Genomic DNA, 72089 nt, shown 5'->3' on the forward strand with positions numbered 1-72089 from the left:
ATAGTGAGAAGAGATTCATTTTTGTAGTCATAAAGGTATAAGTAAGAACACTCATCTACTCACTGATAAAGCCTCATGGCCTTCATATGAAATACAAGTACAAGAGACCACAATCAAATCAACCTAAGGATGGCATAACCTCTAAGGAGCTGGTAATATCAATGAGAAATATGAAAAGTACAACCATAGGAGCCACAAGAAAGAAGTAAAACTGAATATACAGTATAAAGGTGAGTTTATCATCATAAAAAGTAATCACAATGATATAACAATTTAAGGCCTCACTGTCATACGAGAAAGGTAGAGATGTCAAAGACAATATACAGTGACACACAATATATAGATTTATGACAGTCATTATGAAGAGTGAACATCATTTTAGCAACATATAGGGCGGAATACAAAGAGTGCATCATATATCTCCAACACTTAAGGATAATCACCACACTCATGAATAGACCTCTCAAATCTTAGTAGAGCAACCATTACAACGGTGAATAAAAGACATTGAAGGAAAGACTGTTGACAGGAAACACAAAGGTCATAAGAATATCAAGTTAGAGCAACAACATGGAGTCAAAAGGAAAGAAAAGGGAAGGATTCTTGTAAGATAGCATGGATTTGAAGAATTCATAGATACAAACCTCAGTATCCACAAAGCTCAATATCTACATGAAGGCACAATGAACAGTCCTAAGGCACTAACAATGAATGAAGAATAAAAGATAGGCAAATAAGTGTCTTAGACCAACTTAGGATAGCCAACCAAAGCATGTGGTCTTGTAAAGAAATAAAAGGTTATCTACAAGACTATGATGCTACACCATAATAGAAAGTCTGGAGAGTAGATTGTCATAACGAAGTGACTGTTCTAATGGTAGCCATGCAACCCTAATGAGATCACTGAGCAAATAAATTGTTCGAGAATAGAGGCCACTGGTTTCAAACAGTCTAAAACACCTGTTGTTGAGAGAAGAGATCACAAATTTACCTTACAGTTAATGAGCATTCAGAAAGAAATATTCTCAATCTAAGAGTCTTAGAGTAGTGATAGAAGATCCAAAGAAAACAAAAGACTTGATTGCAACATTTTTAAATACCTTGCACAAATATAGCCTCATGAGCATTCATACAAGGACAGAGTACAAAGATACAACCCTGGAGGAAGTATTGCAACATTTCAAATATTGAACCCTCAAGAGAATGCAAGCTGCTGTTACTTTTTTGCTAAAATTCATATTCAGAATCAGTAAATGAGAGTAAATACTCATACTCAGAGCAAATACATAGATAGATCGGAGACAAAAGCACACATATATTTAAGCTTTTTTATTTCTATCTTCATGCACAAAAAATAGTAAAAGGAGAAATAGCACATTCAAGGGTTTTTGAAAGCATGAACGAAAGATTTCTTTTGAGTTAAAACCCTAAATAATACAAATCAAAGTGGTAAAGCCTCTGTTCATTTTCAGAAAAAGCGAGGAAAATATAACACATATCGTTATAAAGAGCATGCACAAAAGAGTTATAGTTGAGGCCTGAGTTCAAACCCTTACTTCGGGCTTTGGTTCATCAACCCAAACCCTACCACACCAGTGACCAGAGAAAGTGTCTTCTCCAAAAAGACTCGAGTGCAAAATGAAAAAATGAATGCAAAGTTAGGGTTCGAAAGGTTTTGAACTCGATGCCCTAATCTCTCTTGAGATTTTAATGGGCTTGTTTTATTTTTATTTTTAAACTACTTTTAATTGTAAATAGTGGTCGAGTTTTTTGACTCCCACTAGGACTTCATGTCCTAAGTGCATGCAGTCGTAGGGGGCTTAAAACCCTTTGTATTTATATTAAGTGCATGTTTTTCCTTTGTATTATTATTACTATATTTAATTTATTAATAATGGAAAAATAATAAAAAAGAAATATTTACACATGCCATTATTAATACAATAAATATAATAATAAATAATAAATTGTTTTATAAATAGAAGTGAAATAAAATAAAGATTTTTTTTATCTTTATTTAGAAGGTTCTATTTATTATAAATATCATAATTAATATTGGCACTTAAGTTCTTTCTGATGCATGCATGCACAATTGAAAAATAAAACAAATATTAAAGTGATTGTATAATGAAAACAGTTATAATATTTATCATAAGGGATGACTTACATATATGTATTAAATATTAAAAGCTAAGTCATTATTAACTAACTTTAATATTTAATCTATTTTCCTCTTATACACACATGCATCAGACAGTGGGTCAGTTCAACAATAAATCAAAGGTGGCTTGAGGCAGTTATCAATAGTTAGAGTCTATTTTCAAAGTCTTTTTGTGGTACACATTGACTTCAAGGTTATTTGGGAACATTGTTGCAGCTTCTCATGCAAATCTCACACCCATTTTCTAGGATTTTTCCTTGTGCTCGGATTTCACACTGGAGTTCATTTTTTTTAGGAGTGCAGTTCATTTTTCAGGGTTTGCATGCCTTATTATTGTATATAGAGGAAATCTTATTAGCTTTTACCTCAGTTCTTGCCTTTGTTTTTCTCTTGTCTTAAGAGAATTTCAGAGATTTGTGGCTCATACTTTGATATATAGATATTTGCATCAGTTTTTCAAACATATATTTTTAGCAAGACTCCTTTATTTGCAGAATTTCATAAGCTTGTCTTGATAATTGTGTTTGTTCATGACGGATTTGATAGGAGTATTTTTTGTGTTTCATTTGAAACCGTGACTATCCTATTTTTTTTGGTGTGCATGCATTATTACTTCTTTCAGAATCACAGGTCTTAGTTTGTGTTGAAGGTTTTTCAGTAAATTTGTGTTGAGAAGTTAACCTTTTTAACAAATTTATTAATTACTTAACCATTCTGAGAAATGCTCATGTGAGGGGGAAGTTATTTATTTTGTGTAAGTAGAATTTTTGATAGATTTTTGTGAGTCATAACAATTTTATCATCACAGTTTTGGTGCATCACATATTAGAATAGTTTCAGTTTTAAGCCAATCCAATCACTCTTTACTCTTTTCCATACACATCATTAGTTTTAGGAGGTATTCTAAAGGGAGTTGGCCCATAACTCAGAGATTCGTTTCTCTTTCTGAGTTTACCCACAACTTGAGTTTTGTTTCCATGTTGCACAAGATTGCATAAGCATTGGTACTGATTTACTTTGTAGAAGCGGGTGCATCCTCCATGACAACAGTTTTTGGCATGCCCGATGGGATAGGTTGAGCTGTTTCAACTCATACGAATACCATCTTTTCTATTGTTTTGGTACTTACAACAATTTTTATAGCCTTTTGAGATAAATTTTCAAGTACCTGGCGACTCTGAAGATCTGGGAAATCATATTAGTATTATAGTCTATGAGATAGACAAGAACAAAATCTGATCCTTCAAAACACGTACGATTGCCAATTATCAAAAAGAGGGTTAAAGCATTGCAAACTGCTTATAGTTCTACCAGCTAGGTGAATTCTAAAAATTTCATAAGTACAGAAGAAGTTGCAGCTTTTTCAAACCCCCTTTTTGTAGATCAATCTGAAGGATCAGATTCCTCGAGTGATCAATCACTAGTTCGAGTAGTGCAACCAATACCAACAGTTCAACCAATTCAACCAGTTCAAATGGTTCACAATCCACCAAGGAACTAGCCCTTTGTGGCATTTAATCAAGGTAATCCTCTAGTTCTGAATAATTACCATGATATTCCAGTTGCTGCTATGAAAAAATTGCCAAATTATATTGGAGAAAATCAGGTAACAACAGTTGAGCATATAAGGGATATAGCTACTTTATATGGGTTTCATCAAATCATACATGAGGATGTAGCAATTAGGCTATTGGCAGTAAATTTCAAAGGGAAAGCGCTAGAATTGTTCAGATCATTGCCAGTTGCATCAATCAATTCATGGGATCAATTGGGAGCTGCTTTAAATCAACACTTTGAAGAAAAATCAGATAATTTCTCATTGATTGAGCAACTTACTACTATTAAAAGAGCACCATATGAACATATGACTGACTTCAACAGCCACTTCCAGAAGACATTGAATCACATTCTTCAAGCGGTGAGGTCTACAAAGGATCATGCTTTCATCTATTATTTAAAGGCCTTAAATAGAGATATATCTGTAATGATCCAATCAATGAGAGGGTTTTCTTTGCATAATGCCTATGATATAGTTGTGACGGCTGAGAATAGTTTGATTCAAGCCAGGAAAATAGCCCCAAGGCCCTTGATGCCCTTTTTTTTTCCAAAGATACAGTCTTATGTTTCGGTTGTACCCCCTACCATAGTTGTTGTCTCGTACTTCATGAACCAGTAAAATCAACAAAACTATCAAATTCCATCTTTTATGCCTACCTACCCAAGTCCTAAATAGTGATCTTCAAGAGTTAAAAGGGATGCTGAATAATTTCAATGAGAATAATTAGCAGATGCAAAAAACTTTGTAGGGTTTTGGTAATAAATTAGTCAATATTGAAAATAAAGTAGGGCAAAATTCTAAACCTTATCAGCCTCCTTACTAGCAAAATCAATAGAACATGCAACCTTATTAGAATAGGAATTATAATAATTGGACTAATCAGCTCTATAATCCAAATACTGCCTCAAATTTTAGGGAGATTGTTCTGGTTCAAAACAATATGGTCTCAGATGCTGATTGGTGTTTTTCATGTCATCAACCACATAATCAGCTGACATGCCCTCAGGAAGCTCAATGTAAGGCTTGAATGCTACATAACACATATGGGAATTGACCTCAGCCTCAAGATGAAATTAGTTAAGAAAATCAACAAGGTGAGCCTGATATTGCATTAGTTAATTGGAAAACTAATGAATTTGGTGGCATAAATGGCACTCAAGGACAAAATCAGTCATCTACAACAATAGCAATGAATACTAGATAAAAAAAAAATAGCACTAGATGTCGGACATCAAGATGGTACAGTAGGACAACAAGCTAGCCCTTCCAAATAGCTTGCTGATAAAGGAATACAATGTGTTGCTATAGGACAACAAGCTAATACAACAACTCTAGTGACCCCTAATGTTCAAATGTTGCCTAGAGGACATAACCAAAAAATTCAGGCACAAATTTCTAAGGCTCATAATATCCCAAGAGTACAACAAAAGGTTAGTACAACTGTATTTAATATAGTTGATCAGATGAAGAAAGCACCTGTCAATATTACTATGTTTGATGCATTAAAAATTTCTAGGCAAATTGATTTATCGCAAGAGGCTATAGCTAGGATTACAATATCTAATAATGATTTAGATCAACCTAGTGTAGCCCTTGCTGATGATGATCAAAAAGTTCAAGTAGCCAAAGAAATTAAGCCACCACCTTTCTATGTTACCCTAGTGATTGGAGATCATTTATTGCATAACTGCATGATAGATTCAGGAGCTAGTAGCTCAATTATGCCTAAGCAATTAGCTGATCAACTAGGTCTAACAATTGAACCTTTGTCAAAAGGTGTTGTTCAGTTAGATGGGTCATCAATTAAGTAAAGTGGTGCGATTAAAGATCTGCCACTCACATTGCATGCTTGTCCTAATTTCTCAGTTCTTCAAGATATCTATGTGATAGACTTACCAACTTATTTTGGAATATGCTTATCTAGAGACTTTACAACCAAATTAGGTGGTTATCTATCATCAGACTGGTCTCATATGTTTTTCAAAATCAGATATGGTACCAAGGTAACCATTAAATCCAAACCATTAGCTAAGGATCATTTAGAACCATATGTGCCAAGTCCCATTAATACAAATATAGTTATCCAAGAAGAAGAAGAGCCAATTCTGATTAAAGAGCCTAATACACCCATTGATGATATATCATATATGAATTTAGACAACTGGGCAATTGAAATGAAATTGATCCTCTCCTTCACATAGAACAAGATGAGCTAGGAGTCTATATGATTCATGAACATGATGAAATTATACCAAATCTGATTAAGAATGAAAAAGAACTAGAACAACAAGTTAGTCAGCTTTGGAAATTATATTTTAATGGCTCAAAGAGTAAAACCGATGCAGGTGGAGGGGCTATGTTGATATCACCAGAGAAAGAAAGGTATTATTCAACTTTCAGATTTATTTCAATCTAACAAATAATGCTGCAGAATATGAAGCTCTAATTCATGGCTTGGAATGGGCCAGAAAGAAAGGTATTAAATGCTTGTAAGTATATGGGGATTCTGAATTAGTAACGAATCATATTAGAAATCTGAATGTGATAAAAAATGATCTGTTAAAAATGTACAAGCATACAACATGGGATTTAATAGAGGATTTTGATGCTTTTAATTTGCTGTCAATTCCAAGGAGCCAAAATAAACATGTTGATATGCGAGCCTCTTTAGGGGCTCAATGTTATGTTCCTGCTGATTTAGAAATTGTACATGTACAATAGTATGTCAAAGTGGTAGTTAGACCATCTGTACCAGACAATATAAAAAATTGGCAAGTGTTTGACATCGATGAACATATTATGAAATACAGTTGTGTTGATTTCTATGATCTGAACATTGCTTCAGTTAAGGACTATTACCCACTGCCCTCCATGGAGCAAATTTTGCAAGTGGTTTATGATTTTGAGAGATTTTCCTTACTAGATGGATATTCAGGTTATAATCAAATTCTAGTAAAGGAAGATGATCAACATAAAACTTCATTTACAACTAAGTGGGGTACAATGGCGTACATAAAAATGCCATTTGGACTGTCTAATGCAGGAGCCACTTTTCAAAGAGCAATGGATATGGCTCTCAAAGGGCTTATTAATAAATTTGTGCTTGTATATCTAGATGACATTTCTGTTTTTTCAAGGAGTGTAAATCAACATTTTGATCATTTAAGATAGATTTTTGAAAGATGCAGAGGGTTTGAAGTTTCACTAAATCCAAAAAAGAGCATATTTTCTATTCATGAAGGTAAGCTTCTCGGGTACATTGTGTCAAAGGAAGGTATTTCAATAGACCAAGAAAGAATCATAGTTATTATAGCATTGCCACTCAAGGACAAAATTAGTCATCTACAACAATAGCAGTGAATACTAGATTAAAAAAAAGAGCACTAGATGCCGGACAACAAGCTGGTATAGTAGGACAACAAACTAGCCTTTCCAAACAACCTGTTGATAAAGGAAAATAACCTGCTGCTATAGGATAGCAAGCTGATACAACAGCTTCAGTGATTCCTAATGTTCATTTTTTTCCTAGAGGATAGAACCAAAAAATTCAAGCACAAATTAGACAACTGGGCAATTGAAAATCATGAAATTGATCCTCTTGTTCACATAAAACAAGATGAGCTAGGAGTCTATATGATTCATGAACATGATGCAATTATACCAAATTTGATTAAGAATGAAAAAGAACCAGAACAACAAGGTAATCATCTTTGGAAATTATATTTTGATGGCTCATAGTAAAACTGGTGTAGGTGGAGGGGCTATGCTGATATCACCACAGAAAGAAAGGTATTATTCAACTTTCAGATTCACTTTCAATCTAACAAATAATGTTGCAGAATATGAAGCTCTAATTCATGGCCTAGAATGGGCCAGAAAGAAAGGTATTAAATACTTGCAAGTATATGGTGATTTTGAATTAGTAACAAATCATATTAGAAATATGAATGTGACAAAAAATGATTTGTTAAAAATGTACAAGCATACAACATGGGATTTAATAGAGGATTTTGATGCTTTTAATTTGCTGTCAATTCCAAGGAGCCAAAATAAACATGTTGATATGTCAGCCTCTTTAGGGGCTCAATGTTATGTTCCCGTTGATTTAGAAAATGTACATGTACAACAGTATGTCAAAGTGGTAGTCAGACCATCTGTACTAGACAATATAACAAATTGGCAAGTGTTTGACAATGATAAACATATTATGAAATAAGCTTATGTGTTGATTTTCGTGTTCTAAACATTGCTTCACTTAAGGACCATTACCCACTGCCCTCCATGGAGCGGATTTTGCAAGTGGTTTCTGGTTCTGAGAGATTTTCCTTACTAGATGGATATTCAAGTTATCAGATTCACTTTCAGTCTAACAAATAATGCTGCAGAATATGAAGCTCTAATTCATGGCCTAGAATGGGCCATAAAGAAAGGTATTAAATGCTTGCAAGTATATGGTGATTTTGAATTAGTAACAAATCATATTAGAAATCTGCATGTGACAAAAAATGATTTGTTAAAAATGCACAAGCATAGACCATAGGATTTAATAGAGGATTTTGATGCTTTTAATTTGCTATCAATTCCAAGGAGCCAAAATAAACATGTTGATATGTTAGCCTCTTTAGGGGCTCAATATGATGTTCCTAGTGATTTAGAAAATGTACATGTACAACAGTATGTCAAAGTGGTATTCAGACCATCTGTACCAGACAATATAACAATTGACAAGTGTTTGACAACGATGAACATATCAACTTCTTAATGCAGGAAGCAAAATTTGCTGCTAGTAATCAGAAAAAATAGCAGTAACAGTATGATGATTAGATAGTGCAGCTCAAAACAAATAAAGTACCGAAGGGTCTAGTTACCCTAGAATCAATTTTCAGTTCTAATGATCATGCTAGAAGAGATAAAAACAACATGATAATCAAGCAAGATCATTTTGAGCAAATTCAGATCTATGATAACAAGCTGCTCAAGCTTGGGAAGGTATGTAATAGTTCTAAACAACAAGCTTTTATTTCACTCTGTAAAAAATTTAATGACATTTTTGCTTGGGAGTATGGAGACTTGAAGGGTTTTAACCCTACACTAGCTTAGCATACCATTGAGTTACAACCAAATGCAAAGCCAATCAGGCAGAAACAAAGACCCCTGAATCCCAAGCTTGAACATTTAATGAAGGCTGAATTGAACAAACTCATTGAAGGTAATATCATTTATCCTATTAAGCACACTTCATGGAATTCCAATTTAGTACCAGTTAGAAAGAAAAATGGTGAAATAAGGTTATGTGTTGATTTCCATGATCTGAACATTGCATCACTTAAGGACCATTACCCACTGCCCTCCATGGAGCATATTTTGCAAGTGGTTTCTGGTTCTGAGAGATTTTCCTTTACTAGATGGATATTCGGGTTATAATCAAATTCTAGTAAAGGAAGATGATCAGCATAAAACTACAGAAAAATGTCATCTAGACTGTCTAATGTAGGAGCCACTTTTCAGAGAGCAATGGATATGGCTCTCAAAGGGCTTATTAATAAATGTGTGCTTGTATATCTAGATGACATTACTATTTTTTCAAGGAGTGTTGATCAACATTTTGATCATTTGAGATAGATTTTTGAAAGATGCAGAGAGTTTGGAGTTTCACTAAATCCAAACAAGAGCATTTTTTCTGTTCATGAAGGTAATCTTCTTGGGTACATTATGTCAAAGGAAGGTATTTCAATAGACCCAGAAAGAATCACAACTATTCTAGCATTGCCACTTCCAACACATAAAAAAGGCTTGCAAAGCTTTATAGGGGGAATTAACTTTGTTAGGAGATTTATACCCAACATTGCAGCATTATTGCAACCGCTAACAACAATGCTTAAAAAAAATGTTGTTTTCAAATGGACCAAGGAAGGTACCAAAAGTTTTGCAGATATCAAAGAGGCACTTGCATCAGCCCCAACACTAATTAATCCAAATTATGAGAAGGATTTCATACTATATGCATTTGGAGGTGTTGATACTATCTCAGCCATGCTTTGTCAGCAAAACGAAGGACAAGAGAAACCAATTGCATTTTTCAGCCATATACTACAGGACTATGAGGTAAGATATTCTTTTGTAAGATATTCTTTTGTAGAAAAACTAGTTAAAAGCAAAGGTCTATGTGAACAGATGGCAGAAGATACAACAAACAACCATCAAACAGAAGAACAAGTTGCCCTTATACTCACAAATGAAGAAGAGGATGTTGCCTCAAATGAAGAAACAGATGCAACAACTGATAACACAGTTTCTGAACTTGATTGGATCCAAAAATGATCCATTATTTATTTACAGGTGACTGCCCTGAAGGATTTGGCAAGTCTAAAAGAAGGTATTATAGATTACAAGTAATTTTAAATGTTGCTATAGATAATGTGCTTTATAAAAGAGATTTTCATGGAGTTCTGCTTAGATGCATACAGCCAAATCAAATTGATAGAATTTTAGAAGAATTCCATAATGGACCTGCAGGAGGTCATTTAGCAGCAAGAGCAACAACCTTGAAAATCATGAGAGTCAGTTACTACTGGCCGGATTTATTTAAGGATACCCAAAGGTGGGTAAGAAAATATGAAAAATGCTCACTTTTTGCAGGAAAGTAAAGACTTGCAGCTTTGCCACTTCAGCCAATACAAATAGAAAAACCATTTTCTAAATGGGGATTAGATTTTATTGGGCCTATTAATCCACTTTCAGGTGCAGGACATAAATGGATCCTAACAACAACAGATTACTTTACCAAATGGACTGAAGCAGTCACACTTAAGGAGGCAAATGAAAATTTAGTTATGAATTTTTACCAAGATCTAGTATCCAGGTTTGGTACCCCTGATGCAATTATATCAGATAATGCCTTAGCTTTTATTGGTTTAAAAGTATCAGATTGGTCTGTTAAGAACAATGTTTTTCTAAGTGCTTCATCAAATTATTACCCCCAGGGTAATGGACGGGTTGAATTAACCAATAAAAATCTGATTAAGATCATTAAAAAGTATATTCAGCATAATCAAAGAACATGGCATGAAGAGATGAAGTTAGCCCTATGGCCTGATAGGATGACACCAAAAAGAGCTACAGGTTTTTTACCTTATGTTCTAGTTTATGGCAAAGAGGCCAAATTGCCAATATCAATAGAGTTTCCAACTCATAGTTATATAAAAGAACTTGAAATGCTAGAGGAGCAACCAATGGAAATCAGGCTTGCTCAATTGATGGAGTTGGAAGAAACCAGAAAGGAAGCTTTCAGAAAGCTTGAAATTCACCATTCTCAGATGAAGAAGACATTTGATAAAAAGGCAGTAGCAAGGACCTTCAATGAAGGTAATTTAGTTTTCAAATGGGATGAACTTAAAAGTTGACCTGGTAGGCATACCAAATTTGATGCCATGTGGGATGGCCCATATATAATCATTAAGAAGAAACAACATAATGCATTTCAGCTTTCAAAACTAGATGGAGAAGTCATACCGATCCCAGTTAACGGGATCCACCTCAAACCTTGTTTTTGAGGATTTATTTTTCAGCTAATAAGTGCTTTTGCACATTTCCTGTTTTCAATAAGTGCATTTGTTGCACATCTTTCAGTTCTTTTTTAGATAGTTTTCTTTCAATAATAAGTTGTTTGCACAACTCGTGGGATTTTTCATAGAGTTTTTGTTTTGTTTCAATTTTGTTTCTGCTATTGTTTTCTATTTTCAGTTCGAGTTTCAAAGAGCTAAATTTCAGAAAGAGGGCAAGACTTTGCGCCCAATGGATACACTAAAGGCAACTGGTCTGAGTTGATATGTTTAGCAGGCAAACACCCTTGAGAGGTTGCCAAAATGTTATCTAAATTTTGAACCATCAAAATTTGATAGGCGTATGATCGGCCTTACACATCAAATGAAAGAGAGGTACACAATTTTTTTTCTTGTATTTCATCATTTTTTCAGATTTGAATATACAAATGAAGAATCCTTTTCAGAATGCAATGTATTTCAATAATCTACATTTAAAACTACATATGAAAGAAACTTTTCATTTACATAAATGTGTAAGCACCCACACAAGTTGTGGGTATGACTGAAAATGTACAATAAGTAGAATGATACACAAATGGATAAATAGAAAAGAGAGAAAAGGGGATCCATCATTGCCTTTCAATGATGAACCATTGATGTGATCAAGATGCATCTTGTATCTTCATGATCCTAGCGCTCCTAGAGTGCCTGCAAGAGGTGAAGGACATGTGTGTTAGAGCTCAGGATCTCAATTTTTCTAACAAATCTGCTCATACACATGTATATCGGACTACAGATGGAAGGAATCAGAACAAAACAAGAAGAGAATCAGTGATCAGAATTTCCATTCATCAGAAGCTTCATGAGATTTTTTTTTTTCTAACTTACCATCTCATAAGTATCAAGTATGTGGGTTAAAATGGGCTCCCATGAGGGTTGAGCTCAGCATACTAGTCATCACTCATAGGGTGTCGTTAATTGGCTATCAAGCATGAGACACAATTTTATCCACAGTCCTATATATTGGCATTCAATGACAAGTAAAATCTGCCATCCAATGTCAATACATACAATAATGAATAAAATAGCACCCCACGACCGACAGGTGACCAAATCCATCATATGAGAAAAGGCAAGCATATAGTGCTCCGAGACATAATCATGAGAGACAAATTTAGAAAAACAAAATGGAAAAGGGTATCATGTCTTTAACCAAACCATCATCCAGGTCATTCAGATCAAGAAGAGCAGGGATAATGATAACAACCCTTGTGAAGGAGCCATAACATTGAAACATCAAGCACCTTGTCACTATCATGACACAAATAACAATAGCTGCAAATATGGAAGTGAAAAGTTAACAGTATATGTTTTAAAGTGCAGCCATAGTGGCAACCCATCAAGGACACATTCATCAATACACAAGCATATCAGTCTCAGGCTTTGAGAAGAAGAGACTATGATAAACTATAACAAAGGAAAATAAGAAGATAGACGCACAAAAATCAATAATAAATACTTGTTGATATGTCATTGACTTGACAGACAAATTAGACCTAAGCGTACGACCCAAGAGTCAAGATTATAGCAGTATCTTCTTATGTGTAGTCACATTAGAAATGTGATGAGAGATAATGAAATACAAAGATTAAATAAAGATTGATACAAAAAATAAAACATCGCATATATAGGCATGAACAGAGATAAGATTTCTCAGATTTCAAAAGAGAATGTAAAATCTATTATCACCTATAAATCATAGTCACATGGTACAAAAATGTGATATAGCATGTTGATCACCATAAAAGAACAACAATTATTCTTTAAGAATTGAGTACATAGTATTTCTACAACAATCAAAAGAAACAAGATCAAAGTCTACTATAGTCACAAAGTTGAAAGCATTTTCATAATCAAGGATTTCTATCTACTGTTAGCACAGTCAAAAATGGCATAAAATGCAACAATGAAGAATTTATAATAGTCCAATCCTAAACTTGAGTGAATAGTTTCTCTTCAAACTGCCGCTCCATATACAATGTTGCATTAAAAATAGCAGTAATACAAGAAGATAATGCTAATCTTGTACTCAAACTTCAACAACTCAGAAAATAAAGGATTTTGCACTCTCCAAATAGGTTTTGAATAGAGCAAAGATTTACAATATGCAATAGTGATGGAGATGGTCATTACTAAGACAAAGTCTGAGGACATAGATAGTCATTCATGGTCATTAAGAACTCTACAAGAACCATACCAAGGTTGCATAAAGGTTTGAATACCATAAAAGGGGTTTCAATCAAACAACAAATGGATATATTACATGCCTATTTACAGTCCACAAACATGCAACATAGTGAGAAGAGATTCATTTTTGTAGTCATAAAGGTATAAGTAAGAACACTCATCTACTCACTGATAAAGCCTCGTGGCCTTCATATGAAATACAAATACAAGAGACCACAATCAAATCAACCTAAGGATGACATAACTTGCAAGGAGCTGGTAATATCAATGAGAAATCTGAAAAGTACAACCATGGGAGCCACAAGAAAGAAGTAAAAGTGAATATACAGTATAAAGGTGAGTTTATTGTCATAAAAAGTAGTCACGGTGATATAACAATTCAAGGCCTCACTATCATACAAGAAAGATAGAGTTGTCAAAGACAATATACAGTGACACAAACTATATAGATTTATGACAATCATTATTAAGAGTGAACATCATTTTAGCAACATATAGGGCAGAATACAGACAATCCATCATATGTCTCCAACACTTAAGGATAGTCACCACACTCATGAATAGACCTCTCCGATCTTAGTAGAGCAACCACTACAACAGTGAATAAAAGACATTGAAGGAAAGACTGTTGACAAGAAACACAAAGGCCATAAGAATATCAGGTTAGAGCAACAACATGGAGTCAAAAGGAAAGAGTAGGGAAGGATTCTTGTAAGATATCATGGATTTGAAGATTTCACAGATACAAACCTCAGTATCCACAAAGCTCAATATCTACATGAAGGCACAATGAACAGTCCCAGGGCACTAACAATCAATGAAGAATAAAAGACAAGAAAATAAGTGTCTCAGACCATCTTAGGATAGCCAAGCAAAGCATGTGGTCTTGTAAAGAAATAAAAAGTTATCTAGAAGACTATGATGCTACACCATAGTAGAAAGTCCGAAGAGTAGATTGGTTCTAATGGTAGCCATGCAACCCTAATGAGATCACTGAGAAAATAAATTGTTCGAGAATAGAGGCCATTGGTTTCAAACATTCTAAAATACCCGTTGTTGAGAGAAGAGATCACAAATATACCTTACAGTTAATGAGCATTCAAAAAAAAATATTCTTAATCTTAGAGTCTCTTAGTAGTGATAGAAGATGCAAAGACAACAAAAGACTCCATTGCAGCATTTTTAAATACCTTGCACAAATATAGCCCAACGAGAAGTCATAGAAGGACAGAGTACAAAGATACAGCCCTGGAGGAAGTATTCCAACATTTCAAATATCGAACCCTCAAGAGAATGCAAGCCGTTTTTAGTTTTTTGCTAAAATTCATATTCAGAATCAATAAATGAGAGTAAATACTCATACTCGGAGCAAATACACAGATAGATTAGAGACAAAAAAAATGCATATATTTAAGGTTTTTTTATTTCTATCTTCATGCACAAAAAACAGTAAAAGGAGAAGTAGCACATTCAAGGGTTTTTGAAAGCATGAACGAAAGATTTCTTTTGAGTTAAAACCCTAAATAATACAAATCAAAGTGGTAAAGCCTTTGTTCATTTTTAGAAAAAGCAAGGAAAATATAACACATACCGTTATAAAGAGCATGCACATAAGAGTTATAGTTGAGGCCCGAGTTCAAACCCTTACTTCAGGCTTAGGTTCATCAGCACAAACCCTACCACACCAGCAACCAAAGAAAGTGTCTTCTCCAAGAAGACTCGAGTGCAAAATGAAAAAATGAATGCAAAGTTAGGGTTTAGAAGGTTTTGAACTCGATGCCCAAATCTCTCTTGAGAATTTGATGGGCTTGTTTTATTTTTTATTTTTTATTTTTTAAACTGTTTTTAATTGTAAATAGTGGCCGAGTTATTTGACTCCCACTAGGACTTCATGTCCTAAGTGCATATAGTCGTAGGGGCTTAAAACCCTTTGTATTTATATTAAGTGCATGTTTTTCCTTTGTATTATTATTACTATATTTAATTTATTAATAATGGAAAAATAATAAAAAAGAAATATTTACACATGCCATTATTAGTACAATAAATATAATAATAAATAATTAATTATTTTATTTATATAAATAGAAGTGAAAAAAAAGAAAGATTTTTTTTTATCTTTATTTAGAAGCTTCTATTTATTATAAATATCATAATTAATATTCGCACTTAAATTCTTTCTGATGCATGCATGCACAATTGAAAAATAAAATAAATATTAAAGTGATTGTATAATGAAATTACTTATAATATTTATCATAAGGGATGAGTTACATATATGTATTAAATATTAAAAGTTAAGTCATTATTGACTACCTTTAATATTTAATCTATTTTCCCCTTATACACACATGCATCAGACAATGGGTCAGTTCAACAACAGATCAGAGGTGGTTTGAGGCAGTTACCAATAGTTGGAGGATATTTTCAGAGTCTTTTTGGGGTACACATAGACTTGAGGGTTATTTGGCAGCATTATTGCATCTTCTCATGCAGATTTGGCACCTATTTTCTAGGATTTTTCCTTGTGCTCGGATTTCACACTAGAGTTCATTTTTTTTAGGAGTGTAGTTCATTTTTTAGGGTTTGCATGCCTTATTATTATATATAGAGGAAATATTATTAGCTTTTACCGCAGTTCTTGCCTTTGTTTTTCTCTTGCCCCAAGAGAATTTCAGAGATTTGTGGCTCATACTTTGATATATAGACATTTGCAACATTTTTTCAGACATATATTTTAGCAAGACTCCTTTATTTGCAGAATTTCATAAGCTTGCCTTGATAATTGTGTTTGTTCATGACGGATTTGATAGGAGTATTTTTTGTGTTTCATCTGAAACCTTGAGTATCCTATTTTTCTTGGTGTGCATGCATTATTACTTCTTTCAGAATCATGGGTCTTAGTTTGTGTTGTAGGTTTTTTAGTAAATTTGTGTTGAGAAGTTAACCTTTTTTATAAATTTATTAATTACTTAACCTTTCTGAGAAATGCTCATGTGAGGGAGAACTTATTTATTTTGTGTAAGTAGAATTTCTGATAGATTTTGGTGAGTTGTGATAGTTTTATCATCACAGTTTTGGTGCATCACATATTAGAATAGTTTCAGTTTTAAGCCAATCCAATCACTCTTTACTCTTTTCCATACACATCATTAGTTTTAGGAGGTATTTCAAAGGGAGCCGACTCATAACCCATAGATTCATCTCTCTTTTTGAGTTTACCCACAACTCGAGTTTTGTTTTCATATTGCACAGGATTGCATAAGCATTGGTACTGATTTGCTTTACAGAAGTGGGTGCATTCTCCATGACAACAGTTTGTTGGCATGCCTGGTGGGACACGTTGAGTTGTTTCAGCTCATACGAATACCATCTTTTCTGTTGTTTTGGTACTTACAACAGTTTTTATAGCCTTTTGAGATAAATTTTCAAGTACCTAGCGACTCTGAAGATCTGGGAAATCAAATCAATATTATAGCCTACGAGACAGACAAGATCAAAATCTGATCCTGCAAAACATGTACAATTGCCAATTGTCAAAAAGAAGGTTAAAGCATTGCAAACTGTTGATAGTTCTACCAACTAGGTGAATTCTAAAAATTTCACAAGTACAGAAGAAATTGTAGCTTTTTCAAACCCCCTTTTTGCAGATCAATTTGAAGGATCAAATTCCTCAAGTGATCAATCACTAGTTCCAGTAGAGCATCTAGTACCACCAGTTCAACCAATTCAACCAGTTCAAATGGCTCACAATCCACCAAGGAACTAGCCCTTTGTGGCATTTAATCAAGGTAATCCTCTAGTTCTGGCTAATTACCATGATATTCTAGCTGCTCCTATGAAAAATTGCCAAATTATACTGGAGAAAATCAGGTAACAACAGTTGAGCATATAAGGGATATAGGTACTTTATGTGGGTTTCATCACATCACACATGAGGATGTAGCAATTAGGCTATTAGCAGCAAGTTTCAGAGGGTAAAGCACTAGAATGGTTCAGATCATTGCCAGTTGCATCAATCAATTTATGGGATCAATTAGGAGATGCTCTAAATCAGCACTTTGAAGAGAAGTAAGATAATTTCTCTTTGATTGAGCAGCTTACCACTATTAAAAGAGAACCATATGAACATATGGCTGACTTCAACAACCGCTTCCAGAAGACATTGAATCGCATTCCACAAGCGGTAAGGCCTACAAATGATCATGCTTTCATCTATTATTTAAAGACCTTAAATAGTGATATATCTGTAATGATCCAATCAATGAGAGGGTTTTCTTTGCCTAATGCCTATGATATAGTTGTGAGGGCTGAGAATAGTTTGATTCAAGCCAGGAAAATAGCCCCAAGGCCCTTGATGCCCTTTTTCCAGAGATACAGCCTTATGTTTCGGTTGTACCCCCTACCATAGTTGTTGTCTTGTCCTTCATGAACTAGCAAAAACAACAAAACCAGGAAATTCCCTCTTTTATGCCTACCCAAGTCCTAAATAGTGATCTTCAGGAGTTAAAAGGGATATTGAATAATTTCAATGAGAATAATCAACAGATGCAAAAATTGGTCAATATTGAAAATAAGGTAGGGCAAAATTCTAAACCCTATCAGCCTCCTTACTAGCAAAATCAGCAGAACATGCAGCCTTATCAGAACAAGAATTATAATAATTTGACTAATCAGCCCTATAATCTAAATACTGCCTTAAATTCTAGGGAGATTGTTCCAGTTCAAAACAATATGGTTTCGGATGTTGATTGGTGTTTTCCATGTCATCAACCACATAATTAGTTGACATACCCTCAAGGAGCTCAATGCAAGGCTTTAATACTACAAAACACCTATGGGAATCAGCCTCATCCTCAAGATGAAATTAGTCAAGAAAATCAGCAAGGTGAGCCTGATATTGCATTAGTTAATTGGCAAACTAATGAATTTTATGGCATAAATGGTACTCAAGGACAAAATCAATCATCTACAACAATAGCAACGAATACTAGACCAAAAAAAGAGCACTAGATGTCAGACAACAAGCTAGTACAATAGGACAACAAGCTTGCCCTTCCAAATAGCTCGTTGATAAAGGAAAACAGCCTGCTGCTACAGGACAACAAGCTGATACAACAGCTCCGGTGACCCCTAATGTTTAAATTTTGCCTAGAGGACATAACCAATAAATTCAGGCACAAATTTCTAAGGCTCAGAATATCCCAAGAGTACAACAAAAGGTTAGTACAACCGTATTTAATATAGTTGATCAGATGAAGAAAACACCTGTCAATATTACTATGTTTGATGCATTAAAAATTCTTGGGCAGATTGATTTATTGCAAGAGGTTATAGCCAAGATTACAATATCTGATAATGATTTAGATCAGCCTAGTGTATCCCTTGTTGTTGATGATAAAAAAGTTCAAGTAGCCAAAGAAATTAAGCCACCACTTTTCTATGTTCTTTTTTTCCTTTGGCATTGGTTCCTCCATGTGAACACACCAACACTACTACAATAATATTCTTGTAGGTGTTGTGGAATTTGACATCATTATCTTCTTCCTCTTTATCATTTTTACTTTTATTTCATTTGATACATAGATTAGATTATTTTTCTTTATTTTCATATCATCCCCTAGTTTTTCTCTTTTATAATCTTTACGTTTCATTGTATAGGTGAGTAAAGAGGTTAATAAAAATGACCAATAAATTCTTTTAAGAAATGTATCCTATATTTTACATATTAGAGTTTGGCTTAAACAAAGAATTTCACTTAGACAATGATATAAATTTTCACAATCCATAGTGAGTTATTACAGAAGCATTTGAAATCATTTCTTTGCTCTTAAACAAAGCTTCCTAGGGTTTTTTTGTTGTAAATGTTTTAGGATGGTGCAACAACGAAGCCAGAGCCTTGAGGTTTTGTTACCCGCTTTTGAGTCTTAAGTTCAATGCATGTTTAAGTCAAGCTTTAACCCATTAACTTATCAGCTCTTAACTTATCAGCTCTTTCTACTGCTTTGGAACCAAGTTCATTGCCCCCTTAGTTCTCAAGACACCTGATTGACTAATTCCTTTGAAGTGCTTAGGTGTAGCGTTGTTCGTCCCTTTTCATTAAGGCTCTAGTCCCTTTATCGTTGGCATATCGCAACCTTTCAGAACGTCAACTCCCATAGTTTTCAATGGTTCTTAAGATCTATCTTTCCTCGATCACCCGATACATTGATACAGGCAAGTCATAGTAGTTAGTCAAGGTTCTTCACTTGTCTCTTGTCATCTATTGATCACACTTTTAAGAGACTCTTACAAACACTTTCGACAGTTCCATGGTTCATGTTTTTACCTTTAGTCCAATAGCTAGCAGTTATGAGCTTCCAAGACATTCTTTAGTTGTGACATCATCAGACATGATGCATTAACGAGCATTAAATAAAAAAATCAATAAAAATATGGGAAAGGTGTTGTCACTTTTCATAAAGAGAATGTCAGCTTATTTTTGTGAGCTGGAGAATACAATACGTTGCCCAAAGAAGACAAATTTAATGCTCCAGGGACATATAGAGCTACCACCCTTATTCAAAACATCATTCTACATTCTAGCTGATGAAGGAAAGACGGTCTGGAAAATTGGGTTGATGGTGAATCCGTGGGCATGCAAAAACCAGGTTTGAGTGAAATTCCTCCTTCCTCTCTACTACTTTGTTGGAAATTAGGGCTTTGTGAGTTGAATTAGAGAATAGTCTTTGTGACATGCTCATGAATTATTATCTTTGTCCTGTCTTGCATATCCCACCAACCTATTATATCCCCACTATAGCTACAAAAGCCCTAACCTATCTTCTGTTGTATAAGAAACCCAAAATGCCCCATACTATAGAAAGTGCCTTGGATGATGTGAGAGATGTTGATTTGGAGAATGTCAACATATGTGATGTCTTGAGAAGGCTACAACATCATGATGAGTCTCACATTGTGCAAAAAATATTAGATAGTGGACTCTTAAAAGTCGGAGGTTACCCGCTAGCCATTGATGTCCAGAGCTAGTTCTTGCATGTGTGCATAATTATCACCCAGACTCCAGGGAAATTAGGGCCTAAAATGAATCTATGATAGAAATAATTTATATCGAAACTATGGTCTCGATGTTATAAATACATGAAAAAGAATAATATGTAGACATATTTGTGCAATCTAGTTGGGAATTTTTGCAGAATTAGGTAGATAGATGTTTTACTTGCATTGGTCGAAGTTGGTTGAAAGTAGAAAGGAGAGGCAAGTCAAAAATTTCCATGCATATAAAAAGGGACTTGTTCCAAGAGGATATTGCAAACATGATAATACTATTGCACCGTGTAATTGGGAGACCTAATTCTGAGTATTTTGAGGAATGGATGTGTTAGTTTGTACTGACTATTTATGTCAATAACCAATATGTGGATTGAAAAAAAATAATGAGTGAACATTTGCATGAGCAACTGGTAGGTTATCAGAAGAAGCCACAATTCCATTTGTGCTCCCTATTGTTCTATATACTTGCGCATACCGAGTCGAATTGGTCAAGATTGAAAGTTGAAGGTTGTCTTGCGTCGAGCGTACTTGTGTATGATTGCTTCCCTCGGTTGCGAAGATATGTGGGTATGAGAAAGTTATCTTGTGTTCATGAAGCATTTTTCATGACCCTGATGAAAAGAATTGAAGGGTCGCTAGAGAAAAGAATTTCTATTGTCGCCCTGATAATGTTGTTTCGTAGCTATTACATCCAATTCCACACATCCTATTATTTGAGAATTGGGGGTTATAAAAAATCCCCATTGAAGATGCCAAGGCATGCGTTAGACTACCTTATTTTCTTAGAGCTTTGTCACCAAATGGCTTTTGTTAACATTAAATACACAAACATGAAAAATAAAGGGTATTCTTTTCCTTTAGCTTTATCACACAGTTTTTTGTGCAAGAGTAACAAATCATCTAGAAGTGCCAACAAACTATTGGTTGAGTTTGGCTTTTTCTCTTTGTCCCCGAGACCAACTTTGATAGTAAGGGATTCGTTAGCAATAATCTCTATGGGAAAAGTCAATATTTTCATGTCTCATGTCTAGAAGATTTTTGGGAGGATTGTCCAAATGAGAGAGAATTTCAAAAGAGAAATCTAATGAGGTTAACCCTAGACCAAGTTCTAGCCTTTGATCTACCTTTGCTAGTTCCTAACAACAAGATAAACGATGGTTTAGAGTTGTTGATGAGTCAAATCTAGATGTCGTTGCTTCTCCACTCCCTCAAATTCAATGGTTAGATGAAGAAGAAAATGCAAACATTAAAATTAGGTCCTCTGATGTCTTGAAAGAAAAAGGAAATGGTTGGAAAAGAAAATGATAGCACACGCTAGTTCTTCCTCATATAAAGGTACGCCAAATGCAGAGAAGAGCTCTTCTTAGAGTCCTCAAATAATAAAAGCTACAACTGATGTGGGTGCAACTATTCAAAGGGTTTTGTCACAACCCAAGGGTAATGAGGAACCGCCTAAGGAGAATAGGAAATTGAAGTTTGTCTGTGAAGGTTGTATGCCCAATTCATTGAAAATAAAAAGATATAAGAAGTTTGCAGTGCCTTTGTCACCACCTAACCAACAAGTGCCAACTTTTGTCATTATTGCTATTGATGATGAATCTCTCACATTTGACTAAATAGGTGGAGATAATATCCTAAATTCCCTCTTGAAAAATCCTAATCCTTGGACCCTAGGGGAACCTATGCCCTCAATTCTTCCTCTTGTAACCATGGATAATACTATTGTTCATGCTGCTAGTAGCTCTACCACTATATCTTCTCCTCCTTGGCTAAAGAAAGTTGTGGAAAAGAAGAAATTGTATGCCCATATGACTCAAATCCATGTAGATACGGTAGCCAAGCTACTAGGGGATACACCTAAACCAAAGAAAGCTAGGTGAATGTCCAAGATGACAAAAAAATCCTAATACTAGAAATCATATATTGGAGATTGTTGACCCCATGATAAAGAAGGATGAACATGAAGTCTCAGAGATAGGCTTCAAGCTAAGCAGAATTGATATGGGCCCTTCTACCACTGAAGGAGACATTTACCACACCAAATCCTCCATGAAGTAATTTATCCAAGATAATAAAGGTAGAAGAACAAAAGAATCGAGAGCTAACACAAAAATTGAATGTTTTAACTACCTTCATCTAATCTTCTCTGCAACTTGATGCACAACCCATAAAAAGTACTTCAAGTGTAGCAGCATTAGAAGACATTAGTTCTGATAAATTAGAACAAATTAGAAGATGTCGTGCTATTACATTAGTCGTTGACTCACAGGTGAGTAAAATTGTTCTAAATTGCATGGTGTTTATTGAAAATGGTTTGTGAGCCTATGCCCTACTCATAGAGAAAATGAGTGTTCTTCATGTTGATCTGAAGAATGTAAGAAGGGAAAAGGGGAGTCTAATAATAGTCTTCAAAGAATTCGAGGAGATTACAAAGATGCATCCAAGTCTCCTGTTAACCAAGTAAATTATTCGTGATCTTGCATAAATTAACTCCGCTCCATGGAAGGATATGTTGCATTGGAAATTGACTGTGCTCAGAGAATTAGAGTCGAAAATAACAATAGCTCTCTCTTGGCATTCCTTTGACTTGAAGACTTGAAAAATGATTTCTTTGCGTTGAGAATAAATATTTTCAAAGAAGGTGGAGAGGAGTTACTAGAATCTGGCACCATAAAGAGAAACTTTAGGAAAATGATTGATGGAGAATTTTTATTAGCAATTGTAGGAGTCTCAGATTTGGAAAAATTGAAGGATGTAATGATATTTCTCTCCTCCATCAAAGACAATGGCAACAATATACTAGGGAGGATAATAGAAGCAGATCAAGTGATCAATAAGTGGAGGATCAAAGTTAACATCACTAGGACTCCTAATGTAGACATGCTGTCTACGATCATTGTGAGGTTCAGAGCATACAAAAGGAAGGTGAAGGGATAAGCGACACATGCAAGCCAAGAGACAGAGGAAGCACAATAATCACCAATGAATGTAGTGGGAGAAGATGAACTGGCAATGGATGATGGGATTGAAGAAGAGGATGTGACCCTCTTCAATTGGCTTTCTTTGCACATGCTTTAATTTTCTTGTATCTCAAACTATTGGCTTTAGGGAGTCGTTTATCAATCTTTAATCTCGTTTTAAAGACTTAAGTTTAATCAACTATTTTCAAGAAGCCGTTATGGTTTTGAAATGGTTATGCTGAGTTTGGCTATAAATGTTAGAATCCAATCTGCATAAGGGATGTTTTGGCAAACTTTGTGTTGTTAGAAGTAGGTATATTGTTTTATGCTTCAATTACTTTATCTATTTTCAATGAAATTATTGGAATAGTATTCTAAAATCATGAACTTTGTGTTGTGATGAATGGATGCCCATGCTTCTTGTGTTGAATGTGCTACTATTTTAGTGATTCTTTATCATTGAGCATTAGAGTGATTGAAATTTGTTCTTTAGCCCATTGATGTGAAATATTTATCTTTGTATGAATGTTGAATGCAATGGTCAATTCAATTATAGATATGTTGTATTTTGTTCTTCTAATCCCCATCATACTTTGTGATGAGAGTGAGACTCAATTAGAAGATTTAGTTTTGTTTTATCATTATTTGAAAATTTACAGTAATTACAATCCTTTGAAACTTTCTAGTTAAAAGTTATACCTTTCAACTACTTTTTGGATAAAAGTACACTTGGAATTTATTCATTGTATATCTTCAAAAGCTAGTTGTGCCTTGTGAAAGAAGCAGAGACTATGTATAGAAGTTCTTCATACCTATCTCAACTGTTTGGTTAGATTGTTACCTGTTTAGGTGTTAGAATATAGAGTTAGGTAGCCTTGTCAACAAACAAATTTTAGCGACTCTGTTGGGGACCGATATGATATGAATAAGAAGAATAGTGTAGTTTTCTTCCCCATTCTAAGTAAAAGTGGTGTTGCCTCATGAAAACATATTCCTTGTTCAATAGCCAAACCTAGGTTGGTAAGATGACTAAGAGGATATTGTCTCTAGTTTGAACATAGTCACGTGGAGGTGTAAAAGAAATGCGTCTGAGTACATGCGTGCCCAATTTTTACTAGAAGAAGAAGAAGAATTGGCCCAAAACCCTGAGGTAGTGTTCAAAATAGTTATTAAACCTTTCCCTTGAGTGTATATACAAAGGAGACAACCTCAAAATCCTCCCCTAAATAGACCTCCAGTCCAAAGAAGAGAAAGACCTACTCGGCAAAGAAACCAACCAAATCACCCTCAAAATCCTCTTCAAGATAATAAATAAGAGGTTGGCGACTCTCAGTTACTCATCCTTCTTAGTTTGAAGTTGGCTTCTAAAAGCTATACTAGGAGTGACAGAGAGAAGGACGTTAATATGGACTTCCAGTTCCTACAAACTATTAACTTCTTTGTTTTTCCTTCTACCCAAAAGTCTAAATCTTTGAGTAGACCACTATCTCCTCCTCGCCAAAAGACTCCCTATAGTTCATTGTGTCAAGCTCTATTTTTGGTTGGTACTATCATACCCTCACAAGTCAATTTCCCTAGGTCATGCTTCATAGTTATGACTCAACCTATTCCATGGGGAGTATCAATTGGTCCACTCAATTTAACATGACCTCTACATGACTTGCCTAGGGGTTCTAATAGATATTTTCTATCCTCCTTCTTTGAGTGGATAGTTACATATTTATTAGAAGATTTTTCCATTTATTTGAAGCCTAAGAATCCTAATAGGATTCAACTATGCAAGATTCAAGAGTATAAGTGTAAAAATTTGAAAGCCTAAGATTATTTAAATAAGTAGCATCTAAGAATTGTACTTTACAATTTTGGATTAATTATGTCAATTTTGGATTGATATTTTAAATTTAAACAATAAATTATGAAAACCAATTAGGATCATAGGTGAAAACATAAGTATAAATGCCCATATACATATCTAACATATCACATATAAATTTCCACAATATACATATATTTATAAATTTCCATATTTATACTCAAATATAAATGTATATATAGATGTCCATAAACATAGATAAATGTCCATAATGCATACATAATATACAAATGTTCATAATCATATAAATATAAATGTCCATAAATTTTCAAAAAATAAATATCAATGTTCTTACACACATTTCAAATATAAAAGTCCATAAACATAAAACAAATATCCATACACATGTCATATATAAATGTCCACATACACATCTCTAGATAAATATCCATAAACATAAGTGTCCATACAAATTTCAACTCCTAGTCAAGTGACTCGTAGAGTGAGAATCTTGTTCTAATAGATGCATAAATCCTTTTAAAATTGTAGTATCGTAAATTGTCACTGGTCAAATTTACACCATGTTTGTGCCCCTACTTTAGTGTGTCCTCTCCTCATCTCCTATGTAGGTTCGTTATGTGCCTTATCTCCAGTTCAAATGCCATGTACACCCACTAATTGATTTCCCAGAGTCGTATCCTTCTCCCTGGGGCTAAATTAAGGTCCCTAACTAAGGACTAGGGTGCTAGTGCCCTGGTCCTAGGACTACAACGCCCAATGCCCTAGTCCCTCTTAGTTGGGCCCTGTTTTAAAATGGAGCAAGGGCCTCACTTCTTCAACAAGAAATCAATTTTGTGGCTCCATATGACCATAGGAGGTCGGCCTAATCGATAAATGATCTATATACACCTATATAAAGACAATAATCAATTCATTTCAATCCTAAGACTCCAAGCTATCAATCTCCAAGCATCCTTGCATCTGTGAAGCATTCATCATCAAACATTTTCAGAGATCTTCAAGGTTGCATATTCTTCATTCAACCATTGTGGAGCAAGATTACATCATTCATATGCAAGAATGTGTGTGAGATTAGGTTCTTTTCATGTTCATGCTATTTCATACAACATATGTGATTACATTCAAGAAGTAAAGCATCATCATCAACAATTGTAGATCTGAGGTATACCTTTCCATTATTTATTTCAATATTTGTAGTTATTCATTCAAGGTTAATTCCTAAACTGGGGTTTGACTTAGGTAAACCCCTATTCCCAACCATTTTCCCTTCTCTACTGTGTGCAGGAACAAGTGTGACGCTGTAACTTTCAAGATCGACATAATTCACAGAGGCGAACAAGTTCCCCTTTGGTCGACGAAAAGTGTGGAGGACCACAATGATGGGCATTCTGGTCCCAACAATTTAGGATGATCTTTAGGGAACAAATCCAAACACTCTCATATTGCTTAGATCTAGGTTTGTGGTTCTGTTTGATTATTGTAGCTCACCATTTATGCATAGTTACTTCAATTCCACCTCATTCACCCTAATTTCAACATTATGACAATTCAACTTAAAAAGAGGGAATCAAATTGTAACTAGTGAATCTAATTAGAATTCTCACCCCTACCTTTGATGGATTGAGGCTAGATCTATTGGATCAACTGCTCTTTAATGTAATTGGTCCCTAAGCAAAATTAGTAGTTTTACTACATCTAGTGGTGAAAACCCTAATTTTCACCCTTCACCAAAATATAATTATTTATTAGAATAGAAAAATGTATAAATTTGAATTTGAAAATAAACTCACTTGTCCACTATTGTCAAGTGAAGCATGTGTGCATATACGCTCTACCCTCAAAATAGAAGTATCACCTATTGGATCTAGCTACAAATTAATGTAAAAATAAAATATTAATTTCAAATATAAACTATTTGTGTAAGACTACAATCACATTGTTTAATTTTTTTATGAAAATTTGACTTAAAAAGTTAAAAATTGTATCCTTGTGTCAACATACCAAGACCTTAAGTATCACCTTCTCCAATTGCAATGATCCATTACCTATATTGAAGTTCTCTTGTCCTTGAGTAGCTCTAGCAATGATAAGTGCAATGAATTGTGAAGACAAGCATGATGAAATTGATCTTGAATAACGCATATGAGCTACAACATCTATACCCCTACAACCTACTAAAGTGAATTAGGCTCCTATGGAACAAAACATTTACTAGTAGATGCATATTATGCTACTCCAATAGGTGACTTATTTGGACCAAAAGAAGATCTAGCACTTGTGTGTACATCAAAATGCTATGGGCCACCTATTGGACTCTCTAAATTTGCAAGGGTGTGACCGACATAGGAATTAATATCTAACAAAGGGATCCACAACTATGAAATTATCACTTGATATACCCACATCAAGTCCTCAAGAAAAAAATGTTGCACATAAATATGACAAGGGAGATGACCATATACCTAATTAAGAGTGAACAATTATGTTGAAATTCTCAAGGAGAGTTTCTATAACTACAAGGTTGACAAATGTCAAATAAAAACTCCTTATGAACATAAAGACATGATTAAACAATTAAATCAAATGTATCTACAAAGAAAGACTTAAGAGAAATTAGAATACAAAGAACAAATGAAACCCTTTCCATTGTCTCCTAAGGTTCCTCAAGAATAAAAGAGAAAATTATAATGATTTTCCCCTTCTAGATGTAAAGCAAGAACAAGATAATTATATTCCTTCATATGTACCAAAGCAAGGAAGGTTCCATCCTTACCTTAAGAAACCAAACAAGGTCTAATTTGATAAGACTACTACATCTTCTAAAGGTACCACCTTCAAATGGGTTCTAGAAAAACCAAAAAATTCCAAAAGTCTAAGTGGAGCCCATCCCACAAGCACAACAAAAATGGATTACATGTGCTTTCACTAAGAGTGTCACATATATACCATGATGAGATACAACGGTTTGAAAGTGGTTTTAATTCCCTACTTGATGATAAAAATGTAGTTGGTATTTATCTCTATAAAATATGATTATAAATATTGTATTTGATGGTGTCTCCCATTTGAAGAGTAGTCACTATTCTATTGTACTGATAATAAACTTCCATACTTTTATATTAATTACAATGATGATTACATTTAGCAATTTTTTCACATTTTACCCACATGATTTTTCCTCATAATGATTATAGATTTTCCAAGACATTCCATATGATTCCAACGATTTCAATATCTTTAACTACTGTCTTCTTATTTGCATCCTTTGTAGCAACAAGTACCAAAGCATATTATTCATATACACTATTTTGTCTACGAGTGAGTGTTTACTTTCATTTTGAGCCCACTTCAATTAGACTAAACTTCGTGCAATAATAAGCATACGTGGGGCAAACTTTCAATTGAAAGTGGACCCACAACCCAAGTCTTCTCCATTCCTATCTTCACTCATTCCCAAGGACCAATTTACCCATTTCCTATTGTAGGGAGTTGAGCTGGTTGTTTTTCCCAAAAGGAGCCCCTGTTCAAGTAACCACTACCATCCCAATTAAGAATCTCACAAGAGGTTGTTAAAACATGTCACAAATTCAAAGGGGATAAGCTAGATACGTTCCAACAATCTCCCTCACAACATTACCCAAGGGGATTCAAACTTGTGACCCTACTCTAATACTATTTATAGGGAGTTGAGTTGGCCATTTTTCCCAAAAAGAGCACCTGTTGCTACCATCCAAATTAAGACATGAGGTTGTAAAATTGTATTTCAAACCGTGAGAGAATATGTTGGACAAATTCTAACACCTACCACCAACCACATATACAATCATAGAAGTTATCTCAAATCACTTAGCACTTTTAAAATGGCCCCTTCAAAAAATCAAATATTAATATGGAGTAAACTTTACCTTTCTTTGTAACTATTATGTGCTGATTTAACACAAAATGTTTTGCTTAGTATTTAAAGGAGTAGCTCTAGTTCATTGTAGAGTCTCAAACTACCAAGCTACCAAGCCATATCTAGATCTCATGCATCCCATAGATTCAATTAATATATAAGCACTATCAAAAGCATTTATCAAAGTAGTTGCATTTGCACCATCATCTAAGTCATCGTGCAAGTTTGAGAATCTTGACCTCAAATACTTCTACATGGTTGGCATGAGGAACTAATTAACCATGCCACATGCAAACCAAAAAGCACAAGAACCAATGTTTAGGTAGGAACAATCTAAGAACATCGAGGCAAGCTAAAAATGATAATCTAAAAAGAAACACGTAAACTAGTTTGTGTTACGAGATCACATCTGCCATCATAAAACTGATCCAGATCAACCGATAGAGCATTCATTAATTCCAAAGCTTTCCTCCAAACATCACTAATATTCTGCATTATTGAAAAATCTCATTCAACATTTATCACATTTTTTCAACTAAATACTTTCAGTGTTTTATTGAATTTCTAAGACATTCATTTATTTATCAATCTCAACTCTTAAATCTGAAACAGATTCCAAATGTGATACAATTTACCATAAAATATTTCATTCTCCCAGAAAGGATATTTATATATTCCTTTTCCACCCCCTCAACAACCTTAACAAATGAAGAAAAGAACATCTACAGGTGAATCAAAAATCAAGTTCAATTATAAAATTGGGCCATGCAGTAAATAAAAAAATTAATAGTGGTTCCAATTTCGTAACAATATTATATTAAATGAAAAATATTATCATATGCACTTTCTAGCTGCTTCAAAGAGAAAATATAATAAACACGAACAAAAAGTTGTAAATAGGACCAAAGAATCGTGTGCTGTCAAACATGATGCATTGGACAGAATTTCTTTTGTAATTGAACTAAAAACTGTTCACTAGATTTCCAAATATATACAAAGCCAATTAGGAAAAAGAAAATTGGAAGAACATAAAAATAAAGTTCGTTAGCAAATATTGCTAGCATAACTCCCGCCCTGAATTCTAATATATAGTATCATTTCATACTATGATATCCATCCAGGTGTGGAATAATTATGGAATATTGGAATATTAAGCATGTCACTGAATATAAGAATGTACCAAGAGAGAAAATGTCATGAGTTCCAACTTTCAACAATAAATTATTGCTAAAAATGTTGGTTTCTCCACAAAAGTGGTGACACCTTGGCCGGTTCTGCAATTACCTCATTTGCAGTGAATTTCAGCAATTAAATTATTGCTAAAAATGTTGGGTTTTCCACTAAAGTGGTGAAACCTTGGCCAATTCTGCCACTACTTCATTTGCAGTGTTCTCAACCTTCTTATACAGTGGGTGTTTGGGCCCACCACTAGCTTTTCTCCAATCATTGCACTGATTTATTATCTCATCTTTCTTGTGTAGAAAGTGCGTTATAATTACATCTTTAAAGCTAGGATCTGGCTCCTGAAGTGCACCAAGAATAGCGATTTTCAAAGTATTATATCTGTGGCTTCTATTTTCTTCTTCAGCAGCATCGCAAGCAGAATAATTACCATAATCATCTTTATCTTCTTCATCGTCATCTTCTGTCCACATCTCATTTCCTGGTTCGTTGTAGAATGGATCTGCTACAAATATCAAGCTCTGAATTGAAACAAGAACTTGCAAAATCGTGGACCTCCATGGTTGCCAGCCAGGACCATCCCATGTTCCAAGCAAACTTAAGCAGACCTTTCCACTATTATATAGATTCGGATTAAAACGCACCATTCCACATCCTGTTGTAAGAAAATGTACTTGAGGTGGCACTTGAGGATAGTCTGTCACCACCCAAAAACACAGTTGAGACATTTCTTCAAAAAATGTCATTACATTTGAGAGAAGACAAAATACATCAATCTTAACTCTTTCCATTGTAATTTTCTATCTTAGTGTTTCAGGAAGGTAGTTTAGGTTGCAACTTTATAAACATGTGGAGTAGTAATATTCATATTGAAGTTACATACAAATAGTGTTATACTTGATAATGTTAAAATTTGAAAAACAAAGGTGTATTTTTCTGAAAATGGTAGTTATTAAGAATTTCTTGTACAACCAGTTTCTAATATTGAGCAATTGGCATTCCTCAGACAAGGACAATTTATTTGCTCAAAGATTGTAATTGCAGTAATTAAATGCTAAAGTTAGTAGCCCTCTGGCTCTAATCTAGCCCTGGTCTGAATAGTTGAAGATTGAATATTAACTCTTTTCAGCCCAACGTAAGTGTATCTAATAGTTTCTTTAAAAAACTTCATATGGTAAAGGTAAACTAAAAAATATCCTTTTCAGCCCCAAAGTCTGTGTATCTAATAGTTTTTTGAAAAAAAATGCATATGGATGAAGATAGAACCAGTTCTTATCAGCCCAAATTAAGTGTATCTAATAGTTTTTTTGTTTTTTAACTACTAATGGTGAAGGTAGAATATCATCTCTTTCAAAACAAAGTAAGCATGAATGTAATGGTTTTTCTTTAAAACTACGTATGGAAGAAATTGTAGACTGATTTTTTTGTGTTCATACCTGGTGGAAGATAAATATCAAATATAAAGACTCCATTTTGGTATGGAGTTCCTTTAGGACCCACTATCAAGGCTTTCAACAAATCCATCCTCACAGGATCCACACGTACATGTATACTAGATTCCCACTCCAGAGGAAGACTTGTGGTCAAGGAAGCTGTCTCTTTAAGAATATACAACATCCTTTTCTTATTGTGCACACCTGTGTTATCAATGCTCTGCGGGTTTGCCCCTGACTCATCAAAATACTTGCTGTAGGTGTGACCTTGAGAACCTGCTCCAATCAAAGGATACTCACTAAATTGAAGCTTCTTTAAACCCTCTTTATATAACAAGACATTCTTATGATGGTCAGAATTGACTTTATCTTCCATGTTTATGGAACCTTCCTCTTTTGAAACAGAAGTAGTCTGATCTGAAACCACTTCCCCATCTTCTGCCATTCTTGAACATGTATCCCCTGAATCAGAAAGATCACATTCTGTGACGGAAGCTTGCTTCTCAGCTGCAACTGATAATTTCTCATAGCACTCCAAAAGACACCTAGCCGCATGGAAATCGGTTTCCATGTTTATGTCATCATTTCCATCTGTAAATCGATTGACAATGATCTTTGCTTGCTCATATATTTTCTTCATTTTCATTATGATAGAAGAATCATTGACTGTGTTACAATGCACAATAGAACCTCCTTTTCTGACAGACTGGAAGCAGGATCCCATCAGCAACATCAAAAGTTCTGGGTATTGTGCCAAGGTTTTCAACAGGTCTGCCAGCTGAAGATACAATTCACTCCTACCACAGATATCCATCATGGAATCATTGGTCACTAAGTATTCTAGAAATCGGCCAACTACATTTTCCTGACCAAGCAGAACATGAGCCGAAAACCCTAAAATGGGTTGAAGCTGGTTTGCAGCTCTATTCTGAAGAACATCTGTTAGAGATTTCAGCACACTTCCTGCCTGGCAGTCAAGTTCCTTTTCTACCTTTCTTACATTCTCCTCTGTTGAATTATCTTCATGTCTGTTACCACCAAATCCAGTACCTGGTCCCCAGACAGTCTTAATATTTTCCATAGAACCATATTGATCTGATAAAGGAAAAGGAGTCCCACTCGAATCAGTATTAAAACTTGTTGTACTAGGTTGATTCTCAGAATTAATTGTTCCTGTGGTATTCTTATCACAAGATGTACCAGGCGGTGGATCAGATTTAACAGTTCCTGTGATATACTCATTGTAAATCACTTCGAGATCTGTCACTAGATTATTGATTCTGTAATTTGTTGCTTCTCTACAAACATGACCACCTGTGCATCCACTTTGCTTACTCTGAGTTTCAAAGGCAAACCCACATGCAACACACCTAGAAAAGTCACAATTTGTGCATACCCATGAATCTTGGCATTGGATACTGTCATTATATGCTGTACTGTGTGATTGATTTGCCTCATTGTTATTCATTCCTGTAAAAAGTATGTGAAAAAAAGCTTAATTGTTGTCTATAAAGATGAACCAAGTCTATAGAAGGAAATGAAACATTGATTAACAATAACTCCTATGTATGTGATGTCTATCCTACACGAAAAAGAAAACTAGTAAGGCTCTAAATTCACATATGCAGAATACTGATTTTCATTAAATTGAAGTACCATACCTTTTCCTTTCATGGAGGACATGCTTGAGCAATTTTTCGCCATCCTGTCTTTACACTTGATACAACAAATCCTATTGTCACTAGATGGCAAACAGTAAAGATCTCTACACGCAGTTCTTATCCAACTCTCATATTTCTTCACAGTATCAATATCAAGTAAATCAATTATGTCTGCTTTACTGAGCTCCATCCCGCACCTAGCACACAAAAAGTCATTTTTAAAATACTTTCTTCTCACTACCATATTAAAATAGAACTATAACTGAATTTTTTATCTTCTTCCTGAAAGAATTCCAACCTTGTTTACTTTTGTTCAGATTGCCTAAACTCTGACAACCATGTTAGAGTCAATTAAGCATATATGGTACAGTAACTCCAATAAGTACCTTAAAAGTTGTTTAAACTTTACCTCTGATCTGGGCATAGCAATTGTATCCTGATTACATCATATGAGGGTTCCAGTGTTGTCATTGACTTCTCTACTAGGGATGCCACATGAGCTCTTAAGCAAACTTTACAAGTGACATGCTTGCAACTGGTGACAAAACCACCACCATGATTCTGATGTCTACACTTGCTTGATGAACCTGACACATCAAGGCAAAATTTCAATTTTCTTTCAGAAACAAAAAAGTAATCAACTTTCAGAAACAAAATAGTAATCAACTTGAAAGAGTTAAAAAAAGGATCAAAACACTAACTATTCTTCAATCTATCAGACATATATGCAACGGATCAAGTTTAATACATGCAACACTTGAGGTGCAACAAATGTAATGCAAATCCAAGGTTTGATACGATAGTACAATATTTGTTTCCTATGCCACAGGTTCGAGCTCTCAGGGCCTACACTACAATGTTTTCTTTCTGGTAATTGCCATTAGCTTACTCCAGAGGCATCAAGTTTCAAAGATGGCTTGCACTAGGAGTTCATGAACTAAGCAAGTTTAATGTCTTTTATACTGTCTACTGTTTGGCTTTGGCATGTCATTATGTTCTGTGGCACATGCTTGCAAACCATTTCAGGATAGCTTCCCTTAAATAGTCCAATTGGAAACAACTAATTCAGCATCCAGCAATCAAATCTCAATCCAAAACTTTAAGGATAAATTAATTGCAGCATTAAAATAATTAAAGTTTGTTTTTCTCCGCTTCTACAGAGTAACTCCTCTGTTAGGACTAGGAGTTGTACACCTTGCAAATGCTTTTATATTTAATTAATGTAATGAGTTTTAAAATTGGCCCCTCGTGGAATTGGATGTCACTCTTGGGAGGAATCTCGAGATTCTTTAGATGACACACAATGCCACTTGGCAAAAGTATTATGATGAATGTAAGAAAGGATTGAGATGAGGGTTATAAAGTGAACTAGGAAGAGTATCTTGGACTGTCTTTTTCAGGAAATGTGTAAGAGCATCTTGGAAGAGAATTTATATCTTCCAAATGAATTATCTGGTTTGATTGGTTGACTATTCAAACTATTCTTGTCTGCATGAAAGATGGTGCTTGGGTTTGAATGTTTTTCTTGACCATGTATTGGACCACCCCTTTGGAAGTCCATAGTTTAATGCAAACGACAAGTGGTTTCCTAAGTGGTTCATATCCTATTAATGTAGGAAATGTGTAAGAGCATCTTGGAAGAGAATTTATATCTTCCAAATGAAATATCTGGTTTGATTGGTTGACTATTCAAACTATTCTTGTCTGCATGAAAGATGGTGCTTGGGTTTGAATGTTTTTCTTGACCATGTATTGGACCACCCCTTTGGAAGTCCATAGTTTAATGCAAACGACAAGTGGTTTCCTAAATGGTTCATATCCTATTAATGTAGACCTTGGGGTGGAGGTTTAGCATTGCATTGGATGGTATTGCAAGTTTAGGGTATGGAATTGGCTATCATTATGTTGTCTAACTGTTAACACTACATGGTGGAATAATTATTAGCAATTAGAATTAAATAAGGGTTGTTAGGTGTTGAGTACGATAGTTAGCAAAGTGTTTTTTAGGTGGTTGACATATAAATTTAGGGTAATGGAATTGGCTATCATGAACAAATAACATTACATTGTTTTGATCTTCAATTGTGATGTAATTATTCTCTCTATGCATTAACCATTTCATTATGGTATCAATGCATGATACAATGAAATTGAAAGGGCAGTGAAAACAAAGAACTTTCAAGCGAAGGCACTGAAAAGTTCTGTTTTGTTGGCACAGCCTATAATGTCCCTCTTCAAAATCAAACCAAGAATAAACCCAGCTCCAATCATTTCCCGTGGATCTTGGGAATATTGCACTAAGGGAATTGGCCTTGATTGTTACAAACTATACACTAATTCCTCAAGTCTAGGTGTGGAGAAGTCCAATGAGGTAACAAGGTGATTGGAGCCATTTTAATAGCTGATGGCAGACGCGATCACATTTCAAACGTAAGTGATAGCTGCCTAAAGGTTGTTGTTGGAGTTGCCACTCAAAATTAAAAAGAAACCACCAGAGTTTTAAAGCCTAAGCCAACCAAAGCAGGTTGTTAAAAGTGCCAAATATTCCCATCCACCAATGACAATCAACAATGATCAGATTGTTGAATCTGAAACTTTAATTTGGTAATTATCCAGCATGTGGAAGAATGACTGTTGCCAGGAGAGGATGAATAAGTGTGCATGGCAAATGAAGAGAATTCCATGGGTCCTCAATACAAATAGAAAATACGATTTCAGCAAGGAGTAAGTAATATTAAAAAATAAAATTATAGTTAAAGTTTGTTTTTAATCAAGGGGCATTTGAAGAGGTATGCCTTTTGGTAAGAAAACTCTATTTAAGAGAGGCGAAGTAAAGAGGAAGAGGCATCATTGAGAAAACATTGTATTGTCTTATTTATACTCCTTGTGGAGCATCGAACAATGGTTCAATTCACCTAAAGACAAAACCCCTCTAGATCTGAAATTGGAGGATGAAAACCTACTATTCCTTAGAATAATTTCACACAGAAAACACCATTGTGCAGATTTGATTAATTACAATTTGAATTAAAATATCCTTTCAGCTAGCAACAAGTTGTGGCATTCTAAGGTGAATATCAGACATATTTGGAGGTGTTTCAATGGCATTCATTAAGTAGATTGCTTCATATTTAAAGATAAATTCTATCTTCTCTGAACTATATTATAAACATTATATTCGGATCAAGGAATAAACTATTAAACTACAATAACTAGATTGATTTCTTTAAGGAATAAGGATTCCATATTTAAATTTAATTATGTGAAGTAAACTATTATGACTCTGAGCTAGGGTTAGTTATATATATTTTTTTAAATTAATGGGATATTACACAGCTATTAATGATGAAGCGAGAGAGGTTTGAAGATTGAAGTGCAGCCATTTTAAAAAAATATACTGCCTTCTCGGCATTGTGGAGTATCACGGTCTGCTTTGCATTTATTTTAAAGATCCAGAGGCCCAACTTTTAACTCGATAGAAATGGATTGTTTATTAGCTATGTTGCTGGGTAAAAGCTTACATCAATGCAGATATGATTTGCTTCCAAATCAAACTTGAACTTTCCCTTTTTGAAGGGAGATTTGCATCAATTGAAAATGATGAATTGATAGTAAAAAGTTTTCCAGAAGAAATTCAGTGAATGAACAATGATTTGAGGCAAAAAATGGTGAAAAGCAAATTTGGGCACATTCTAAAGGGGGTGAAAACATTATTCAAGTTCCATTGTGTTTCTTATACATTACTACACGTTATTATCAGGTACATTGTTTACTATGATATACAAACAGATGTGCAACAGAGTTGGTTGAGACATTTCCTTGAAACTGCATGGCCATGAGATCAAATCTTTGTATTAATATTTTTCCAGTGTAAATAAATACTAAATAGAGCCTAATCATGTGTGAGAGGTAAAAGTTCATGTGCTTATAAGTAGTGCAGTTAGTAAAAAATTTAAGCAAACATAGTTGTATGACCAAAAAAATTATAGGTTTTGCAAAATTTGGATCTGTTGGTGGTGTTTGTTTTCCATTTTGGAGCTTTCCTGTTGGTATTCAAACTTTCATGGTAAGCTATTTTCGTAATGAATGCGTTCTCAGTGGAATCCAACACCCTTGAAAATTAAACTTGTCATGGCCACACTTAATATGCATCATTTCTAATGGATGGAAAGATGCTGGAAAATTGCCCATTAATCAATGTTATTGCAATGTCCTCTAAAGGAACAATGTTTTCGAGAGCAGTAGATTGTGAAGGAGAGGTGAATGATGGTGCATTTATTGGTAACATTCTTTGTCAAGCCATTGGGGAAGTGGGCTCTCAAAATGTTGTGCAAGTTATAACAGACAATGCCAAAAAAGTAGGGTTGTTGGGTTATTGGTTGAGGAGTGTTATTCACACATTTATTGGACAGTTTGTGCTGTACACTCCCTCAACCTAATGCTACAAAAAATTGGCACGAAATTGATTGGATCAAGCAAGTGTATACAAAAGAGATCCAAATCTTCACCACCAACCCCCATATGTCACAAGGCATATTTAAAACATTCTCAAAATTGGAGCTACTAAAGGTAAGTTAAATTATTTAATATGTTTCACATTAGTAAACTTTTTTATTTTATTTTAATTTTAATTTTTGTAAATTTTATTTTGTTTATTTTGATTTTCAAATAGGTTGTTGAGACCCATTTGCCTCCAACAAAATTGTGTTAAGATGACTTGTGAAAGTTTGTGAGGCACTTTCTAACATGGTCATCGGCCCAAATTGATCCAAATGAAGACAATATAGCACTACAAGGGCAGCAAAGGCTAAGCAAATGATCTTAGATGACATTTGGTGGGATTGTGTTGAATATCTCCTTAATTTCACTGAGCCCATATTGAGCATGATCCATCATATGACATGGATGGGCCTTGTTTGCATTGGGTATATGATGGCATTGACTCAATGATTTTGAAGATAAAAGTTATAATAAATGCAAAAGAGCAAGATCTCGAAAAAAAATTCTTCAAAGAACTACACAAAATCATTGAAGAGAGATGGAACAAAATGACCACTCCAATGAATCTTCTTGCCTTTGCATTGAGTCCCAAATATTATAGTACTCAGATCCTTTCAATGACATCAAGAGTTGCCCCATATAGAGATGCCATGTCCTCTCCATCTAGGGTACCCAAACAAAATTATTCTAATTATAATAAAGTGTTTTTAAATAAACTATAATCATATTAAATATTAAATAAAGTATTTACTAATAGTAATAAATAATAAATTTAGATATATTAATCAAATAATAATATGTAAAATTTAAATGAAAATTTGGAGCCGACTCTTGGTTCCCATGCGCCAATTCTAGTAAGGTATAAAGGAGGAATTCTGACTCTTTTTAAGCATAGCTGGTTATGACTTTTCAACTGCCTTCAAATTTAAGAGTTTGAGGCTGAGTTTTGGGACGTAAACACCAAAACCCCCATTTAGGTTAGGATGCAAACACTTCCCTGAATTTGAAAGCAAATTCCGATTCTGGAATTTGTATTGAGCATAAGTTGACATTGCATCGTACAGGTCTGGGCAGGGGTCACTTGTATCAAGGAAAGGAATTTGCCATACTTTGGAACAGACCTTTCCAGGCTGTGCACCAGTCCAGATTTGCCCCCACTTTTCTAGCCGCCATTTCACGTGAGAAAGAGCAAATCACATTAAAGACGGCTCTGTGCAGTATTGAGCAGCTACCAGTTGGACATGGCAACAACTTATCCAGATCAGAGGATATATCTATAAGTGAATATACTTGAACCTGAGTTTAAGCCAAGTGGGAATTTAGCCCAGTTTTGAGGACTCGGTGGAGTAGCTCTAAGGGAAGATCAAGTCATTCTCCAGATCTGCATTCACTAAGCTGTAAGTCAATTTCCAAATCTTCTTTAGTCCAGCAAAGTGCCTAGTTTGAACCACCCAACACTGCATGTATTGATCCTTGACGGGATCTGGTTGAATCAAGCTTTTGTTCTGATTTTCCCCTAGGGTTTGTCTTTAGAGCTGAATTAGATTTGGCTCTTCCAAGCAGATATGTACTTCTAATGTTGGGGAGTGAGGTAGTAAGTTGTAAACATCATTTTCCTCTCCATTTTTGTCTTGATTTCAACTATTATAAACATTTATCAATCGCAAGTTTTTCAATCAGATTTGTATCTTGTTCACTATGCTTAATTGTAAACTGAGCTAACTTTGAAATAGGGAAGTTTGCAATTGTTTGTTAAAGTTATTATAGTTGTATTTGAAGTACACAACAGCCGTAAGACATCTGATCTTCATGGTTGTTCATAGCAGGGACTTGGTTAATTCAGTGCAAAGCTTAAGTAGGTCACAATCACTATAATTCATTTGGACACCCTATACCAGCAATTGCGGTTCATCACAAGAGATGTTTAAGTTGCTCAAGGGTAGAAGGCAACACTTCACAGATTCTTCACTAGTCACAACATGTGAGATGTAATGAGGACTGAGTTCATGGGTTTTGCATGCTCCAATGACTATGGTCTTGATGCTCTTTGGGACACATATATGGTCGATGTTCACAGTTGGTGGTACTCTCATGGCCAATCATACACGCACCTACAACCCCTTGTGATAAAAATTTTATAAAAAAAAATCTTTTTTAAGTTTTATTTGTATTTTAAGTATAATTTTATTTTTTAAATTTTGCAACTTTTCAACTCTCTAATTTTGCCTATATAGGCTGCTAGTTCATCTGCATCTGTGAGGAATTGGAGCACATACTCCTTCATCCACTCAATAAAGTGCAATAGACAACACTCAAAAAAGGCAAAGGAATTGGTGTTTGTGCATTCAAATTTGCAACTCCTTACACACAAACAAAGTGGCTACAAAGGAGGAAACACAAGAAAGTGGGATATCAAGCTAGAGCGTATTGACTTGGATGCTTCCATTACCCACATTGCTGTACTTGATGTTGATGATGACTATAAGCCAACTAGTGAGCATGCGAGTGCTAGTGCCAATGCCAGTGCCACTATTTGTGGTTCTTCTAATTTTCAACAACATACATCATTTAATGTGGACGGTGATGATGATAGTTTTCAACAACCCATATGATATTTGATCAATGATGGATGATTGTTGACACTTGACATTATTATTTTATGTCACTTGACACTATTATTTTATAATTTTAATGTATATCGTAACATTCAAGTTTGACAAATATTTTATTATTGATACGATGGTGTATTTTGCTATGTTATTTGACAATTAATATCAGAGTATCAAAACTCGCCACGAGTCAGGCAAGTTTGCTGAGTTGGCGAGTCGAGCCAAGCTCGGCGAGTTTTGACAACTTGTGACTCGGACTCGCGCCGCGGCATGTCCTATTTTCTAATGATTCTACAGGGTGAAGATCATTTCCTCGAGAACAATAAGGAATAAAAAAATGATGACATACAGGGGTAGACTGAACAACAAAGAACAGATCAGCACACAGTAACATAAGGGAAAGGTGGCAAAGTCAGTTCATAAAGGCAGAGGCACACTTTTCAGAATGTTTTACCTTCCCAAACCTCCACACAAACAGGAGCAATCCATGCCAAAGTAAGCTGTAAAAGGTTTAAGTGCAAAGCATCAGCAATAGAACAAGTATCAAACAATTAAGAAAATACCACCATACATAATGCAACTAGGCTAAAGTGTTAGTAAATTACAGTGGAAATCCTGTAAGTGATCAGTGTCAGCTCTTAAAGGAGTAACTTCAAGGTAAAAAGGCACACTATATTGAAGGTTTAACCACTTCAAATCTCCACTTAGTAGGCAAGTTGCTGGTATATACCCTAGCAATGTGCATTCAGCCAATAGAAAGACTTTAGATAAGCATGGCGCACAATATGAATGGTTAAACTAACTGCAATCTGCACCAAGTTTTAAGGATAAATGTCAAGGAGGCACAAATTTGAGGTGGAATTGCCACATGATAACTCTGCCATGCATCTAATGAAGTAGCAAGTTGTCAAGAAAATCATGCCATAGCTATGCACCAAGTGGCAATGAACATACAAAACTCCACACAAGAGGAGGAGTTTGAACTTGAAGACATAAAGAAGGTGTTGCAGCTTTCAAGTATCAAGCCCATTCAAAAATGGCAATCAAAGAAGAAGAGAGATGAGTAAATTAAGCCAAGAAAGAAACCATAAGTATAACTAGTACACTTTATTAGTGGCTATGCCAATCTTAAACTCCACCAAAACTTATTCAAAGTGGCAAATGCCCAATAGAACGATGCCTACCATAGGGGAATTAAGAAAAAAGTTGCACTTTTCAAGTGGCAAAGCCAGTCCAAAACCACCACTTGACATTGGCAAGACATTAGTGAATGTCACCAGCCAAAGTTGGCTCAAAAACATAAAGAGGATGTCATACTTTTGCCTTTGGCATTGACAACTTAAAATCCAACCTAAACATAAGAGAAACAGCATGTACTTAAGTGGTCAGAGCCTTTCTTCAAAGAGAGGGCAATAACCTTAAAGTGTTCCACATCCAACAAAGTGATAAAACAACTTAGAGAGCGGTGCCATTTTGGGTTCCATCCAACAAGCTGCAAAGTGGAGAAAGCCTTGTGGAATTATAAGAATGATGAAGCTTGGACTCAGTGAGTTTACATTTCTATTTCCTTCAGCTACAATTTACATTTCTACGCATGTGATGGATGTATGTGATCAAATTAGCTTCTATTTGATGATGTTATAGTGTCTTTAAGCTTTATTCAATAATGGGTGCATGAAACAAGTTTTAAATCGTTAAAAATCTCTAAATTTCAAGGGTTTTTTTATTTTGCTGAGTCATAGCCGAGTCATGAGTCGAGTCGACCTTGCCGAGTCCGAGCCGAGTCCGAGTCTGGGAACTTTGATTAATATGGTAGTGTATTTTGAACTTAATTTCTGCTGCAAATATGTATATATTTGTAATTTTTATATGTTTTTGCATGGACAAACCCAACCCCCAAAAAAATTGATTAAACCCCTGAACCGAACTGGTAACTTAGTTTTAAGCAGATTTATGTCTAACTCTAGCAAAGAACATTGCACTTTATTTAAAAGAGCATTTAGATATCTATGCAAAAAAACTTATTGTTCTATTTGTTATAGTGGAATAAGCATTGTGGCAAGGATATTAGGCATACATGCCCTTGAGAACGCAAATTGAGCTAATGGCTTGAATAGCAAGAAGTCTACTAGTGGCTATGTATTCTCACTCTTTAGGAGAGATTTTAGTTGGATTTGTAGTGTTGAAAAATGGATACCCTTGAAATTTCAGACCATGTTTTGTATCCTCTTTGATGTACATTCCCTTAGTAATTTTGTAGGTTCATTTCAGCGCTTGCATCAACCTTTTTCCTTCTCAAGATGGTCAGCCCTCCTTTCTTGTGATCACTTTTTCATGTCACTTTTGTGTTAGTCCTATGTTTTTCTTGTCTCCCATCATTTCTCAGAGTAAATTGTCAAGACACTAGCCCTTGTATAGAATCCCATGCGTTGCACTAGCATCCCATGACAATTTTTTGTTTAGCAATTGTTTCTAGGTGTTTTTCCTCGTCACCTTCTCAAATCAGTGAAAGTGGCTTGGGACAAATCTAAACGTCTCATCAACCTCTTCTTCTTCCCTCTTCTCATTTTTAAAATTGATCTTTTTATTTGGACTAAGACGAGAATCTTGGACTATCAATTTCAAGCAATGCGTAAGAGCGTCTCGGAAGATAAGTTGTATCTTCCAAATGGAACACCTAGTTTAACCAATTGATTATTCAAATGGTGTGAGTTACAATTGCATGCATGACAGATGGCACTTGGATTTGAATGGTCCTCTTGACCATGACTTGATGTCCCTTTGGAAACCCATGGTTTTGTGGAAATCAAAAATTGGTTTCCTAGATGACTCATATCCTATAAATAGAGGTATTGGATGGTATTACACATATTGCAAATTTAGAGTGTGGGATTGGCTATCAACATGCTGTTGAAGCGTTAGAACTAATGTTACAAAATTGGTTGGGTATTTTTATTGTATTATAAGACTTTTTCAAAGTTAATATGGTAAGATCTACATTGGAGATCGGCTATTTTACCCATTAAGGTTTTCCCAAGATGCATGTTATGTTGATCTACGTGTTGCTACTTCTTCCATTTCTAATATTTAATTTTATTTAAGCTTTAATTCTGACTTATATCAGCACATAACATCAGATTTAACATATATTTATTGCTCCAAACCAAAGTTATTAACCTATATATTCAACATCATCAAGCTTTGAGGTAATTTATGACAGTTGTATTTTATTTTTGTACACGAAATCCTTTAAGGTTTGGTTTTCTACCCTTAGTAAATAAAACTTGCTTCCTAAGTTTTCCGTCTAAACCATTTTCTTGCTTAGAGCATTCCAAAAGGTGAGTGTGAATTCGCTTCTAATTAGGTGTAATGCAAATTGTATCACTGGGGAGCTCCTACTTGGTGATTTGAAATAAAGTACACTTGAACAGAGAGGGTTCACATACACCCTAGTACCCAGAAACTAGAACATCAAACTTCCTGAATAAGGTTGTACACACTATTAAGACGATTAAATGGAAAGCTGATTATCAATCCACGTGACCTTCAGGGAAGCCGCTAGATGTACCCATCAAAATCATTCTCACAAACTGAAAAATTTGTAAGGCGAGTAACTTTCATTCTCACAAATTGAAAATTTTCTAAGCCGTGTAACTTATGAAGTCGAGGATGAAATGCATTTATTCTGAACAACCAAACAGATACATTCAATCATAACCTAATACGTAAAATCTTAAATCAAAATATCCAAGGAGCCATGGTGTAATGGTGATGTGGACAAGTGTGGGAGAGTGAAGCAGGATCAAATACCCTTACTGCAATAATGGGTCTAGAAATGCAATGATGTGCTATATCAGGGTAAATTCTAGCACAACCCACATTTGCAAATCTGGAGTACATTGTGAAAGGTACATGACCCATATTTACAACTCTTGTATTATGGTACAAGCAAATCTCACATCAAACAGGCATATAACCTCAAGCAACGATATCAAGAGAAATGGCAAGCAAACAGAACATGGAAAATTCATCTACAAACTGGATACCCATGGACACAATCTTCTAAGCAAAAAAATATAAATGGATTGTTCTCCTAGACAAGTTTGGCCGAAGCGAATTCAAGTCTGTCTATTTTCAACTAATCCCATCAACAAATTTGGGAATAAAGTTATTTGATAGAATCGCAGATAAAGGTTAGAAAAGCCCAAAAAGTAAAGAATTAATGGACTGTACATCATTCAATTCAGCTTTGAATTCCACATAGCGAATTTGTAAGAGTGATAAGTCATACCAACCTAGAGAGTATGAAGGAGAATGACACTTGCTACTGCTTGCCTCTGATTGATGGCTGCTCTTTACTCCAGTCATGTGAGTATCGCCATATCCAACACCGTTGGTCAAATTCAGAATCTGAGCCCTCTTATCATCACGAGGACTCAATTCCATCTTATTCACCCCTTTATTCCTCCAATTGAACTCAAAAATCACACAATAATAGTAGATTTGTATTACAATGGCGGGCTATAAAGGTAATTTCACAATTTTAGTCGACTGTCTGAGCTCGACTCCATCTTTTTTAATAATCTTGGTTCATATAGAGTTAACTTTGGCAGAAAGGGATCTCTAAAACTTGTCCATCACTCTAATCGGTCATGATAGAAGCCCTTTCGCCGGGTCGGACCTCTTTTATATAACCCAATTTGTTTTTTATTCAATGTTTGTGCTACCTTTAATAAATTTTAAATTAAATTATACATTTGCTATTTATTTTTCAAAACTGCAAATCCACGGTGAAAATTACATTTATCTTTGAGGGTGAGAGTGTTAACGTTAAAAGTTGTTTTTTTAAAATTAAAATAGTTAATATGTTAAAAAAATAATAGCTGTGTAATGATGAGTTTAGTATATTTATTATTATTATTGTATATTGTGTATGCTAAAGAGAATCTCTTAATATAATAATAATATATTAACAAGTGGTGTGCTTTCATGTTAAATTTCTTCATGGTCCAATATTTATTCATCTTCATTTCATTCTAGTGTACTTATTCTCGTATCATTCAATTATTCATTATTCATGTGTATTTGCTATCCAGTACCACTATTAACACTTATTTCCATACATGTGCTCTCAAGGTAATTACTATATTCCTCTTGTTCATTTTCAAGTTATGGAGGACTAATCTAATTAAATCTTAAGGAGCATAAGAATGGTCACAAAAGTTTCAAATTTGAATTTAAACTTTCTCATGCATTTCTCTTAGCTATTATGAACTTACTTAGCACAAATTTATGGGACATATTGTTATTTGATATTATTCAATGGTATTCACCATGCACTTAATTTCATAAGGAGAATAGTTAAAGTGCACTTCAATTCTTAAGAACAATAAGAAATCAAATATGTGTCATCATTATAAAAGTCATCTACTTGTGTATGTTATCTTTAATATTTCATCATGATTAATCTAACCTAATAAGAGGTTTGACCTAGGAAAGAATGTGTTCACCTATCAAGTTGGCAAACTCCTAAATGGTGTGCTTAGATACATTTAGATTAAAACCCATAATTGTCACAACCCTCTTCACCTTATTTTTATTTAATTGTTAAACTCAATAGGATTATACGATGTTTGAAATTTTAAAAGAAAAAATTATTTAGTTTTATTTTTGCTACTATTTTAATTATATAAATTAATATGATCATTTAAAATTAGATAGTTTTAAAATCTTCTTAAAGTAATTGTAGAGAAATTACAACAGAGTCTTTAAGTGTATTTATTTTATGGTGAATAAAAATAATTAAAAATCATTATGAGGCATTTTGAAAATATTTTGTTTACTTTGATAAAGAAGGGAGCTAGTTGGAGAGGGAGGCATTTGGCACTGTAATATAGTTTGTAGAGAATGATGAGCTAGAGTGTGTTTTGTAGTCTTAGATAGATAGAATTTAGAGTGTAATGGAGGGCAATATGTCAAACACACATGAGCTTGGGGAGGGCAAAGATTTATGAGGAGAAATATTGGCAGTCTAAAGTTGGAACATCCAAGGGCTTTTATTTTCAAAGGAATAGCGAGGAGTTTCTACATTATTTAGAATGTGAGCTTAACATTTTAGAGGTAAGATTTTTGATCTCTTAGATCTGCAAGCTTTTGTCCTAATAACCATCCCCTTTCTCTTTTATTTGTGTGTTATATTAATACTTCAGATTTGAGATGATTTGGTATTTATGATTACTTTTGTTCATTTGGATGAGGGATTTATGAATCCAATATCTTATTTTTTTAAGTGACTATAGTTCCAAAATATATTTAGGATTCTCAATACATATCGACCTATCAAAATCGTGATTATTAACACATACTTGAATGATACTTCTCCTACTTTTTAAAAAGTGTTATACATGTAAGTAATATCAACAATGTATATTTAGCTATCTGTTGTTCTAACAAATCCAATGTATATTTAGCTATCTGTTGTTCTAACAAATCTTTTTGCATACATTGTCTTTCCATTACAAGCTCACTATTGGGCAATCCATCATTTTTTCTTGCTTGAACATTCGCTTGCATCAATGGTGTCATTACATCAATGAATACTAGGACAGATTGTCATCCATCTAAAAGTTTCTAGAGATTTATTCATTCTTTATAACTCTCTAATCTTAACTTTCCTTTGTTTCCCTCTTTTGTGCATGCATGAAAGGAAGATCTATTGTTCTTGAACATCCATCTTATCTATGTTTCCATATTTTTGTATATATTAATCATCAAATAGGTTTCAAGCTACCTGTTTGATCTATGCGAAATTTTCAAGTCTTTTAAAAAATCTATTTTTTCCCATACTATACTACCAATGCCTTCCATGAGACCATGTTATTTGGGGTGAGTTCAATAGAGTCTACATGTTTTGTTTGTGTTTTCCCATGCATATTGACCATTGTCACATCCTATCCTTGTATTTGTTTTAATAACACAATAAATTGGATTATATTATTAGTTGATTATTTCATGATTAATTGATTAGAATTAAGAGTTATTTATGAAAAAAATGCAAATGAAAATAAGATGATTTAAATTGTGATATTATTATAATTTCATATCATGTATGTGCTTTGGCTATGATTATGAAGGCTAACCCACTGGCGTGTGATTGAGTGCAACTGATTGCATGCATGAGTTGAAGGCAGTAACATGGTTAAGGAGAAGTGAGCGAGCCTCTTGGTAAAGAATGGTCATGATCGATACATGTATCACACCCCACATAGTCTCATTTAGATATGCATTTTGAATGATATAATGGTTGCATTAAGAATGACTTAAAGGTGTCTATGATTATTGTTTTCATAATTATGCTTCGAATGGTTGATAGAAAAAATAAATTTTGCATACTTTGTTTATGACAATGTATTTGTAATTGTATGCATTAGAAAAATAAATGCCTTGAACCTGCAATGTAATGCCTTGAATAAAGGCAAATCCTTTATTTCTTTCTACAACAATATATTATATTAAGCATAACTGATAGGAAACATTGAAACACTAGTTAAGTACTATGCTAGTTGGAAAAGTAAAACTATAGAATGCTATTATTGGGGGATGTTTAGAGGCGGCTATAATATTGAGCAAAATATCATACCATAGTTGGCAAATCGCCATAACATTTAATTTAATTGCCAAGAGGAGGGGTAGATTTGCTATACCAAACCTGAATAAAGAGTATTTTGACATTGACATTTTCTTAATTCTCAAGAAGTGTTGCATTAAATAGTTTCTACATGAAGTCTATATCATTTCTCTAAAATTCCTTCTAGTTAAGGGAGAAAAGTGAGTAAATAATGGGTTTGGGAAGGGAATAATAAAATAGAGAGAAGATGAAGGCAATGAGTGCTACAAAGGAATTAAACATGCTCTTGGTTGGTGACCTTCATAAAGGGATGTAAGAGAAGAATGAGGTAAGGACAACTTTAGAAACCAAAATTTCTAAAATAGAAAAAGAATTAACTTTTCTAAACAAAGAAATTAAATTCTTATTTAAATATATGTTTAGCTGAAATTGAAACCTTATTAACTAACATTAACTAACCATATGAAGAAAAGGTAAATCTTAACTAGTTTTTTTAATTTTTCACAACTTAAAGAAAATAGAGAGAGAGAGAGAGAGAGAGAGAGAGAGAGAGAGAGAGAGAGAGAGAGAGAGAGAGATTACAATTTTTTTGCCAAAATCTTATTACAGAATGTAAGGGAGAGGGAGAGCATCATCAAGGGATTTTATGCCCAGCCATGAACCTAAGTCCCCTGCCCCACTTCCAATTGGAAGTGTCTGACCTTTCACGAGGGAAGCAGATAAAAGATGGAACAAATGCCAATGAGCCTCTGAGCCAGGTGTTTAGAATCTACACTTATTGACCTCTCATGCATTAAAGGTTCCTCCTAACTTGTATGACACTCTGGCTAGTAGTGGATTTGACTCTTATGAATTGATAAATGCATGCAAACTGTTGCGCTATCTTCCCCAAGGTTTTCATAATTAAAATGTTGAGTATTTTCCATGTTCACCACCCTTACTCAACTTACACAAAAAGGTTGTGTACTTGCAATTAACACATGGATCTAACTGACCTTTGATAGACTCAATCAAAGAGGTATTGTTTATGCTATGCTCAAAGAAAGACTACCCTATACTCTCCTAGGTAAGGATTGTCTTAATCACTAAAGCATGGATCCATATCAAGTTAAATGACTAATAAAGATTGTTCACACTGTTCAAGTTTGGCTTACTACCAATTTCTTTAAATAGCTATAGAACATATTTAACTCAAATTCACATTGGATTAGACATATGTAATTGTATGCTCAGATTGTGGTACCCGCATGAGAAAGGAAAACAACAAAAACACACCAATGGGACATTATATTATAGATCAAAATCATTAGAATAACAAATGAAGTAAAGATCTTAAGCGCGTCTCATTGTTCTTTATCTCTAAGGATCCTTCAAATCAAGGTGGCTCTCAGCTTGGAAGAGCACTTGACCTGTAGGATGACAACCAAAAGAACGAGGGATATGTGATTATTCTAAGATCAAAATGGATGCAATTATTATCCTAGTGAATGATCTAGATATGAAACTAGATAATGATATGATGCAAGATATTGATATGAAACTAAAACTAGCATGAAAATGGTATTTAAAATAACATTAAACTAGCATATAGATGAAGCTAACATGATATTGACAACATGATATGTAAAACTAAATGATCTAATTATTATTATTATTAAGAGAGTTTAACAATGCGTGATGAAATGAGACTATAAGTTTGATGCACAAAAGACTTGGATTCTTGGATAATGAAGGATGTGAGCTCTATTTATAGGGAAAACAGGGCAATGGAGGGTTGAGATTGAATAATCTCAACAAGGGCTAGGATTGAAAGTTACTCAATCCATGTTTACAATTTTCACCAATTAAATGGTGACAATTGTCAACAAAAGGTGGCTTGAGAGGAGATGTAAGAGGCATTAAATGTCTAAGAAGACTTGAAGGTTACCTTAGGAGGTAAGGGTTAAGGTTAGGTTAGAGTTATCCATTGGATAAAGCTTTTACCCAAGGGGTAAACTCTTGTTCAAGGGTTAATAGGGTAACTAGGGTCAAAGTCATAAGTGCTTGATGAGACCCTTGGGTTAGATGAGGGTTAAGTTAGAGAGAAAGTCTCTAACCATGTGGGAAGGGTTGAGCTAACCATTAATGGTTTGGAAGACTTTAAAGGTTAACTTGTTGAGGACATAAAGCCTTTAATGCATTTCAAAGACTTTGAGGCATTTTTGGGAAGTGACTTCTCTTAAGGAATGTGCAAATGTTTAAGAGATGGATTAGGCTAATTAAGATAGGATTAGACGAATCTAGAAGGCTCCAGAAGAGGTTTAGGAGGCAAGTGGGAGATGTAGGATTTTGCAAGTGGGTGGGGAAAAATAATTTAATTAAAATAAAATAAATTTATTTTAATTTTGGTTGCAACTTGCATTTGTAAGATTTAAATAAATATTGATTTATTTAAATGTGATTTGTAATTTTGCAAGTGGGTGGTTTTAATTAAATGTAAATTTAATTAAATGGGTTAGAAGGGGGATTTAATTCAATGTAAATTTAATTAAAAAATAGTTAGAGGGGTAATTTTAATTAAAAATGGCTAAAAGGGGGATTTTAATCAAATGTAAATTTAATTAAATGGGAAGAAAATTAATTTTAATTAAATGTAAATTTAATTAAAAATGGTTTAGATAGAAAAAGGAAATATAGGCTAACTTAGAGAAATAAGGATATTAATTAAATCTTAATTTAATTAATTGGAAGAATAGGGATAATTAAATGAATAAAATTCACTTAATCCGTTGTGCAACTTTTAGGTGTCTATAGTAATAAGTCAAATAGAACAACATATCCCAAGAACACGGTCTAACTTGACCCATAATAAAAAAGAAAAAAAAAAGAAGCTCAACAAGAATACTTCTGCTTAAACAAAAAATACAACATTGTCAGAACAAAGGATTTGAGCTCTACAAAAACAATTAGCTTATCTACAATGATAAACACATTCGTCTCACTCATGGATAGAATGGAGTTTGCAGAGTTCCTTCCAAAGATACTATGAATTAGTATGTTGAAAGGTATTTTTTATTTTGAATCTCCATTCGATGACTATTTAATCCATCATACATATCACACATATCAACCAAATAGAATAATCAACATCTATGCATATTCACGCTCGATTCCTTTACAGATTAATGCAAACATCAGATAATAAGATGTATTTCAATACAACATAAACAGAGAAAAGTAACATCTCTTTCATGTGAAATGATATAAGGGAGATGCCTCGAGACTTCCCATGGCTTGAGATAAACAACTCAGCTCCTCCTCACAAACAGCAAGCTAACCACACAGAAACAAATTCACAACACACAAAGATTCGCCCCCAACACTATGATAACCAAATAACCTTGATATCGAGAGCTTCACAGTTGCAGAGGTCAAACAATATCACCAAGAGAAATACGACAACCTCCAAAAGTCTCCAAAGATTAGTAACACGAAGCCAAATGCTCAAGGTTTGCATAGAGTAACTGTAATGCCCTGCTAGGAACCCCAAAGGAAAACCATACAACTAAGCAACTAAGGGTGAAATATTTTTAAAAAAAAAGTGTAAATCACATTAAGTGCATTAATTACTACATTGCACAATAATAACACAAGCGGAAGACTAACACAAGAATTCCTAAAGGGTTACCAATGAAGAATTAAATGAAAGGTTAAATTCTATAATTAAGATTAATCCAATTAACCATCATTTACTCATTGAGCATAATAAACCATAAACATATAACAGATTACACCATTCAAAGATTGAAGTATTTCAATATAATTTTTCTTTAATAAAGCATTTGCACAAAGCATAAGGATAACTGATAAAATAACATCCAAAACTTAAGATTACATTGCTCATAAAATACATGGCTTCCAATCATACATATAAAGTTTACATCTTTACCAATTACAAGGTTACATAAATCCATAGATACAAATGACCACATAGGTCTCGAAAGGACAATAATCTCCAACATGAGATGATGCACGAATCATGAACCACAAGAACACCTGCAAAGCCAATCCTCGCATGAAGGCACGAACAAGAACATCCAATGGGAAGTGGCACTACCACCCGACCATGTGATCCCAAAATGAAATCACCCCACTGTGCTAGGAGATAGAAGAAGACCCTCAAGCAAGAAAAAGCAAGACATGGACAACAGAACAATACGACTCCACAATACTCCAGGTGCACTCGACATCACAGTACACTAGTGACCCTAAAGAGAGAGTGTCATCACATAGCTTATGATGGTTACCCTAGGTAGGCCTCCATAGGTCCCGACCCCCATCCTGGGTTATCCTGGTAACCTTTCCCGAACCTCCAGTTCCATCTAAGTCTCATGCGGACCCTACCAACCCTTCGTAAAGACAAGGTGGTCGGTTTGCCATTCCAGGCCTTCCCACTACATCTGGAGTCTTTACGAGCACTCAACCATGCACGAGGTACAATATCTTAATTAATGTTATAAACTACCCACCCCTTTATCAATTATTAGGTTATCACTTATTATCTGACTTTCGAGGGATTATCCTTTCATCCACTTCGAGCGCGGCCCCCACTTGAAAGCCACTCTCTCATAGGACATTAAACAAACATGATCACTCTATGAGGACCCTATGGCGAAACAAACAACCATAACACCACTACATCCATACAGGTGACCAAAACAAAGACTTACTAACCCTTGTTTAACCATAAGGAATAAACACAATATGGTTGAAACAACGAGGTCATAAATACATCACCTGATCAAGAGGTACAAAATACACCACAATAGGGAGATTGAACAGAAACAAGAAATTGCAACAAATAAACCTCTTGCAAGAAATGCTAAATCCACTAAGACTGAACTCAGACAATCTTTGAGAATAACAACATCATATACACTTGCAAATTCATCAATTAAAATTTAATAAAACACCCCACATTTATAATACATCATCCTAAGACATCATTCAATTTTATTCCCAATACAATAATCCAAACAAAGTATATTAATAACATATGAATCATATTAAAATATTTAATCTATTTTCAAAATAAATCTAATTTACCAATTAGATCTCATAAAACCAATGCCTTGATTAAAAGAATAAATAAATAAATATATAAAATCATTAATAAAAAAATATAGAAAATGAAAGTATCAATAATCACTCGTTATTAAACATCACACACTTTTCATAAAACAACCGCGAGGAGGGAAATAGCAAAAAGTGGTGGCTAACTACCTACCGGTAGTGTCGCTACCATCCCACGTGGTGGGATTAGCCTGCCACGTGGGTTCAATTTATTATTATATATTTATGTTTTTTAAATTTAACTAAAAATTAAACCATTCCTACACTGCACAAAATCACTAGTAATGAACAAAATTTTAATTCTGCAATGATATTTTTCAATAAGGGATTCTGGTAAACCACTAAAGCATAAAAGACCCAAATATAAAGTTCTTGGGAAAAATTCAAAAGGATTTAAAGAAATAAGAGGGGATTTGATTCATTTTTTTGATTTCTTCACACACAGGAAGAATCTTTGCATCATGCAAAGAGGCAAATTAACAAAATTTTGCTAGCATAACCCCCAAATTTTGGACAAATAAAAACATGTAAATAAATAGAAAACTAAATCTATTTCTTACTACTCAATAGAGAAAATAATCAAAAACTAAATTTTTGCAAAAGCTTGGAGCACACAACCAACAAGATATTGGAAAATCTCTTCAACTAAAACACATTGATTTGGGATTTAATCAAATTCAACAACAACTACTCTATTTCCAAATCAAACTTTCAACAAGAATCACCAATAACATTTAACAAATTTTAATCACACACACAGGAAAGAATGCTCAAAACATTCAAATTTTATTGCAACAAAGAGGGAAATCTATCCAATCTGACAAGCAATCCAGGAAGAAAATTGTAGAAGAGTTCAACCCTGCATACCAATTCCAAAATCCAGATTCCTCCTTCCAAATGGTTTTCAAGTTTTTGGTTTTAAAAAATGCCTCTCCTCTCTTCCCGTGAACTCACAGGAATATATGGAAAAATATTTTCAGCCTAAACTTTTAGGTTAAAAGTTTCCTCCACCAATAGGAATAAACTATTAAAAAATAAAAGAAATCTATTTTCACTTTTCATGACACAATTCTTTTTTTTTTTTTTAAAACAAAATAAAATCTAAAAGGTAAATGGAAATGTTTTTATTTATTTCATTTTCTTTTCCCATCAAACTTTAACTCAACATAAGCATTAAAATTCAAATAGCATAGCATTTACTTATTTCTCTTTTTCTAATAATATAATACAACTATTTTCACAATATAACATGCAATTTAACTATTTAATTTAACAACTCCAAATATTTAATTTAAATCAATAAACTCAAGGCAAATTAAATAAATAAATTACGCCAACACAAAATAACATCATTCACTCAATTTTAAAACTATTCAAATAAACGAAAGCTCGCAAAACGAGGAAGACCATACGATGACTCACAAAAGGAAAATATCCAAGCACTATGACTTGCATATCGGTCAAACGGGAAAAGACGACTGACTAACAACACTCACATGAGTGTAACTGCAGGTCAATTTAGGGTCTAACAACTATCTCCTCCACTCCCATCAAACAAATAAGGCATGCTCAGACCTGTGAAACCAGGTGGAGTTGATACCCCGTACTTGTACTTGCAATGTCCTACATCAAAGAACCACACGTGCATATAGAAAAATATATAACCAGACACGACACACACACCGATGAAGGAGAATCGTGATTTTCCCTGTCTCACCGGAGTGCGTGAAGAAAAATCATCCCCTCGCATCCCACACACTTGAAAACACGAAACATATAAATAACACATCGCACATATAAAGTAGATGTGTCAGTCCATGTCAGTAATCCATAAAAATTACATTTAACATAAGTACTGAAATATTGCATGAAAGCATACACTACATATCAAGTTAAAGCATGAAATAACATCGCATAAGGTTTGAATAAAGTATAACAATAATGTATCCACTGAATAGTCAACTGAAGTCAAACATGAGCCCAAAAAGGTTTGATCGAGAAGGGGTACTACAGTAACAACACAATACTCCTAAGGTGATGACAACAATCCCCATGACATCATTGAATGTCGTATTAATAACTATGAACTTGCTATCCAAGCACTAGCCAAGCACCGACATCTTTAATAAACATCCAATAGTTACATGAATACTCGACCACCAACATAGTGGCCACCACGTCCATCGTCGATGGTCTAAATATGAAGCAAGATACATAATGCAACACTTACAATAAAATAAACATATAACAATGATGGATATATTAATATCCATACACATATAATTTTGACGTACGTGTGTAAGTATTAATATATTCATAAGCTATGGATCCAAAAAAAATGCCTTCGAAGATCCCAAGTAAAATATAATGATATATATATATATATACATACATACATATATATGTATATATGTATGTATATATACATACATACATATATATGTACACACACACACAGATATATATATATATAATGAGTAATGTTAGATAGAAAAGATAAATTGAAATGAGGTTGAAGTTTTTAAATAAAAAAGAAATTTAAGTGATGACACACACATGAGGTCATAATTTATTTGAAATTACTTATTTTCTCAATATCCTAATTGAGCACATGGTGTAAGAGAAATAAGAAGATTCTAGAAAAGAAATTTTAAATTCAAAATATCAAGGAATAAATATTATATTTAGCAAATATATGACATGGGAGTTACAAAATTATTCTATGACAACAATAATTCTATTCATGACATTTTTATGACAAAGGAGTTACAAAATGCATTTTGATAAAATGGAGGAAAATTCAAATTCAAATTTCTTGCAACAACCATTTTTCCACGAAATTAATTTAGAAATTACCTATTTTCTCAATATGTTAATTTAGCACATGTAGCAGGAAATGAGAAGCTTCTAGAAGTGGATTTCAAATTCCACTTTCTTGCATGTAACCTCCACTATGTTGAGAATCAATTTTGCATGAAATCAATTTTGGAAAAGAATCTCCATTTCAATTAATTCTTTTGATAGTGAAAAAGGGGGTACTCTTACTATATAATATGCCAAACTTTTGAAAAGGGAGTTCATGGTGTGATATGATGGAATAGCCTTTGAATTTTTTTTGGAAATTAGCTTCAATATCATATAGTGGTAGGAGAAGTTTTGTAGGCATATTGCAGGATTTTAGGAAGTTTTGGAGAAGATCTCTACTAGGCTCTAAGGCAGAAGAAGGATAGCATGGATACAAGAGGATTCAACAAGGTTCTTCATTCGAATCTAGGTTCCCCTCTTGCATATTCATTGTTTGTTTTTTTCTTTAAAAAAAAATCTTCTTCTCGTCTCTTTCAAAATTTTGCACATAAGAATTTTGTATTTTTTTTTTTCAAAAGAAATCTCTTTTTATCCATTTCAGATTTTTGCAAGGAAATCGTTTTCAATTTTTATTGATAAACTTATTCAAATACATGTAAAAAAAATTGCTTTTCTATCCAAATAAAAATAAATAAATAAATAAATCTTCTTCTTTATATGTAGGAAATAAATTGGTTAATAGATTTCTTTCAAAATATGCAAATACAAATTTGAATATTGTTTAATCTGTTATCTTTTCCTCAATCAATTTTCTTTTTTTTTTTACAAAAAAATCAGATTTTTTTAGAGTAGAATATATATATTAGAATAACATGAACAAAATAAATCTGTTGCCAAAGTAATCTAAAATCGGAATAAAGAAAACAAAAATAGAAATATATTCATCTCTGTGTATGTTAGAAAAATATCCATCGTTATGGATTTTAGGAAAAATATCCATCTCTGTGGATTTTAGGAAAATATCCATCTCTATGGATTTTAGGAAAATGTTCATCTCTGTGCATTATAGAAAAATATTCATCCTGTGGATTTAAAAAAAATAAAATAAAATTCATGTGCATGTATGCAATAAAATAAAATTAAAAAGTAAATCTTGCCTTGACTAATAAATTAGTATATTTCCCTTCAAATATATATATATATATAGAGAGAGAGAGAGAGGGGCATATAAACATTATACCAAATTTATTTAAAATCATATTAAATTTATGTTCTGAATTTGTTTGTAGATTTAAGTTTGCTTTTTTAAAATTTTAGTTTATTTATTTAAGATTAAATTTAATCTATATATATAATTTTAAATAATCAAAATTTATTAAATAATTTGCAAGGAGTAAGGGGGCCTGCAGGGTGTTGGGCTCGTGAGACCCCCTCCCCCATTTCTTATAATTTTTTTTTTTTTAAAAGGGGCAACGATAATTACTAAATATAATTTATTATATTATTAAAAAATATATATATTTTTTGATCGATAAGAGGCCGAAGCCAAGAATTCTATTAATCATTTTTTAAATTTTACATTACTCCACTCGTGCGGGCACCGGTAGGAAAGAGTGGAGGTGAGAAAACCTCCGGCCTTGCCTGGGACCGTAGTCTAGATAATCTTTACATCAGTATACAATAGTTTCAGATCTAAATAACACATCAACACCCTAGGCTAGGGTGAGCAGGTGGGAGGGTGTTTCTTTTTTTTTTTCCCCCTCCCTTACAAGCCCTTGATTACAAATTTTAGTTATCAATTATCCCCTGACTTCTTGAGGCATGGCTTTGATGTTGAACTTTGATTGCATTTAGTTTTTGTTAATTGCCAAGAGATAGCCCTATTTGTCCTGCATGGTTAGTTTTTCAATCACTTGATAAAATTGTTAGTGACATTTAGTATGCTATTTCAGATGAAATTTTATCTATCGGGCTAGGAAATTTCCACAACCAAATATCCTTTAAGGCTTATCCTTACAGATCTTATATAGAGAAATATAAGCAGAGCATTAAACGTGGTTGGATATTCCTCATTTTCCCAATTTGTAAAAGTAGACGGTGTATCATTCATAATCCGAGTCTGTAGATAATGTTCCTCTCTTGATCGGATTTTGGCCATCCTTTATAATGAATCTCCAGTTTACCATCTCTTGTTTATGCTCCTGGATGCTATCCCTAGTAATGGGTAAAATCCAGGCTACAATAACAAAAGTGGGTAAATGAGATTCTGACAAGCCAGGGATCGGCATACCCTCACTTCCCTGTAGATTAATAACAAAGAGGGTAATGGGATATATGATTATTCAGGGCTGGATATAACCTCTATCCTTACCCCGAATATTTTGCATGTATGCCACATATAAGCCACAGTCTAAGATTTGTCAGATGGTCACCCCAAAATAGAGAATTCGTCAGTAGATATCTAATAAGAATATGACAGGGCACTTGAGTGTTACAGCTGGTGTTCATAGTTCAAAATAGGCCAAACACATGAAAAAATTGAAGCCATTATTTTCCGCCCTGATAGGATTTCCACCAATGTGAATAAATACCATTGTATGAATGCATTCAGATGCTTATAAACATATCTAGAGTATATATTCATATTAATGAGTGTCCAAAATAGAATGCGAATATAATGGTCCTATTTCCCCATCAACATGTCTATATAAACAATCATTCCATCATAACTATTTTATCTAAGTACGCATTGAAATTAATAGTTATAGAAAACTATTTTAATGTCCTTTAGGCCGCTTAAGTTTGTTTTTTGGGATTCGACAAGATTAATATCTCCTTCGAGGTCTCTGTTAGCTTCAAAATTAACACTGTTTTACTGGAAATAGTAATATGCTAAATCGCCAGTATAGGCCAAATGTTTAGTGATAAGGAACGATCAAAATTATCATATTCACTCACCAAGAGCCAAGGCCCACTCAATTCGAACCAGAAGACGTGTTCGCAGCTTCCTCATCATCCAGAACCAGGCCCTCTGCCTTGAGGAAGTCCTCAAACCAAGTAGGTTTTGGAGGGTGTTTCACATGAAATAAATGCAGCAGAAAGTTGACATTCCTATTAATTGCATCACTCCTCTCCCTGGTGAAGGCCGCACCATCCATAGTGATAATGGGGAGTCTAGGAATCGACCTATTGTTCCAAATGAGGACATCATAGTCTCTCAGCCTAGGGATTGTCCAGTCATTGTCAATGTTGACTAGAACCCGCTCCAAATCGCCTAAGATTGAGGCAATGAAGACCTCCTTACACAGAGCACCTGTGTTCTCTCGATTCATGGTGGAGGTAACCGTCACAACTAGAAACATGGCGACCACATCCGAGTTAGCTCTGGTTCGGTCTAAATATGTAAGAAAGTCTGGGCCAAGGATATTCTCTACAACATCAAAAACTAAGGTGTGGGGAAGGCGTATGATGCGCTTGAGGCGGTCCCCGGTAATGGCCCCCTCAAACGCCATCTACCTCTTAGAACTACTTAATTTGATCGGGGTATCCATCGCCTGCTATACTTCAGTCCATAAGGTCTTGTTAGATTAAAGAGCTTCTAAATTTTAACTTGAAGGCTTGGTTTAGTAGTTGTGTAGGGTAATTATGTGAAAGTCTAAGCTTTCACATCCATTCTGAATTCATGCGAGCCATATGCCCACTTTGAATGTTTCTTATTGGTTTAGTAATAATGCCATATCCTTAAATGATGAGCCGTTTGTGGGAAAATCATTTTGAGAAGCCGAATTTAATTTTGGCGGATGATCAAACGAGTTGCTGATACAGAAAGCCAGCAAGTATGCCTTACACCACAACCCTGACCCATCATAATGGCTAGGATTTCTTGGGGATCATACTTGCAATGATGATCAGACACTCTTAATTGGGGGTTTATTATTATATAATTGTTATATTTAGATATGAGTGTCCTCGACTATGGAGCTAATAATTGACCTCGGCTCTGTGGGCAAAGTGTTTAATCCTATGGGCAAAGTGTTTAATAATGATAACTAATATATAATCATAAATATCTTGATAAATTTGTGTATTAATAAATCTAAGTTGAAGATTTATATGTATGAAATGTTCTGTAGATATATTTTCAGTTTGTATGTGTAGATATAAATACATGATAATATATATTCATTATATAAATGTTTTAATTATTAGTTTCAGATTATAAATATAAATAAGTTTATATATGTATGAATATGTGTGTGTGTGTGTGTGTGTGTGTGTGTGTATTTATCTAATTATGATATCTGTATATATACATATGTTTATATATATATATATATGTGTGTGTGTATATATCAATGTATATATATGTTTATATATACATCTATATATATATATAAATAAGTACATGTATATATATATATATATATATAAATTTGTATATACGAGTTTATACAAATATCTATAAATATGTAAATATCCATTTTAATTAAGCTCAATGTTGTCTGTTATTAAGTAATTTCTATATAATATATATATCCATTTAAGTATTTATAATGTGTTTGTATGTATTATATATAAATAACTGTGTATTATCTAAATATATAGCTCTATCTATATGCAAAGATTTTATATATTTGGATATTTCTGTGTATATATTTAGAAAGTTTGAAAAAATTGTCGAGTGTGTTAGTAAATTAAAATGGGGGCCTCAATGATATCAATCAGAGGAATTGGAGGACAGGTTTTCTCCTTTTCTCCTCTAGTTATGGGTTCAGCTGTTTTTATGTATATGATAGGATACCGGTTATGGACAAATTGTGTGACTGCTATCATATGGTATGAATATTGTTATAGTTATAGGTTGTGTGTAGTTGTGAAATATTGTTTTAAGGATAAATGATAGGAGCTACGTGGATTATTGTCTTACCATCAGCCCCCATGTTAGCGAGGGAATCAACTCTTTTGTTGCCTTCCCTGTAGATATGATTAAAGATGACCCCGTCAAATGTTTTGATGTCTATCAGTATCTTAGCCAGGGAGGCATTTAGCTTCCAATCAGGCATTGCCCCTTTTCTAAGGGCATTGATGATAATGGTTGAATCCCCTTCAATGACGATCCTCTTAATATTGAGTATAATGCATAGGTTTATCCCTGCAACAAGTGCTTGCATTTCTGCTACATTGTTTATGCATTTACCAGAGGGGAGGGCCATATAGGCCACCTCATCCCCACTTGAATTATGAAGGTTGCACCCAAGACCAGCACTCCCTGGGTTGCCCCTTGAGGGGCCATCAAAGTTAAGTTTAAACCATCCAACAATAGGGGGAAGCCACTTGCATTCATTACGTAATATAAAGTTGGATGGTGGGCCTCTACCAATGAAGGGGTATCTTTAGACCTTTCCATCTTAGTTTCATTTTTTCATCCCAATAGGACATATTGACATCTCTCTGGTGATTGGAGGTCTAGTTGTTTAATATTTCAACTATGGTAGCTTCAATTTTATTGGTTAATTGATACCATTGCATTTTACTATCTTTGAAAATCCTCATGTTTCTTTCCTTCTAGATTTCCCAGATCATAATGGAGGGGGCAATGATCCATAAATTTTCAAACATGCAGCCAATGTTTCGGATTGGCCAAGCTTGGAATAGATCAGAGATATTATTAGGAATAGGGGTTGTAGACACCTAAAATTGTCATGTCTAATTAAATAAATATCTTTATTTATTTAATTATTTTAGCCTAATTCTTCTATTAATTAAATAAATCCTTATTTATTTAATTAATTCATTTATTCTCTTCTAGCCTTATTTCTCATTTAAATAAATACTTTTATTTATTTGAATTATCCCTTTTCCTAAATTAAATAAATATCTTATTTATTTAATTGATCTCACTTCCTCTATTAATTAAATGAATCTTTATTTATTTAATTAATTCATTAACCTTTTTCTACTCATGACACATGTCATTCATCTCTTAATTCATACACTACCTACCCCTCTCATTATTTTATTATTTTCTTTACCTACCCTCTAATCATAGCCGACCTCTTTTAACACCTCTCAATCTTATCCCTCCATTTCATATAGTGTCTTCTATATAAGGAGATGCTTCCTTCATTATCAAACCCTGACTAACTCACTATGCATTCAGCCCCGACTACGCTTTCGAACTTGCATATGCAATCAAGCCTACTTGCAACCACATTTCCGTTCTTTGTTGAGCTCTTGTGCACATATAAAATCTGAGAGCAAATATATCAAGCAAGATCAATGGAGATAGGAAGAATGGAGATCCAAACCCTATTGGACATGTGATGGTATAATCTTTGTGATTTCATTTGATTTGCATTGTCTTAGGTAATCTTCATATGTTATGGTGGATCTTTGTTGTTGTTAGGCTAGGGTTTTGTGGTTGAATTAATTTAGTCTCTCAACATTATTGTTAATCCATTTTCACCATATACATTTTGGCACGCCCCATGGGACATGGATTTTTGTTAGATCTGTGTTTTTTGCAGATTTTTCTAACCCTATATTGTTGTTTTGTAAAACAATTTAGAGAATAACCTTGTGCAGCTAGGGTTTTGGACACAAAATCAAGATCTTGGAGAGATTTGATTATATCTCACAAACGGCTTGGAAATTTTGCACCAAATTTTGTTTGCAGGTTGAAGACAGTATCAAAAGCTCGCAAAGAAAAATTCAGATCTATTGGAGCATATTTTAATTTTCTATGAATTTTCATAAAAAATTAATTTTGAGAGCAAATGAGCGAATTTTTTGGATTTTCTTACATTTATGAAAATCTCTCATAATTATACACAAGATTTGTTCTTTGTGATTTTAATTTTGATGCAAAATATTTCCCTAAAAATCGGATCTTTAAAAATTAGGGTTTTTCCTTATTTTGATCAGATCTCACAAACGACTTCAACTTTTGGCATCAAATTTTTTTTTGTAGGTCAAGACAAGTATCATAAGGGTTCAGTAAAAATTTCAGATTTTTTGGATAAAAATTTCATTTTATATGAATTTTTTATGATTTTTCATAAAAATTAATTTTGAGTGCAAATTAGCGATTTTTTCCAATTTTCTTACATTTTTGGAAATCTCTTAGAATTATACACAAGATGTGTTCCTTGTGATTTTAAATTTGATGCAAAATCATTCCTCAAAAATTGGATCTTTGAAAATTAGGGTTTTGCATTATTTTACTCATATCTCACAAACTGCTTGGATTTGTTGCAAAAATGTTTTTATGTAGGTTTGGAAGACCATTAGGACTCTCCAGTAAAAATTTCAGATTTTTTGGATTGATTTTGCATTTTATATGAATTTTTTATGATTTTTCATAAAAAATTAATTTTTGGAGCAAATTAGCAAATTTTTTGGATTTTCTTACATTTCTGGAAATCTCTTGAAATTTTACAAGTGGTATTTTTTTTATGATGAATCAGATCTTTGAATTGGTCAACAAAATGCATTGTTGAAGGCCCCTATTTCACAAAGTCTTTTGGATCTAAAATTTACCTAACTTGTGTGCTTGCAGGAAGGGATGATTATTTCAAACAATCCAAACTACTAACAAATTTTTGTTGCAGGACCTTGACAAGGATTTTCTTTTGATCTTTATTGTATCAAACACTTCAATTGGTGCACTAAAAATGAACCAGTGTCTTTTGTGTCTTGAGCAATAGGCTCTTTTTATTTCATCTCTAGAGGGCCTGTCTCCCCATGTGGTCATTAGGACTACTAGTGAGGAGAGAACGACCCAAGTGGTAGCAAAAGAAAATCCATCTTCTTCCAAACCACTATAAATATCTGTATCCATGGTGAAAACTATGGATAATGTGTGCTGATTAGTTCATACCGACACTATGCCTCCCCATAACCCCGTTTGATCAAATTTATTTGATCATTTGTAGGGCGTAACCCCTACCGACTGGGAGCCTTCTGTACTTACAGAGTTGAAAGTGCTGCATGTATGGCCACACGAGCGGATGCCCTTACTAGCACCTTTTTGTTTTAGAAGCCAAAATCCTTCTAGTTGTTGAGGTAGGAGGTCAGACCTCTGGTAGCGGCCCACACACATACGGTTCTTAGTAGAGATACAAAGTTCGCCACGGGGAGTTTTCGTGGGGACTGATGCTTGGCTGCCCCGAGAAGTGAGTGCCGAGGGTGGAACCAGTGGGGTCAAGCATCTAAGTATCCGCTCTGAATAGCGTAGCCTCGGGGGAAACTCCATGTGGGATCAACAACTATTGTCTTGGCCAGCCATAAGAATTGTGCTTGACTTATTTTGAACAATCAAACATTCAAGACCAAACATCAAAACATTGTGTCTTTTGTGTCTTCAAGTGTATGCAAAACAATTTTACATCAAACAACACACTTTTCTCTGAATCATTTTTTGAGTCTAAACACTTGCAAACATTGAGTCCTCATCAACATTGTGTCCTCTTGTCACAGAAAAACAGTCAAAAATTCAGATTTGGTCACAACAAACAACTTCACAAATAGGAAAAATTTACAGTCCAATAAACAAGAGCAATTAGTTTCAGCATTCTTGAGCTTCCTAGGCTATCTCTTAAGGTTTTCATCTAGCATTTAGCCTATTTTTGGGTCTCACAAAGTCCATCATTGCTTTACACCTTACATTACATTCATATTTGTCTAAACTTGAGTCAAAAGGTCACTTGGTCGTCCTCATCATACTTTGTCAACACACTACATACAACAACATTTTGCTAAGTGGTCCCTCATCAAGGTCTATCACCTTTGGGTCTCATTTGGTCTTACTTAGAGTCAAGGTCAACTTACCTCATCAAGAGAAACTATCCTCTCTTTGGAAGTCACACCTACTCTACTACATACATACTTGGTCTTACACTTTGGACATTGCAAGTACACCTCAGATTCATTTACATTCCATCCAACTCTTGGTCTTCCATACTCTTTCCATTTTCCTCTAGTTTCACACATCTTGGTCAATACCTAGTTCATGGTTGAAACCCGTTCCCAAAAATCTAGGAGAGAAGCTAAAGAAGCTCAAGAGTCCACAAACATGAGTGCCTATGAGTATGACAATGATGTCTTTTTCAATTCTGGTCATACTACATTACCTAACATGGATGCCTATAGAAATATTCAAAATGTTGAAAACATGGACACTACAAACAACAATGATACACACAATGACAATATGGACAACTTTTCCGTACATTCAGTAGAAGTGGTAGACACCATTATGAATCCTCATTTCAATCGATTGGTTGAGGAAATAATGAGGAGAGATAGACAATATTTTCCACAAGTGGTGGCACAAAGTGGAGCCAAGATACCTCATGATTTTGACATGTCTCAAATAATGGAAAGTTGACCTTTGCAACAAACTCACTCCAACATGGATCAAAGGAGGCCTAATAGTGGAGGCAATAGAGGATCACATATGGTTCCTAAACCACCATCATCTTTGTTTCAAAAACTAGAGGTCCCATACACACATGGTCAAGCATATGATACTCACCTTCGTAGACCATTTTGGAAGTCTTATGCAAAAAAATACACTCAAGCACATGCTAATGCTAAAGACCTACCACCAAAGCAATTGGATATTCAAAGGCATGCTCAAAATTTGGACACAAGGAAACCCCGCGTCAAATTTGGGGGCAACACACTAGAACAAACTCACGACATGCCTATAGAGTATGCTATACATGGACAAAATAGATATTCCATTCCTCATCATGACTCTATACCAAGTGGTCCATATACATATCATCATTATAGACCTCCTCCATATGAACATGTGTATGATCAATATCATCCATATATGCAACATGCTCCTCCTCCAATTGGTGCCTCAAGCATGGGGTATGGTCCAAGAAGTCGGTCTCCACCGAAGAACAATTTGGAGCAACAAATCAAGGACTTACAAAAGAAAATGGAGGACATAAATACACCGAAGCCAACTTACACAATGAGAGACATATGTCCCTATCCATTTGACAAAAGCATTCCAATGCCTCCATTTCCTACACACTTTGTGACACCTAAGTTTGATAAGTATAGAGGAAAAGGGGATCCTAAGGCACACATAAGATGATTTTTTACATCTTGCATTGAGGTAGCTTCAAAAGAGACATATTTGATGAGATTATTTCCACAAAGCCTAGGTGATCAAGCTATGGAATGGTTCTCCCAACTTCCACCTCGTATTAAGTCATGGGGTGACTTAGCAGAGGCATTTATTCAACATTTCTCCTACAACATAGAGACAGACATATCAGTCACTACTTTGTGCAACACCAAGCAAAAAGATGGAGAGTCTTTTTCATCATTTTTACAAAGATGGAGGAATCTAGCTAGTAGATGCTCTTGTGAAATTCCACAAAAACAAATGGTAGAGATGCTCACCCAAAATGTCAACAAAGAGATTGGTTATGACCTAAGAAAAGCTTGCTTATCCATCTTCCAGGACATCATTGAAAAAGGCTTAGCAACAGAGAAGGTCCTAATTGAACAAGGAGTCATTAAGATATTCAAGGAAAACAAAGATGACTATAAAGGAAAAGATAAGCCAAGATTTTGGAACAAAAACAAGAACACAGTCAATGATGGTGTTGTTGATGCCAATACAGTGCGACCCAAAATCATTTTTTCGGGATCAATCTCTACAAACAATCAAGTGAATACTCAAACAACTTCAAAGTCATGAAGGAAGTACACTCCATTGGGGGAACCACTTGAGTCAGTTTTCAAGAAGCTAGTGGCAAACAAAGTAATCACTATTCCAGATTTTCCTCCATATGAACCAAAGGTTAAACCAAATTGGTGGAATGATGATGAATATTGTGAATTTCATAAGAGCAAGGGCCACAAGACAGGAAATTGCCATCGACTGAAGAACATCATACAAGATCTCATTGATAGAGGTAACATTGAGATTGAAGGACACTCATCCAATCAAGAAAATGAGATGTTTAAAGAACCATTCCCAAAGCATGACAAGGGAAAAGCTAAAGCAATAGATGACCAAACCAACTATACCAGAGCATCCTATAACTATGATTCAACTATCAATCACATTTCAATGGACAATTATGTCTCTACCATGATCATCAAGGACAAAACGCCTGAGAATTCTACCCAAAGACCCAAAATTGTCCTAAAAGGCATTGGATCTTCTTCCGAACCTACCTCTGAATGTAATGTTACAACTCGTCGAGGTAAATTCACTTTGCAAGGTACTCCAGCTAAAAACACCACTTCCACATCAACCAAACCTGAGTATGACCTTGTAGAACAGTTAGTGAAGACACCCGCACTTATCTCCATCCTTGAGCTTTTACACATATCCCCAGCACATAAAGCCATTCTTGACAAAATCTTGAGAGAAACTGCTGTTCCTACTGATTTGAACATGGACCAGTTTCAAGCCATGGTGGGATACCTTGCCATTCCACACTCCCTTACATTCATAGAAGCTGATGACGCCTTCGTAAGTTAGCCACATAATGCACCTTTACACATTGAAGCCTTCATACACAAATATCAAATAAAATGAGTCCTGATAGATGGAGGAGCAGGTCTGAACGTTTGTACATTGAGTACTATTAAACAAATGGGATATTCTAATAAAGCTGTGAATTCTACAAACAAAATTACCATCAAGGCATATGATGATGAAGAGAGTTCATCCAAAGGCACAGTCACCTTGCCTCTCAGAGTTGGGCTAGTTACAAAGGATGTGGTTTGTCAAGTCCTAGACCTAGATCTCACATACAACATATTGCTAGGGCGTCCATGGATTCATGAGATGAGTGCAGTCCCATCTACATATCATCGATGTATCAAGTTTCCACACAATGGAGTTGAAGTGACTGTCAAAGCTATCCCAAATCCATTCATATATTGCAACAATCTGCGTCCTAGATCAGAAATAACAATTCCTATTAATAGAGAAGCTATTCCTTCATCAACATATGTGGATCCAGAATCATTAAAAGCTTCTACATCAAAACAAGCAGAGATCAAAGAAAATTTCAATATTAAAGACATGGGATGTGGTGAGTATATCTTTCATGTTGATCAACTCCCACTATATCCTAAGATATTCAGTTGACAAGAAAAATCTATAAACAATTTGCAATATCAAGGAATTGGGTGTGAACCACCTAGTGTTGTGGCTACTAAGTCTGAATGCAAATCTCCTCTAGTGGTGCAAGAAGCTCTTGATATCAATAGTCCTAAGAGTGGTTCCAACAAAGAATCTATTGAGCATATCACCAGCCCTCTTGAGAACTCACATAGCCTTACCATTTCATCCACTCATTCTATTTCCACTCCGCTCCTAGACTTGGATCAACAAGAATCAGAAAAGCCCTTACTAATTGGGGATCAAGAATCAAGCTTTGAAAAGAAAAATCTAAAAGTCAAAAATATAGAAAAGTCCTTTAGTCCAAATCAAAATCAAAAGCTATTGGACTCTGAAAAAATTAAGGTCAAGGATAAAAATCCCATGAAAGAAAATGAACAAGAGTTGATCTCCCCTAACACCAAAATAACTGGGGGCAAAAGTTCCACAATTTGAAGCCAAAAAGAATACTTGTTGATCCTAAGTCTCCACCATGTCATGATACTTTCACTTCTTTTCGTAATCATAAGCCTTCATCACTCATCCGCTTGTTTCACACGTCCATCCCCTTTTGGCGATACATCATGGGCCTTTAATGGAACTTCCTCAAAGGACTTTGTTGTCAGGGATGCCCAGACTTCTTTAGGTGACACGCATATGGGCCTGTGTAGTCCACACACTAGTAATTCTATCTCAATTCCTTCATCAAGGAAGACAGTCACTCGAGATACACATCATTCAGTCAAGGAACATTGCAGTTACAATCATAAGGTTAAGTATCACACATTTGAGGTGGGTGCCTTGGTTCTTAGAGAAAATCCTAAAAAACAACAAGACAAAGAGAAGAAGGGCAAATTTGAACCAAACTGGCTTGGTCATTACATCATCACAACAACATATGGATCTGGTGCATATCAACTCTCAACCACAAAGGGTGAACCTTTGGAGGATCCTATCAACAACATGCACCTTCACAAGTTTTACACATAGCTCTTCAGAGTATCCTAATTCAAAAAAAAAATAAAAATAAAATAAAAAAATCATAAAAAAAATAAAAATCGTTACTTGGTGAAAACCTGGCAAACAGGCGCCTTGTGACACAAAAAAAATTGAAAAACAGAAAAACATTTCGTCCAACGGTGAAAACCACTTCGATGGCGCCCTGGGTAAGTACCATGGTGAAAATCGGGTCACCAACGCCATGTGTAGGGACATTGCTCCTCCCTCCTTCAGGATTCCATCTCATCCTTTCACTTTGCACACACTCACAGCCTATTCATCCACAATAAACTTACCCATTCCCATCATGGCTTGTTATTGATCTACCCAATATTGGTTAGCCATTCATAATAACATCCCTTTTCATCCCTTTCCGTCCATAATAAATTAGATCCTATCTGTGGCTAAGGCTAATCCTACGTCTAGTAATGGGTGTGGAACTGAGAACATCACATGTTTCAAGGAGTACAATTTCTTCCACTTTTCTTCAATCTATCCGTGCACAATCCACAATAAAACAACATTTGCATCACCAATCCGCAATAAAGTTCCATCTTCTTCGCAATAAAGTATCAGTTTCATGGATTCAGTCAGTTTCAGATGAGACACGGCAACAACAATGGACTTCAACAAATCAAATCTTTCAATAGACTCAGACAACATTATGGTTCAGTGCTATCTATCCTTTTTGTGAAAGTATACATTGTGACCACAATCAAATAAGACTTATACAAGTGACAAGAGACACTAAACTTGAGGACTACAGTGAATGTTGGTGTCGAGTCTTGGTTTGCTTTTGATTTTATCTTTTTGGTGACATGTCTTTTAGCTTTTCCAGGATGTCTCTGACTAGAGATTTTATCTCCAGGATGTCTTTGACTAGAAAGGCGAGGATGGGGTATCGTCACCTATTTTTCTTTTGCTGTCTGTGGATTGTCTCTTAGCAATGCTATGACTTGTCCAAGGATATGAGGACACTGCGAGTCTAGTATGAACTGGGGCATTCCTTGTTTGTAACTATCTTATCTCCATGCAAACGGGTACAATGACTTTCTGGGTCGAACATATGCCTTGATTGTCATAACCTACTTGCCATAATAAAGCTCAATGATGATAACACACAAGAAGCTCTTTTCACTTTCATATCTTCTATCTTCCATCCCCATTTCTTGATTGACCTCCATCATCCTTCTTGAGTCCGCGTAACCTGCTATCACATGACTGAGTATAATGACACACCAAAAATATCTGCATTTCATGTAGTTGCACTTGCATTACCACATATTAAGTATTTCATACGTACATATAGATATCACAATCACATCACACCCTGCACACAACACATATTAGCACATTTTATATTCTCATCATGTAAATAGTTATTTGCATCATCATATCCATTTGCATTTCATACATTCACATTTGCATATGCATAACACATAAAACATATAGAAGCAACATCACATAGGTACACATGCATATAGCTACCGCAAGGATGAATCATCTCATATATATCAAAATCATAAGTGTCATGATACAATGATGTCAAAATACATGGCTATAGCCAATCCTCGTGTTGCCCTGTCTGGACATAGGAACCCACTAATCACTCCTCCTAACACTGCTGGTAGTGCTAGTCCTGTCGTTGTCATCGTGTCCCATGCCACGTGTCCAGCCCTCATCTCTAGTCCCGGATCCCGGAACACTCATCTCAATGCCTCCCTGTCTCTGTCTCGATAGTAGGGTATCAACTCCCCATCGATCAGTATCCGCAGTATCCTGTACACATCCTCCAAGGTGAATGTCATCTCACCCATTGGCAAATGGAAAGTACAAGTCTCTGAGTGCCATCTCTCAGCCAGCATAGTCAGCAATCCCATGTTCGCTCGAAACTTGGGCACATACAAAATATATTGCAAGCCCATAGCCTAAACTGTGGCTCTATCCTCGAATGTCAGCTCTGCTCGTAAACTCTGAGTCAAAGGGAATCTCTCCCGTGACTCTAGCATAGGTAGGTCCTCCTGCAGTCAAGCAAATCAACTATGTCAATCAAAGTGGCATTCCCTGTTCATCGCAAAATGCTTCTTATTATCCTAAGTGCTTATGGTATTCTATCCTAATGACACTCCCTGTTCATCACAAAGTGTTGCTTTCTATCCTAGTGAGATTCCCTGTTCATCACAAAGTGTTGCTTTTTATCGTAGTGGTACTCCTTGTTCATCACAAAGTACTACGTGTTTGCACTCCTTGTTCATCACAAAGTGCTGCTCGCTTTTGCACCCCCTGTTCATCACAAAGTGCTTCTCTTATTAGTACTCCCTGTTCATCACAAAGTACTATGTCTTGGTACTCCCTGTTCATCACAAAGTGCCTAGATCTATCCTATCCCAGGGCCTCTACTTGAGTGTATCCTCTTGAGTAGTTTCCTAATTGACAACGTATGTTCTATCATAGAATTGTCAATCCTAGCCCTATCTGCTATTCTGGTCTTCCCTAGAGGACCTGCTTGAGTGAATCCTCTCAGCAACTTATCCAATCGACAACGTATGTTTATCACAAAACTGCCGATTTGTCCTTGAACACATGAATGCACATTCATGACATAAATGTGCTTGAACAACCCAGATGCGCCTAGCCTACCCAGACGCGCCTGGCACCAACGCAGACACACCTTACCGTTTTTACCCTGCTTGACAGTTTTTCTAGACATACCTAAAGCGCATTTATTGCACCACCTAGCATGCATTAATGATAACATTTATTG

At 34.6% G+C, this 72089-nt stretch overlaps 2 protein-coding genes across 3 annotated transcripts; one reads left to right on the forward strand and one right to left on the reverse strand.

The window, feature by feature from the left end:
• The first annotated feature begins 6722 nt into the window (after positions 1-6722).
• On the forward strand, positions 6723-11122 carry LOC131051215 (uncharacterized). Its single transcript, XM_057985623.2, has 5 exons — positions 6723-6860; positions 9441-9824; positions 9894-10010; positions 10187-10279; positions 10391-11122. Exons 1-5 carry the CDS (start codon positions 6723-6725, stop codon positions 11120-11122), a joined length of 1464 nt encoding a protein of 487 aa, XP_057841606.2.
• A 19005-nt stretch (positions 11123-30127) lies between these two features.
• LOC131039403 (uncharacterized) lies at positions 30128-45302 on the reverse strand. Of its 2 annotated transcripts, none has more exons than XM_057972144.2 (5): positions 44933-45302; positions 33938-34115; positions 33529-33725; positions 31871-33337; positions 30128-31131 (listed from the first exon to the last, which is right to left on the reverse strand). In XM_057972144.2, the coding sequence occupies exons 1-5, from the start codon at positions 45081-45083 to the stop codon at positions 30593-30595; spliced, it is 2532 nt and encodes an 843-aa protein (XP_057828127.2). In that variant the 5' UTR covers positions 45084-45302; the 3' UTR covers positions 30128-30592. The 2 variants fall into 2 exon arrangements, with proteins under 2 accessions (XP_057828127.2, XP_057828128.2); XM_057972145.2 differs by having other exon boundaries at positions 44929-45063.
• Between the last annotated feature and the right edge of the window lie 26787 nt (positions 45303-72089).

This window comes from Cryptomeria japonica, chromosome 10, assembly GCF_030272615.1.
Source record: "Cryptomeria japonica chromosome 10, Sugi_1.0, whole genome shotgun sequence".
NCBI classification, from domain to species: domain Eukaryota; kingdom Viridiplantae; phylum Streptophyta; class Pinopsida; order Cupressales; family Cupressaceae; genus Cryptomeria; species Cryptomeria japonica.

What these genes read in the sequence shown, in the direction of transcription:
- LOC131051215 (XM_057985623.2), top strand. Translation starts at nt 6,723, where the DNA reads ATGGCGTACATAAAAATGCCATTTGGACTGTCTAATGCAGGAGCCACT. An exon ending in TTTCTGTTTTTTCAAGGAGT is followed by an intron (nt 6,861 to 9,440) that starts GTAAATCAACAT and finishes ATTATGTCAAAG; the next exon opens with GAAGGTATTTCAATAGACCC. An exon ending in ATGCAACAACTGATAACACA is followed by an intron (nt 10,011 to 10,186) that starts GTTTCTGAACTT and finishes AGATGCATACAG; the next exon opens with CCAAATCAAATTGATAGAAT.
- LOC131039403 (XM_057972144.2), bottom strand. Translation starts at nt 45,083, where the DNA reads ATGGAATTGAGTCCTCGTGATGATAAGAGGGCTCAGATTCTGAATTTG. An exon ending in TTGCTATGCCCAGATCAGAG is followed by an intron (nt 33,726 to 33,937) that starts GTAAAGTTTAAA and finishes TTTGTGTGCTAG; the next exon opens with GTGCGGGATGGAGCTCAGTA. An exon ending in GTCCTCCATGAAAGGAAAAG is followed by an intron (nt 33,338 to 33,528) that starts GTATGGTACTTC and finishes TACTTTTTACAG; the next exon opens with GAATGAATAACAATGAGGCA.